At 49.0% G+C, this 70,834-nt stretch overlaps 4 protein-coding genes across 4 annotated transcripts; 2 read left to right on the top strand and 2 right to left on the bottom strand.

Annotated features, from left to right (window-relative positions):
• Window positions 1-17,731: 17,731 nt before the first annotated feature.
• LOC104335357 (olfactory receptor 2AP1) lies at window positions 17,732-18,715 on the bottom strand. Its single transcript, XM_009941089.2, has one exon. It carries the CDS (start codon window positions 18,713-18,715, stop codon window positions 17,732-17,734), a length of 984 nt encoding a protein of 327 aa, XP_009939391.2.
• An 8,912-nt stretch (window positions 18,716-27,627) lies between these two features.
• Window positions 27,628-28,596, top strand: LOC104335367 (olfactory receptor 14A16). Its single transcript, XM_009941099.2, has one exon. It carries the CDS (start codon window positions 27,628-27,630, stop codon window positions 28,594-28,596), a length of 969 nt encoding a protein of 322 aa, XP_009939401.2.
• Window positions 28,597-36,535: 7,939 nt separating this feature from the next.
• Window positions 36,536-38,496, top strand: LOC104335378 (olfactory receptor 14C36-like). The gene is made up of 3 exons (XM_009941110.2): window positions 36,536-37,192; window positions 38,187-38,302; window positions 38,448-38,496. Exons 1-3 carry the CDS (start codon window positions 36,536-36,538, stop codon window positions 38,494-38,496), a joined length of 822 nt encoding a protein of 273 aa, XP_009939412.2.
• Window positions 38,497-47,479: 8,983 nt separating this feature from the next.
• Window positions 47,480-48,446, bottom strand: LOC104335347 (olfactory receptor 14C36). The gene is given in 2 exon segments (XM_009941080.2): window positions 47,480-47,836; window positions 47,838-48,446. Coding segments are annotated over 2 exon segments (966 nt in total).
• Window positions 48,447-70,834: the final 22,388 nt, after the last annotated feature.

Below are 70,834 nucleotides of genomic sequence, written 5' to 3'. Positions count from 1 at the left end.
TTCCCCTGCCGATGCCTCGGACAAGAGTCCCAGCAAGGGGGGAGCTCATTACCACGGTAATGTCACTGGTTCTGTTCGAAGAAAGCCAGGAGGTGTTCTCATCTTCAAAAGCCTGTGGAGCTGTTCTGAGCCTCTGGCAGTGTCCTGCCTGAATGGGGGGAAACACAGAATAGTCCGTAAGACACAGCGTCTTTGCCAACAAGCTTCCTAAAGGGTGAAAAGAGCTTGGAACTGGGAATGGCTGAGGAGGGAGGGTACATCTCAGGGTCAGGGCAGGCGGTGGTGGATGGGTGTTAAACACAGGGAGGCGGGTGATGGGAACAAGACAGGAACATTCCTCAGGAATGGTGGGGAAGGATTAGGAAGAAGGGACAGCTTCTTGCTACATGCACTGGAGGGACCAGCTGCATCTGCTCTTCACTGACAGGGAAGCAGTGGTCTGGGGACACAGCAATCTTTGGCAGCTGCAGTTGCAGGGCCCATGCAACAGCCGGGTTTGAGATGCTGAGAGGGTGAGGAAGGAGAGCAGCAGAGAACTTAAAATGGAAACTTTTTAAAAAGAAAAAAAAATTAAAATACAGGGAAAGAAAATAAAAGAGAAACTTCAAAAGAAAATATAGTAAAACACTATCACCTAAGGAAACACATAAAATAATTGAAGACAACAATTTGAAAAACTTACACTTCAAACGAACATTGAAATTGGGAGGAGGATTAAGGAAGTAATGGGCAAAACTGAAAACTGATGGCAGCAAACTACAACACATATAGAAAAACAATGCAAAAACTAGAGATCTCAAGTAAAACAAACAATATTTACAAATATCAGCAATGATTTAAACAACATAGCCTTGAATAAGATCTAAATAGGGAGGAGGATGAATGAAGTAAAGGGAAGAACTGAAAAAGTATGGAAGCAAAACAAAATAGATGTAGGAAAACAATGTAAAAAGCCAGGGTAAAGACGCAAAACAAGAAAGAATGACCGAAACAGAAAGGAAGACCAAGAAATGAATTTCAAAAAGTGAAAAACCAACAGAGATTAAAGCAAAAAAACAAAAAAAAAATAGAAAAATATAGGGAGAGCAAACTAAAAGACAGATTTTGAAAGAAAATCTAAAATACTCAGGACCTAAGGAATGAAACAAAATTACTGAAGACAATGATTTCAAAACCTTAGACTTCAAACGAACATTGAAATGGGGAGGAAGATGAAGGAATTAAAGGGCAAAACTAAAAACTGAGGGCAGGAAACTAAAACAGATATAGAAAGATGTTGGCGTGGGTTATGGATCCATTGTAACGATGTCACCCCAATATGAGGATTGATCGTTCAACCTTTATTACTCAGCAAAACAAGTTTTATATAGCAAAGCAATTACAGCATCTGATTGGTTAGACCCCTAACCATATATAGGCAAAACTACTGCAACTCGTTGTGATTAGAGCAGAGCTGCATCTTGATGCGGAAGCAGTGCTGTGGCAGGAAACGACAGCGTGGCAGGAAGTGACAGTGCGGCAGGAAACAGCGACGTGACGGTCCCCCTGCTCCAGTGTCCCGAGCTCGTCGCTCTACCTTCCCAACAGGGTTCCGTGTTCGCTGCTCTCAAGGCTCACCTCCGGATCGGAACCTGGGTCGCTCAACGGCACCAAACTGTGTCCCCTCTCGTCCAGCCAGGACTCCACAGAAAGACAATGCAAAAAGCTAGAGATCTAAAGTAAAACAAGCAATACTTACAAATATTGGCAATGATTTGAAAAATGTCGCATTAAATAATATCTAAATAGGGTGGAGCATGAAGGAAGTAAAGCGATAAACGAAAAAGAAGAGTGCAGCAAAGTAAAATAGATGTATAAAGACAATGCACAAACCAGGGCACTCAGGAAAAACAAATATAAATGACTAGAATAGAAAGCACGATGAAGAAATGAATATTGAAATGTGAAAAAATGACTAATATTAGGGAAATAAAAAAAACCATAAAAAAAATACAAACACCAAACAAAAGCGGAAACTCTGAAAAAAAATGTAAAATACTATGGCCATAACGAAAGACATAAAATAATTGAAGATAACAATTTTAAAACCTTAGAATTCAAATGAGCTTTGAAATACAGAAGAACATTCAGGAAGTAAAGGGCAACAATTAAAACTTCCGGGCAGCAAACTAAAACTTCTGTAGAAAGACAACGTAGAAAGCAAGGCCACTCAGGAAACCCTCTGACATAAAAAGAACACATGAATAGGGAGGAAGATTCAGGAAGTAAAGGGCAACAATTAATAACCCATGGCAGCAAACTAAAACAGCCGTAGAAAGACAAAGTGGAAAGTAAGGCCACTCTGGAAACCCTCAGATTTTAAAAGAACACTTAAATACGGAGGAAGATTAAGGAAGTAAAGGGCAAAACTAAAATCTGAAGGCAGGAAACTGAAACAGATATAGAAAGACAATGCAAAAAGCTAGAGATCCAAAGTTAAACAAACAATACCTACAAATATAGGTAATGATTTAAAAAACTTAGTCTTGAATAATATCTAAATAGACAGGAGGATGAAGGAAGTATAGGGAAAAACTTAAGAAATAAGTGGCAGCAAAATAAAACAGATCTACAAAGACAATGTAAAAAGGCAGGGCATTCAGGAAAACCAACCAAAAGTGACTACAATAGCAAGGAAGATGAACAAATGAATGTCGAAAAGTAAAAACCAACAGACATTAACAAAAAAAAGAAAAATTAAAAGAAAAATACAGGGACAGCGTACTAAAACAGAGATTTCAAAAGAAAATCTAAAATACTAAGGACCTAAGGAATGACACAAAATAATTGAAGACATCAAATTGAAAATTTTAGACTTCAAAGAAACCTTGAAATAGGGAGGAAGATTAAGGAAGTAAAGGGCAACAACTAATAACCCATGGCAGCAAATTAAATCCAGTGTAGAAAGCCAATGTAGAAAGCAAGGCCACTCTGGAAACCCTCAGACTTAGAAAGAAAACTTAACTAGGCAGGAAGATTAAGGAAAAAAAAGGCAAAACTAAAGACTGAGGGCAGGAAACTACTACAGATATAGAAAGACAATGCAAAAAGCTAGGGATCTAAAGTAAAACAAACAATACTTACAAATATAGACAATGATTTAAAAAACGTCGCCTTCAATAATATCTAAACAGTGAGAAGCATGAAGGAAGTAAAGGGATAAACTAAACAAAAGAGAGGCAGCAAACTAAAGCAGATGTAGAAAGACAGTGTAAAAAGCCAGAGTTCTTAAGGTGCCAGTATTTAATGTCAATGTCTCTGTATTTCAAGGTCAGGACTGCAACAGTTCTGCTGTCTGTGGACACCAGTGAGAGATGACCTGCTTTTCATTAGTTCAGGCACTGCACCTACACTTAGTCACGGAGCTGTTTGGGTTTTTTTTTTCTGTTTTCCCCTCCAAGGCGTAATAGACAACAGGGCACTCTTTAAGTGACATTAAATAGCACTTCTTCTGATTTAAATACAAAAAGTTTACTCCTCTGGCACGTTCATCCACAAGAACTCTAACACCTCTTGATAGAAAGAATAATAAGAAATATGAAACTTTAACAAACTAGCTTCAATGGTATTTTCTAGTTTTAGTTTTAACAAAGCAGCTGTGTGGAAGTTGCAAGCTGTCCTTATAGGTTAGCAAACTTAGCAAGGACAAGACAGTGACAAGAGCAGGAGCTGCGACCAAGAACCAGCGAAAACCAGCTTTGCAGTTTTGCAACGAGATAGAACGAACCGAGTATGCGCAGTGCCCCGGATGTAAGTCACGGGCAAATGAGGAAGACTACCAAAAGAGATGAAGTAATGACGAAAGACCACCAGAGACCACGCAGGAGCTGTAATACACCTGCATAAAGAGAATTTGAATATATTCATTAGCTCTCAGAAATACAACGAATATGTATACTACTTCTTGTAAAATGATTAATATGCATATTGTAGTTGTATTTAACCTGAAATTAAAGGGGTTTTGGTGCACACGTTTGGAGGAGAGATCCCCCGTGTGCCCGGTGCCGTAATAAAGGACACCTGGTTAACAGTATACATTGTACTGTTAGGTTATTACCGGATCTTTGAATCACTATAACCAGTATTTTCCGTTTTGACTAGAAAATGAAAATCTTCAACAGCAGATAGCCCTGAATTAAATATCAGTCAAATCTGGACCCAATATGAGGTGTGCGTTATGATATGATACAGATCTGGACTTGACTCTTCAAAGCAATCATGCACTAAGGAAAATTTTATGTTGCTACGCAGAGTTTTAACTAGAGTCCTGGCAACTGAATTTGGGACATGAAAGGTATCAGCACTACAGTGCCACGTGCAGTAAAAAAAGCTGCTCTTGCAGTTCAATTCCAACGCCGCATCCTCAAACAAAACAAAGCTGCTGTGTTTGAGGAACATGGGTGGAAATCTCCCTTGCCACGCCGCAGTGACTCAGGGTGATTTCTTCACCTTTTAACCTCTTTCCTCAGGCTTAGTGAATCTTTCCCAGAGTCTGAGGCAAAGGCCCACACCTTTCTCGTGTTTGTAACAGGGGATGTCTTAGTCTTCATATGGTGGTTTGTCGTGGGGTACCACTTACACCCTGGATTTGCCTTCATAAATGCATCCCTGCACTAGAAATGAAAGGAAAAGTACCAGTCAGGCCAATCATGACAATGGACTGTCCAGAGGGCAACAGAGTGCACTGCTTGTAAGAGGATTTCAGACAGTAAAGAATCCTTCAATAGCTTGATTTTTAACAGTTTAATCACATGCTTAGAGTCTGACTGCCAACACAACCGAACAAAAGAAACAGGACGATAAGAAGAGCTGTATTTCAAAAAGCGAGGTTTCTCTTTCCTCACCTGAGGGTCTATGACCCAGAGCAGGCTGAAGTTCTGATCCTGCAAACTGCTCCCCACTGCTTCTGTGCTCACCCTGGGGAACAAATACAGCTGTTCCCATTCTTTTGCAGGTACAATATTTCCAGTTTTACATTGCAGTTTGAATGAAATGAAAACATACATTTAGCAATACATGCAGAATGATGCCCCCAGACCAGGCACAGAAAAAAAACCCACGACCAGGATCACCTCATTTTCAGGAACTTCGGATACATCATCCCCGTGTTCCCACCAAAATGTATGACGCTGCGTGGCTGCATCAGATCCACAGGGAACATGTAGAACTGTCTTTGGCCTGGAGCACACAGCACACAGCCCAGTTTCTGCTATATTCTCAGTCTGAGGCAGCGTCATGAACTAAGCCAGTCTACACAGAGGGCAGGGAGGAAAGGTCTGGATCCTACACAGGTTGGGAGGCAGGGGGAAGGATGGGAAGTTTCTTCTGTGGCTGCACATGTGGCCACCCACCCAGCTGCCCTCAGTCCCAGCTACAGCACAGAGACACACTGATGTGTCATGCACACGCCTGCACAGAAACACACGCAGAGGGAGACCACCCCTTGGGCATCGAACACGGAAACAGCGCTGGAAACCTCGTCCTCTGGCAAAGTCGCGGCAGGGTTTCCCCAGGTCACTGCACAGCTCGCCTTGCGGCAGGATCACCAGCGCCTGTGCGTCGCTCGCTGTCATTTCCATCTACATCTACCAGCCGGCACTTGCTGCCTCCAGACTGCAGCAGGGATAAAAACAATTCCCTCTGCAAGAAGCACAGAAATGCCTATAATTAATTAAAATCTTCTAGTAACGCTGACCCGCAGACACGCTGTATCTTCAGAACAGGGTGGCTGTAGGAAAGCTGCACACTCAGGGCTGCGACCCCTCTCCCCTCGCCCCTTGTCTCTCTCCCTCAGCCCAGGCTGGGAGCTCATCTCACCAGGGAAGGACACCAGGGAAGGACACCAGCCTCACCGAGGGACAGGGAGGGGAGGAGGGAGGAGGGGGAAAGGCAACGCACAGAGGAGCAGCTTTGCCTTCCCTTGCTCAGCCCACAGCCCGCTGGTGCCTGTGGCCCTGTCCCCTTCCCCTCCCCAGCTCTGGGCTCACCCCCGGGGCTGCCCTGGCCGGGCCCGGCCCCAGCGGGGAGCCTCAGCCGGGGCCTGAGCAGAGCCTGCCCCTGCCACACCAGCATGGCTGGCGTCAGCCCCTGCCCCGGGCCTACAGCTCCCAGCATGCCCTGGGAACCAACATGGCCACCCAGCAGCCCCTGCCCCAGGGCAGGCCACAGGACTACAGCTCCCAGCATGCCCTGGGGCACCCCTCCCTTCCCTGCCCTCCACTCCCCAGAAGCATCTTCTTCATTTCACAAGGAATGAAGTTTCACTCAGTAAACCTCAGAGTTGCTCTTGTTTCTTCTCAGCTCAGCAGCCATTGCAAAGCACACACCCAGGCAGGCCAGGAGAGCACGGGGTCCCATCTGCTCCCTGTCCCTCACACAGCAAGGAGGGTGACAGCCACCAGCCCCTGTGAGCTGACAGCTCGCCAACAGCCACCGCGCAAAGGGACACAGCCCCTGCTCAGACACCATGGGCCTCTGGAATGGCTCTCCAGAAAGGTGCACAGGAGAGGGACAAAAGCAGGACCAGGTATCTGCAAGATCAGAGCAGAATGAGGAAGTCAAGAGCATAACTTGGCAACACTCCAAAAGTGAGAAAAGACACCAAACTCTTCTGAAGATGTCACATCATCTTGTCAGACCAGTGCCAGTGCCTGCACTCTGGCAGGACCCAGCAAAGTCTCACTCCTGAGATTTCATCATCTGTGGTGGCAAGCCCCTGGGCAGGCCTCGTTAGCCATATCCTCAACAGCTTTAACTGACACCTCCAGCCCTTGGGACAGACAGACAGACAGACGAGAGGCTGACCGAGGCTGTAAGGAAGAAAGAACCCCATGCTACGTCTACATCACCAAACATCTCCAGGCACATCAGACCTCAGCGCGCTTCACATTTCTTCAGAGCTCTACTTGGCTACTGCCGAAATAACAACTTTGTCTCTCTCCGTCTTTTCTTTCGTAGCACTGCCCTTTGCCAACAGCAGCCTGCTGCAAACTCCTTCCCGTAATTTCGCTCACTGACTGCAGTCGTGTGCACATAGACAGGACCCAGTAAGGAGTGGCACAGCAGGGAACGGGATTTTTGCCAAACTTGACAAAGACACCCTGTGAAAATGACAGCCCTTCTATCTGAGAGAGCAAAAGCAGCTTAGTAGCGGGGCGGGGAAGGGGGGAAGCTGAAAGAGGTTCTGTAGCATTTTTCAGTATTTTCCCTTGGAACAAACTGAATGAAATCAAGGTGCAATCATGCCTTGTGACTTTGGCCAATGAAGTCCATTAAAACTTTGAGGAAATAGTTTACACTTTAAAAAAAAGTGACAACCAAATCAAACACCACAGCCGCATTTCTAGCAATTACTGGAAATCTGCTGACATAAATGTTGCACATTGCAAAGCTAAAGCACAGCCGCACAGAGCTGTTTGGTGGTTGGAATAACCGCCAAATAACAGAAGAAGAGGAGAACATTTTGCAACTTCCAGAACTACAGTTGATTTGGATGGAGTCAAGAACTAAAGCAGCCACAACAGATGAAGGACATCATGTAACATCCATCATGTAACACATGCAAAAACTTTAGTTACTGAGACTCTGGTTAAAAACTGGGTGCAGGCATGACACATCCCTCCACTGCTGCTGAAACCAAAGCTCCATCACTGCTCCAGGGTTTCCACTGTGTCCCTAAACACGCGCTCCTGCACTTCACGTTGGATCTACCCAGCTGATAAACGATCCAGGACCATAAACCCAAACAGAAGGAACAAGGAAAAGTGTGAATTTTAGTGGAAGATTTCTGATTTCTCTTTCAGCTGAACATCAGATGCTTCCGAAAAGGAAACGCTGGGGCATTTCCCCTATAATTAATTAAAATCTTCTAGTAACGCTGAACCACAGACACTGACCCACAGAAACTGACCTCCACAAACAGGAGGTCACAGACGCTGACCCACAGACGCTGACCCACAGAAACTCACCTCCACAAACAGGAACAGTGACGGCTGCTGGCAAGCTTCCGTCGGATGAGTCGCATCAGACTGCGATTACTGGAGGAAACCTGGAACAGGGAGAGGGGAGAAAAACACCTCTGTGTTACCCCAACATCTTCCTCTGAAGGAATTGTGTCCCATGGGACGCACTCGTTAATTGTCACAGCACATGTCACTAGCAGTCACATGTCAGCTCCTCGTTTTATTTCATGTTCCTGATTTCTGCGCTGCGTTCCTGTGCACTGCGCGGTGTGCAGCGTGTGCTGCGCTGTGGGATTCACTGCCCTGTCTGCTCTCTGTCGCATTCCCTGTGCTGTGCTGCTGCATTCTGTGGTACCGACTGCCCTGTACCCACGGTCTGTTTGACACTGTCGGTTCTGTGCTGGCTGCTGCGCTGTGAGGGCCCAGGGGCGGTCCCCCAGTCCTGGGCCCAGGCCGCGGATTGGTCGAGCCAGCACTGGGCGAAGCCACCAACGGGCACCGCCCACAGTGGGCGGAGCCATCAACGGCCACCAGCGGCCACCAACGGGCACTGCCCTGTGGCAGGCGACTGCCGGCCACACCCGTCGGCACGGCGATGCCCAGGGACGCGGCAGCGCAGGCGCCGGCAGCGGGTGGAACGAGGCGTCCTCGGCTTCCCCGGGGCTGCCTGTGCCCGGCAGAGCCCCCGCAGCTGCCCGGCCCCAGCGCCTGTCCCCGCAGGCGACCGCCCGCCCGGGGGTCCGGCGGAGGGGTACGCGGGGCTGTTCCCAGAGGGGTGACAGCCAGCCGGCCGGCCGGGGTGCCACAGGCAGACGCGGGGCTCTGCCGGGGGGCCGAGCTGCAGGAGGGGGTGGGCAGGCGGAGGGGTGTCTGGGAGGGACCCTGAGCCGCGGAGCTGGGCTCTGCCGCCTGCGGCACGCACAGCCCAGCTCGGCGTGGGCACGGCCAGCGCGGCAGGGCCAGGGGCCGTCTGTGTGCCGGGAGCAAGGCTCAGGGGAGGGCTGGGCAGGGGTGGCAGCAGGGCACTGCTCGGGGCTGTCGACGGAACCCTCCTCACCCTCCCAGGGACCTCGGTGGGATCGGGAGGAGGCCCCGGGTGTGTGGGTATGGCCCCGGTCAGCCAGCGGGACGGACGGAGAGGGCTTCAAGCGGGAATGGAGGGGTCGGAGGACACCCACAGGAGAGCTGGAGGTGATCTAAGGGTTGGCACGGCGTTTTTTGGGACGATGTGTGTTGTGTCTTGTCTTTTGTGTTGTGCGCTGTATCTTCTGCTGAGTGTTGGGTGTGTCGCATGGCATGGTGTTTACTGCATGATAAGGTATTTGTGGTGTGGTTTGGCATTTTGGATGGTGTGGATGGCATTTTGAATGGTATAGGATGGTATAGGAGGGTAAGTCTTCTATGGTGCAGTGTGTGCTCTACGGTATGTATTGTGTGGTATGTATTGTGTGTTATTGTATTTTGTATGGTATGGTTTCGTATCTGGTATAGTATGGTTTTTTATTTTGTATGGTAGGGTATCTTGTATTGTAGCTACGGTATGGTCTGTACTGTAAGAATAATATTCAGTTTTGTATTGCCCGTATGGTACAGCGTTGGGCATGGTATGGGGTATGGTGCTGTGCTGTCTTCGTTACATTCTGTGTGGCGTCAGATTTTGCATTGCGTTCAATGTATGCACTGAGTGGTGTGTACAGCGTTTTCTATATTGTGTATTTTGTACAGTATGATGTATTTTGTGTTGTTTGGTATTGGGGGTATGGTCTTGGGGATGTGGTATTGGGGTGTATGGTGTTGTCTGGCATGCAGGGTATTGTTTGGCGTGAACAGTGTGCTATATATTGAAAGGCAAGTTCAGTTATAGTGTCATTGTCTGTGTTGTATGGTGTGGTATCTATTGTACTGTATGGTATGTATTGTATATGTTGTATGGTATGTATTGTGTCATAGAGTATGTATCGTACTCTATGCATTGTATTTTATCGTATTTATTTTATTTTTTGTATTACATTCCATCATGTATTTTCTGCTGTATTGTTTATTGTTTTGTGTAGTGTATTGTGTGTATTGTGTGGTATGGTAGGCATGGTACGGTACTGTGGGTATTGTTTTGTGTTTTGTCTATTGTAGGGCATTGTCTGCATCGTGTTGTATGTTTCTAATTTGTATTTTATTTTTCTATTGCAACTGCATTGTATTTATTGTATAGTATGCAGTTGTAATCTATGCAATGTGTTGTCTACCTGTTTCTATTGTATTTATTTTGTATGGTGTACTTCGTTTTGCATTGTATTTCATATTGTATTATATGTATTGTGTGTAGAATACAGAATGGTATGGAATGTATGGTATGTGATACATTACACTGGGTTTTGTGTTGTACTGGGTTTGGTCTGTTCTCTGTGTTGTGTTGTGTGTATTGTGTGGGTTTTGATTCTCTTTTGTATTGCATTGTATTGTTTGTATTGTAAGTTTGGTGTTCTATTTTATGGTATAGCATTTATTTTATTGTATGCAATGTATTGTAAGGTGTGGTATTTATTTTTTGTAAGTATTGTCTGCATTGTATGGTTTGGTATGGTTTGGTTTTTATTGTATTTTATGTATTTTTTTTTGTATTATATTGAAATGTATGGTATCTAATGTATGGCATGGTAGTGTATGGTATGGTAATTTAAGGTCTGGCATTGTATGGTATGGCATTGTACTGTATTTTGCATTTAATTTTATGTATTTGATGTACTATAGTGTATTTTATGTGTTTTCTTTAATGTATGTTACGGTATTTATTTTATTGTATGTATTCTATGTATTATTTTGGGTGTAGTACATGGTATGGTATTTATTATATTGTATTTTCTAGTCTACTGGGAATTGTATTGTGTCCTGGTTTCGGCCAGGACAGGGTTAATTTTCACCGGACTCCAGGAAGGGGCACAGCCGGGGGGTGGGGGCTGACCCCACCTGGCCAAACAGAGCCCGGAATTCCATACCATGTGACATCATGCTGGGTTCCGGGGGGAGAGTGGGCGCGGTGGGAACGCTCTCGCGGCTCGGGAGCGTGCGGTCTGTTTTTTGTCGTGTTTTCTCCTTATCTGTATCGTTCTTGTTCCTGTTTCCCTCTGTTTGCTGTTCTGTTAAACTGCCCTTATCCCGACCCACCAGTTTCTGCCTCTTTCTTTCCATTCTCCTCCGCACGCCGGCGGGGGGAGGGGCAGCCATGTGGCGCTTTTGTTGCCGGCGGCAGCCGAAACCAAAACAATAACAGACTCCAAGCAGGATGCCTGCCTGGCTGGCTTTCCTTCTCATCTTTACCCATAAGCATCCAACCTTGTCATCACAATCCTTGAGCCCCATACAATCGAAGCAGTCCCTAACATATAGTGCCACCCCACTGCCTCTCTTTCCTCGCCTGTCCCTTATGAAGACCCTATAGCCATCCATTGCAGCACTCCAGTCATGAGAATCATCCCACCACGTTTTTGTGATGGTGACCAAGTCATAACTGTCCTGCTGCACAATGGCTTCCAGTTCCTACTGTTTATTGCCCATGCTACATGCATTGGTGTAGATGCACTTGAGCTGGGCTGTTAATCTCATCCCCAACCCTGGCATGCCATGCCTGGGCTCATCTCTAGTGGGCCTGGTTATTCTCCCTTCGCCTTTCGAACCTAGTTTAAAGCCCTCTCGATGAGTCCCGACAGCTCTTGGGAAAGAATCCTTTTTCCCCTTTGTGACAGCTGGACTCCATCTGTCACCAGCAGGCCTGTCGCCATGTGAGCCTCCCCATGATCAAAGATACGAAAATTCCACCGACAGCACCACCAGTCTCTGAGCGACCTGGTAATCAGGTGAGTTTTCCTGTCACTTTCAGTGCTCTTCCCTGCCACTGATGGGATTGAGGAAAATACCGTCTGTGCCCCTGTTCCTTCAACCAATCGCCCCAGGGCCCTGAAGTCCCTTTTGATGGCCTTGGAACTTCTCTCTGCTATCTTATCACCACCAATCTGCATTACCAACAGTAGGTAATAATCAGAGGGCCGCACCAGACCAGGGAGTTTCCTAGCAACATCCCTAATCCGGTCCCCAGGAAGGCAGCAGACTTCCCTGTGGGATGGGTCCGGTCGGCATATCGGGTCCTCTGTTCCCCTCAGAAGGGAATTGCCTATAACAATGACCCTCCTTTTTTCTTAGCCAGGGCAGTCATAATACATGGGGCTGATCAACTCATCCTAGGCAACCCCATGGATGGACCTTCATCTGCATCCTCATTTGGCTGGCCCTCACATTCCAGAGCCCCATAACTGTTGCTTAAGGGCAACTGGGGAGGTGAGGGAGGCCGGGAAGGGATTCGTTGAGCAGGGACCCATTTCTATTCCCCTCTGTCTCTTAGGTCCCCTCTTTCTGCTGGGTGGCAAGAGGGTAGGGGGTCCTCTTCTTCTTGTGGAGCTGCCGCCTGCTGGCTTGGTCTCAGGGATGGCAGGGTGCAGCTTCACCACTCAATCTCCTTACCGCCAAAGCCTGAGGATGGGAATCGTGAGGTCCCAGGGCAGTCACATGGCATTGGAAGAGGAATGTAAGGTTACATGCATCAAATCAGTGCACAGGCCACAAGGAGAAGATAGGTGGGAATGATATGATGGGGTCAGCTATGCTTCAGGATTTCATGGACGTGCAGGAAGAACATGGCCGTGAGGGGGGCTGTGAGGTCACCTCTGCCTCCGGAGTTGAAAAGCCAGTAGCAAGAACAAGTCTGGGAAAGGGACTGTGAGATCACCTCTTTGTAGAAGCAGGTGATAGGTCAGCCCTTGTATCGTGGCTGGGATAGGTGTTTTTAGGCTCACATCTACCAGTGTCCCTGACAGACCAGGCACCTGGTTTGCAAGTTGGTTGTGGGAATCCCTTTTTTGAAGTGCTTGGCAGGTCCATGCAGGAAGAGGGCTTGCATATGTGTTGTGGCCTTTTCTTTTCCTTCCTCTTCACCTCAAATTCTTCCCCTTCATCATCCTTGTACCCTTCCATGCAAACAGTCCATCTCTGTTTACCCTTTCCTCCATGGCCCTAGTCTTACTTCCTTTGTATCCTGATTTAGTGTTTCTGAGTTTGTCTTCATGGGCATTTCTAATGTGATCAGCAGTTCCATTAAAACGGTACCTCATTTTATTCTTTGTATTGTCCTGCAATGCCTCATGCTGTTATCTTGGTTGAGGCAACATGAGTCAGGTGAGCCATCTCTATGAGCACATTAAAAGCTGGTTTAGTGGAGATTCACTCTTAAAGGACCTTGAGAACCTCTTGGATTAGGCAATAGAAACTTCATGAAGTCTGACAAGGGGAAGTGGCCAGTCCTGCATTTGGGGGTAGAATAGCCCCATACATCAGGGCAGGCTGGGACTTGCACAGCTCAGGAGTGACCCTGAGAAGAAGGGCCTGGACATTACAAGGGATGCCATGTGAGCCAGTGGTGCCTGTTCAGGCCAACTGCATATGGGCCTGCCGAGGAGGAATGTGGTCACTTAGAAAAGGGAGTTATTATCCCCCTTGACTCAACACTGGTGTGGCTGCATCTGAATTATTGGTGTATGGCCTGGGGGCTCCCTGGCCTGGAGGAAAGGGGATGAAAGGGAGAGGCTCCAGAGGATATCTGCCAGGATGGAGTTTGGAACCTGTATAGAGAGGCTAAAGGTGCTGGGCTTCTTCAGCCTGGTGAAGTGGAGGTTCAGAGCACTACAGTAGTAGCCTGCAACTGCTTGAAGGATGGTTTCAGAGATGATGGGGTTTTGTTAGTAGTGGGAAGAAAACGAGATCTCATCAAATTGCAGCTTGGAAGGTTCAGATTGGATAAGAGGAAAATGAAATCTCACACAAAGGGCAGTCTTGTGGGGTAAGAGGTCACCCAGAGGGAGTCTGGATCATCCCATGGCTTTGTGTTTCTAGGAACAGCCAGTGAGGATTAAGAGACGTCAGTGAAGCTACAGAAATGCTAGGGTGAAAGCTAGATGGGAAAGCAAGTTGAGCTTCAACAACCTGAAGGGAAACAGGTGCAGTCATGGGACAGTGTAGGACAGCCAGCAATAGAGATGGCCAAGGATTTTAGCAAGACTAAGGGGTCACACAGGGCTGAGGTTTTTGTCCTCTTGGCTATAACATTTGTCTCTCCAGCCAAGGCTGGTGAGACGAAACTTTATTTTTCGGTTCTCAGGATCTGTCTTCACAGGGCTTGTGGGTCAGGGCTTGGCCTTTCTGCTTCATGAAATGAAGCAAAGGGTTTTCTCAGCATTGCAGGCACCTTCACAGTGCCTTTGCCTGTCTGCAGTCAAAACCTCCAGTTACCTGCTGTGACAAGTCCATTGGAGCCTTTGTCAGCAAAGGCTTTCAGTGAGCTTTAAGGTTCTTTGGGTTTTGCTTCTGACTTCGACTTCTTGAGAAGTTTATTCAGTCTTCTCTCAGTGTCTGAGGTTCACAGAGTCAGCCCCAAATACACCACAGGGCTCCTTAAAATACAGAAAGCTTTAAAGAGTCATGTCTTATCCTGTAACTCTCTTCAAATCTTCAAGACTTCTACAGCTAATTGGAGTCATTTCCTAGTGTAGGTAAGAAGGCAGATTTTAAAGCACACATAATAAGAAAAACCTTTTAATGTCAAGGTTTTAAGTGCAGGATATCTCTAATGAGGTTGCCTTTCTATGAGGGATAATGGTATGAGAAACATATATAGATAGATACAAAAAGGCATCTATACTGGTGTATTTCTCTATATTTAGATCTATAAACATAATGAAAAATTGTCTAAAATAAATAGCTAGACTACTGAAAGACATATAAGCTTCAACTGCCTGAAACTCAAAGCAGCAGCCTAGGCAAGAGGAATCTGAATGAACAAAGAGTAAGGGGAGGAGTCAACTGGAGAATATGGAAAGGGCCTTTGTCAAGACAGTCTTGTGAAAAGATGACTTCAGAAACATTGTATCAGGACAGGGGAAAGTACATGAAAGATCAGAGATATTAAATACTGTGTATAACAGTCAAAATAGTGGTAAAGAAGTTACAGGGGAAGATCCATATTTCTTTGGAATATTCCTTCTGAAAGGTCATGGGATGGGTTGAGGTCTTTTGCGAGTGAGGTCTAGCCAGTGTTGCAGCCATCTCTGAAAGAAGCCAGAAGAGCAACCCAGGGAACCACAGGCTGTGCAAGCTCACATTGGTGAGGACTAAGCCATCCATATCTCTTGGGTGATATTTCTGGGCACCTAAAAGAGAAGAACATGTCCAAAAGCAATTAGGATGGACTATGAAAGGGTAAATCACACCTCAGGAATCTGACTGCCTTCATGATGAAGGAACGGCATTTGTGCATGAGGGGAGAATAGTGGATGCTGCTCACCTCAACTTCAGCAAGATTTTAGACATGGTGAAAGTTGAGCCCTGGAAGAAGAGAGGGGTGGGGGGAAGGTGGTTGAAGATTTAGTTTATTTCTCATTATCCTACTCTGATCTGATTGGTGATAAATTAAACTTTCTTTTGTCCCCAAGTTTGATCTGTTTTGACCGTGACGGTAATAGGTGAGTGATCTCTCCCTGTCCTTATCCCGACCCACGAGGCTTTCATCATATTTTCTTTCCCCTGTCCAGCTGAGGAGGGGGAGTGATAGAGCTGCTTTAGTGGGCACCTGGCATTTATCCAGGCTAAACAGAAAAAACATGGTCTCCCTCAATATTTCTCTACCCAAGTTAGGACATTACAGTCTGGAAGGGCAGACAGACAGAATGGGTAAAACACCAGTTGGATGATCAGCCTGAGAGAGCAACGGTGAAGGGGTCATACCCTACCTGAAGACCACCGGGACAGGCTGGGCCATTGTGGGGCCACACAGAAAACTCTCTGGGGCCCTGTGCAGTTTAACATGAGTATCCATGACCCAAAGGAGGCAACTCTCACCATATTTAACAAGAACAAATGCCAGACTCTGCACCTGGGATGAAATAATGCCAGGCACAAGACTAGACTGGGAGAGGAGTGGCTAGAAAGCAGCCCTGCAGAAAGGGATCTGTGGGTGCTGGTGGACAGCAGGCTCAGTAGGAGTCAGCAGGGTGCCCTGGCAGACAAGAGGGCAAACCGCATGTTGGGGTGCATCAAACACGGTATAACCAGCTGTCAAAAGAAACGATTATCCCACTGTATTCAGCACTGGTGCAGCCTCACCTTGAGGACTGCCTGCAGTTGTGAGCCCCACCATTTTAAGAGGAGGTTAAGATACTTGAAGGTGTCCAGAGGAGGGCAACAAGGCTGGTGACAGGGCTGGGAGGAATGCCCTATGAGGAGCAGCTGAGGACAGTGGGCTTGGCTAGTTTGGAGAAAAGGAGGCTGAAGGGCAACCTAATTGGTCTCTACACATTCCTGAGGAGGGAACATGGGGAGGGAGGTGCTGATCTCTGCTACCTGGTATCCGGTGGCAGGACAGGTGGGAATGACTCAAAGCTGCACCAGGGGAGGTTTAGACTGGACATGAGGAATAATTTCTTTACCAAGAGGGTAGTCAAACACTGGAACAGGCTTCCTAGAGAGGTGGTTGATATCCCATGCATGTCGGTGTTTAAGAGGCCTTTGGACAGTGCCCTTAATAACACGGTTTATCTTATGGTCAGACCTGAGGTGGCCAGCTATTTGGACTAGATGATTGTGACAGCTCCCTTACAACTGAACTATTCTATTCTATTCTATTCTATTCTATTCTATTCTATTCTATTCTATTCTATTCTATTCTATTCTATTCTATTCTATTCTATTCCACTCCGCTCTATATTAACATACCTGTACAAGATGGATCCCTCCGCCACCTGGGCTCAGACACTCAGTCTCCTCGGCAGCTGCCCCCAGATACCAGCCTCCCCAGTTGCAGGCACCCGGACGTATGAACTCCTGAAGCCGCAGCCCCATTACACGTGCTGGTACAGACCACCCCAGTCGCATGCACACACACATACACACACAAACTCTGAAGTCCAGTCACTCCGGTCTCTCAGTTGCTGGCACTAATGACATACTGGCTGTCAGAACCCCTAGTCCTGCTGCAGTTGCTGCACTCACACCCCAGTGCCCACATGTCCATGTAGAAGATAGGTTCCCTCACACAGAAAAGAGTTAGAAATTAAGTTTAATAAGAAGACAAGACAGGCTGCACTGGTCTGGGTTCCTCCCATAAACTTCCCATAGTGCAATCCAAAAATGTTCTTCCCCTTCATCACATCATGTGTCCTACACCCCTAGGCAACAATCCTCTTTGTCCAAGTGGCCATCCAGAGAGCTGCTCTCAGGTATTTATCTTCATGGGTTTCATACCTGGACAAGGGGGCTGATGGCCCTCCCAGGGCAGCCCTGGAAGGAGCTGAGACAAGATGTTCTTTTCTCAGGAGCCCGTAGTTTGGATTCAGACCTGCCACTGTCTCTGTGCTCTTCTGGGTTTGTGGAGATGGGCTGTTGATGAGCTGGTGCCTCTCCTGTGGTGGGTCTGGGAGCAGCTGGGGCAGGGTATTAATTGAGTTACTCCTCCTGCCATTGTTAGTGCCTTCTTTGTGTGCGCAGATGAGCTCATTAACACTTCAGCAAACACAGTCTAACAAGAACATAAACCTCCTGAGGCATCTGTATTTGGAGGTTGCATCCATATGCGTTGGTATTATTTAACATATGTGAGCAGATCATTGGAATTACTGTCCAGAAATGCCTCATGCTTAGGGGAAAATCTGTACTGCTGCACGGGCAATGGCTTTGTGCAGGGCCAGTATCACAGTCTTGTTTCTAAGACTGTAGATAAAGGGATTTAAGAGTGGGTACAGGACAGTGTTCAGCAAACCTACGATTCTGTTAGTCTCCAAGGAAACCTCTTCTGAAGGACACACATAGAGAGCAATGCAGCTCCCATACGCAATGGCCAAGGTGGTGAGATGGGAAGAACATGTAGTAAAAGCTCTTTTCCTCCCAGTGGCTGCTGGAAGGCGTAGAATACAGAAAAAGATGCCCATGTAAAATGCCAGAGTTAAACATAAGGAACCCAGTATGACAAATGATAATAAAACAGAGTCTATTTTCCAAAGCAAGCTGGTGCCTGAGCAGGACAGTTTGAATAAGGGGGAGCTGTCACAAAAAAAGTGGTGGATCTTGTTTGAGCCACAGAAATTCAGCTTGAAGAGGAGGACCAGATGGTAACTCAAGAGTGTGATGCCTATGACCCAAGCAGCAACAATCATGTGGATGCAGAGCTGAGGCTTCATGATGGCAACATAACGCAAAGGCTGGCAGATGGCAACATAGCGGTCAAAGGACATGACAACAAGTAGAACAAACTCTGTACAGCCCAGGGCAAAATAGAAATAGGACTGGGCAAAACAGCTGCTTAGTGAGATTGTTCTCCTACCAGAACCCAGCATCACAAACAATTTGGTGCTTGTACAGGATGTAAACCAGATTTCCAGGAAGGATAGATTGCTGATGAAAAAGTACATGGGGGTTTGCAGGTGCTGATTCACACACACAAGAAAAATGATGGTTGCATTCCCCATCACTGTGGTCAGGTATATGAGAAAAAGGACCAGAGAGAGAAATAGTTGTAGTCTTTGATCAAGCCCTGAGAAACCCTCTAGGATGAACTCAGTAACCGCAGTTTCATTTTCTGGTCCCATGCTGGATTTCAGTACCTCCTGGCGAGACAGGAACATGTCCAAATACTCAAAGGTAACACTTTTACAATCTGGATGAAAAGTTCTAAGCTTCCTTTTCTGCTTCTTTCCTTTCTTGCAGTCTTCCTATGTAACACAGACAGAGACAGTCCATCAAACATTTCTCACACCCTGATTTTTATGTTTCACATTTCAGTTAGAGTCCTCAGAGATTTTGTTGTCTTGTTTCTATCTTTTTCAAACACACACAAAGCTTTCTTTCTAGAAAACAGAAGATTTTAAAGAGGCTGTTAGCTATTTCACCTCTTTCCTGGGAAACTGCAAATTCACTCAGACCTATGGCAAACATCTGTCACCTCTATGTGCCAAATGCCTCTCTTCTATTGTACAAATGCTAAAATTAAAAATCAAATCAAATCACATCAAACCAAGTCATATCTGTATGTTGAAAGATACTGTTTCTACTTTTTCATACTTGCCTTTTTAGACTAGGAATCCCTGAAAATCTGCTGATTTCCAAAGAAGAAATACCAACTATCTCTTCTGTAATGCCCTGCTTTCTTCCACAACTTCTTGCTCCCTGTTCAGGAAATGCAGTTGTTTCCAAACTGTTGCTCATTGCTATTACTATCAAATGTCCTGACCTAAACACAGAGCAAGAGAAGAGTATCTGGCAGAGATTTGTAGACTTTCTGTTGCATGCCAGTGAGAAGTTGGGAGGACACAGCCTCTAGCATTTTCTCTTGTCTCCGTTGACTACAGAGGGAGCCTTGGGAAAATAAGTTCTCACAGGTACCTGCAGCGAAGTAGATGAAACTCACTATCAAGTCTCAAGTCACTGATTTATTAAGGGATTATTTGTTTAAAGCAAAATACACATCTATCAGAAGGAAGCACAAGAAAAGCAAATGAAGTAAAGACTGGAGCCTTTCCCTTCACCTTTACATTTATTTTTAGACATAGAAAGGAGCAGAGCAGATGCCTCCAAAAATAGGATGATTCAAAATGCAAAGGGGAGGAGATGGAGAGGAGGAGATGATGAGTTTGAAGCAGTGCAACAAAACTTCTCGAAAGTTTGTGTTGTCCCCTCAGGCTCTGTCCCAGGGCAGAATGGGTAGCACTTACACAACCAGCAAAATGGGAAGTTCAGTAGAGGGCAGTGCTCCATGTTGGCTTTGATATTTTAGCTTGGGGCTCAGGTTACTATTAGATCCCAAATACCTGGCTTGTTCTTTGTGAATAGTCTGGCATAGGGGAATCTCTGCATTGAGTTAATCTGGAAGAATTACAGAGATTAATGCACTGTCTTGCATTTTGAGAAAAAGCCCAAGCTCGGTCACCTACAGCAGCCTGAGTGTAGTGAGTCAGTGAATCAGAGGGGACAGTCCCAGTTGTCGTTTTCTGAGTCAGTTCAAAAGCTCAAATGCTTCTTAATCTGCTGGTGACACCTAAACTATCTAAATTTGTTCTTCTCCCTAATGCACTTTCTTAAGGTAATCTGATAGTGTCCAGACAGTTTCTAACAAAGCACCTTCTCTTCAGGCCCTGCATTATCAAACATGCAGCTGGTGTATGCGACAGCTAGTAAAGAAATATAGGATATGCAAGTGAAGGATATCCATGTGAAGAAGGCCTTACTGTGGCTTTGCACAGAGGTTATCCTCAGGATGGTTCATATAATACAGGCATAAACCACAGCAGTCAGCAACACAACGGAGGAGAGAGCAACACTCATGTTTCACAGTAGCTGGTGCCCATGGAGGATGCTCTCATCAAAGGGAAGGTGCTGCAAAAGAAGCAGCCTCTACACTGGGTAGAGAGAGGGTCTAATGACATATAAGATGGTGGGGCTGAGCATGGACAGAGATGCCATTCCCCAGGAGATAAAGATGAGCGTGGAGAACAACCAGGAGTTCATAAGGACAGAGTAGTGTGAGGGGTTACAAATGGCCCTACAGCAATCAAAACACATCACGACACATGGATTAAACTCATCTATGCCCGGGAAGACAGAGAAGAACATCTGGGAGTTATAAACACATTGTCCTGGGTTCTGCCAGGACAGGGTTAATTTTCACCGGAATCCAGGAAGAGGCACAGCCAGGTGGGCTGACCCAACCTGGCCAAACAGAGCAGGGTATTCCACACCATGTGCCATCATGCTGGGTTCCGGTGGGGGGGAGCTGGAGGGCGGGAACAAACTCGCGGCTCGGGAGCACGCAGCATCGGTCCGGGAGAGTGGCTCTCTGGGTTGTGTGGTTTGTGTTGTGTTTTCTCCTTATCTGTATCGTTGTTGTTACTGTTCCCTTTGGTCGCTGTTCTGTTAAACTGTCCTTATCCCAACCCACCAGTTTCTGCCTGTTTCTTTCCATTCTTCTCCGCACCCCAGCGTGGGGAGGGGAGGCCGCGTGGCGCTTTTGTAGCCGACCGCAGCCAAACAATAATATTAAATATGGCTCCCAAGCATGGGGTGGGGATAATGCAGGACTGAGCAGCATGTATTAAAACAGCTTTCTTAAATTTTCTTAAAATTTATCATACGCATTTACTGTGTTAGTTAAACGGTTGCCAGTAAAAATGTTTCTGACTTTGATCAAATGGCTCTGGTATTTAAATCCGTACATGCTTTATGTGTTTGTTGTCGTGTTTTTCATCATCGTGGGAAAAAGGATCAGGATTACGGTTTTACTTTACTGTATGATATCGACTTATGACATGATAACATCGTTGTGCATGAAATTAGTCTCGTATTTGCATGTGGCACTGCGGTCATTTCCATACCTTGGATCCTATGTCTTAGAATTTGTTAATAATCAAACCCAATCTGTGGGGAAAACTGGAGGGGATACCTTTCCCCACTCTTTCGCCTCTCCTCTCTCCTTGAGGCTAGTCCTAATGGCTTTTGAGAATTTCAGGTACCCGTGGGATGCTCAGGCCAGCACACTCTTATTGTTCTGCCTCCTCAATGAGTTGCAGGTTCTGTTTAGCGTTAAACAAGTAGTTAAGAACATTGTGCAGAGACGTGCCCTGGGACTGGATAGCTCTGAGTGGCTGGGTGTGTGGGACACCATGGGCAAGTACCCAGGGTAATGGACACCCCCGGTGTGTTTTAAACTCACCCCTGAACAAGTACAGAATCTGGAAAAAATAGTAAAATATCTGCAAAAAGTGTGCTGCTAGCCTGGGAACTCCAGAGAGACACAAATCACCACAATGTGCTGGGGTCTGGCCCACGCCTACCGAGCTGCCCTCTTCAACCTGATTCAGCTCCTTAAAGGCGAAAAGGGGGGAAACGTAGCGGCAGGCACTGTGGCTGGCACTGCCCCCCCAGCAGGCCCTGCAGCCCCTCCAGCCCAGCAGGCAGTCACAGCCCCCCCGACCGGCACCACCGCTGCCGCTGCCACAGCTGCAGGGGCTTCCGTGGTTTCCCCGGTGGGCACGGCAGCTGCTCCAGCTCCAGTTCTAGCAGCTGGCATCGCGACTGAGCCCAATGACCAACCTGTGCCGGTAGCAGTCGCCCCTGTAAAACTAAAGAAAGACGCAAAGAGAGCAGATAGCTCTGGGAGGGATGATGAGGGGGGCCCTACCACCACAGTCAAATACCTTGTTTCCATTCCTGCAATGGTGACTTTGATACGTGGCTTTCGAGTGCAGACTCTTTGCAGGGATGCTGACATTTATGGATTTACCTGCTTGACCTCAGAGCTGGCTCTCCTTGGAACTAATAGAACGAGAGATGTTCTGAGCACAAGACAATTCCAACCCCAGTTGTCCCATGAACCTCTGCTGTAGAGACCCTCACTTCCAGCTGAATCCCTTTTCCTGGAGCACATGGCACGGCACAGGCGCATGGAAGGCTTGTTGGGTAAGGGTCTTCTGGTGTCTCTGGTCCAGCCTCCCACCAAAAGGTGGGAAATCATGAACCTCAAAGTCTGGTCAGCTGTGACTGTGGAGCTGAAAACCAAAAACCTCCAATCATGGAGATCAAAGACCCTCTCTGAGGGTGCTTCTGCAGAGCAGCACCACCCTCCTTGTCTGTTTTTCCTAAGGCCCTGTGCAAAGCTACATGAAGGAAGTTTGTGGCTGTTGCCTGTGCCATAACATTTTTAACAGAAGAAAAGTTTGCCTTCACCTTCATGTCTGCAGGTAGATGCTGTCTGCTTTTAGACTGTCTTCTGCATCTCCCCTTCAGAAGACTGAAGAGTTCCCTCAGCCTCTCCACACAACTTGTGCTTCTGGCCCCTAACCCCGTCATGACAGACTTCACCTGGACGTTCTCCAGTTTCTCCATCCTCCTTTCAAACTGGGAGACTCACTGGCTCATATGGCATCCATCGTCACTCCCATGCCCTTCTCCCCAGAGCACTCTTCAGCCAGGCACATCACAGCCTTCCCAGTGCACCAGGTTTATTCTGCCCCCCGTGAGGACCTTGCCCCCTTTGCCTTTTAAAATTTCAGGATTCTTCAGTTCGCTAAGTCCCCATGTGTGTTAAGGTCTTTATGGACTGAAACTCCAACATGTCAGCATTTAAGGTTTGTTGGCCAGTGCCTCATACAAGATGAGCATATGGAGAATTGCAGGACACTACATGTAATGAAAGAGAATGATGTGCTTAATGGAGATGCTCTCCAAGGTTGAAAATTACCACAGCAACCATCTCAGAAACACCAAAAGAAGGAACAAACCAAGAAATTCACGATCAATGGGGAAAAGATTCAGAGGGCAGGCAGTTCTTTCTGAAGAATATTAGGATATAAAAGAGAAGAACTTGGGGCAAGGAGAGCATGTCATCAGGGTTGTCTGGGGGCACCTGTGGAGTAGCCCAGCACTTGATATGAATCACTTCAGTGTATCGGGGAGAATCTGAGAGCTTTCCTTAATTTGAAAACATGAAGGTGAAGGAGGGACAGCATCAATCAGGCTGGAAGGAACCTCAGGAGGCGTCTTGACCTACCTCCTGCTCAAAGCAGGGTTAGACCAGATTTCTCAGACCTTTATCTAAATAAGTCTTGATTACTTTCTGGGATAGAGCTAGTTCACACTCCCTGGCAAACAACTTCCAGCACTTGACTATCCTCATGTTGGAAAAATCTCTCCCTCTATCTGACCCTTTGTGGTTTCAACCCATTTCCTCTTGCCCTTTCGTCTTGTATCACAAACTTGAGCCTGAATTGGTCTTCCTGAACCTGAACAGTGCCATACTGCTCCTTGTTCCTGCAAGATCTTCCTTTCTCAAGCCTGAACAATCCCAAGATGTCAGCCTCTTCTCACAGCACTTGTGTTCCAGCCATGGCCCTCCACTGAACTGTCTCCAGTTTACCAGTCTGCCTTTTTAGGGGCAAAAAACTAGAGAATTATTCTGGATGTGGTTTAAAAAGTGCTGAACAGAGGGGGATTATCTCTTCCACTAGCTGTGTTTCAGCTCACACAGCCCAAGATGCAGTTGACCACCCTTGCTAATGGCCCATATTTGGCTTATTGAATCCCAAGGACCACCAGTGCCTTTCCCATGGAGCTGCTTCCCATGCAGGCAGTCCCTGGCCTCTATCATTGAAGAAGCTTAGTCCACCTCAAGAACAGGACTTTAGCTAATGTTCCTACTGGCCCAACCCACTGGTCTGTTGAAGGAAACTTTGGGATGGCAGCCCCGACTTCACTGTAGTGTCTGCTCTCCTCAATATGCTGTCATCTACAAAGGTATGAAAAAGCACTCTTTCACACCTCCAGGGCCTCTTAAACAGGACAGGCTACAGTATAGACCCCTGCAGGACACTACTAGCTAGAATCACAGAATCACAGAATCACAGAATGGTAGGGGTGGGAAGGGACCTCTGTGGGTCATCTACTCCAACACCCCTAAGAGTACCTCACATGGACCATGTCCCTCCAGGCCAAAAGTTCAGCTGTTTTTTTACAACCCTACTTATCTACCCCTGCAGACTATAATATCCTAATTTAGACACAAGACAGGGATGATGCTGAATGCCTTTCTGACTACCAGGTAAAAGATACCACTCTCTCCCTCTATCCGGCAATCCAGTCCTTCGATTACAAAAAGCAAGGAGGATAGCCAGGTGCAGCTTGCCCTGGGTAAATCCACCCACCTTTTCTTTTCACTCAGAAACAGGACCTGAGCGGACATGCCCTGGGGCACATCCTTTGCCTCTCCTGCTCATCCTTTGGGAATTTTTGAAAGTTTCATGAAACTTTTGGGTGCCGCCAGTTGTCAAAAAATTCTCTCAGTCTCCACGACCTTTCAAAGATAATGGAGAGTGGCCTCACTGTGACATCAGCTTGCCCTCTCAGCTCCCTCAGCTGCCACCCTTCCGGTCCCACTGGCTGGTAAGTATTCTATTTGCTCAAGGACCCCTGATTTGATCCTCATCCATTTCTTGTTTTTCCCTTTCTGCTTCATGCCTGAAGTCAGAGGGCTGGGAGAACTTGCTGGGGAAGACTGAGGCAAAGAGGACATGGAGTATCTCCCATCTAGCTACACCTGTTGCTACTAAACTAAGCAGAGGTCACACAGTATCTTTGATTCTCCTTTAACTGTTCCCAAAGTAGTAAACACTTGTTATGGTACCTTTGAATTTCCTTTTAAGTTTAGACTATGTTTTGCTCTGGATTGTTGCTGTGCTTGTAGAATGCTGTCCTTGAAGACCAGCTGCATTGAGCTGTGCCACCACGTCTTGGCAGTTTATTCCATCAGTGTCACAGCCCTGTCTCCAGCATTAACAGCTCCAGCTCATCCTGTCTGTTGCTCTGTCTGAAGGTATTGCTGCACGTTTGGGCTAAAGCACCTCAGCTGTGGCATCAGAGAAGACGTGACTTGCCATAAGGAATCCTGGTACCAAGTGTCCAAGACCCCATGTGTGCTATTGATGGCACAAGAAGAGGTGATTCTCACGACCAACGCTTTTTCTGATAGGAGAAATAATGCAGCTGCAAAGAAGTGCCCCTCCCCAGTTGAGACAGGGAACTTGAGGGATTCCTTCTGCCTGTTTCACAGCAGGTTCTCTTGGAGCTCTGGGGACACCTGGAGGAAGCCCAGAGGGGGCAGAGAAAGATATGCCTTGGGCTCACCCTCTGCTGCTGAGCTGAGCTGGGCTCCTGGGATGGAGTGAGCTCACGGTAAGCGGGCAGCACTGCAGAGAGACAGATCTGCCCATAAGCAGCAGCTCTGTAAAGCACCATGAAGCTGAGATCACTGCCTGCAGCAGGCACCGACGGGAAAGCTGAGTGTTCAACAGGGAAAGCATCTTCACAGCCCTTAACATGGTAAGTCTCTGGCCGCAGGGTAAAGCTGCAGTTCCCAGAAAGTTCTAAAGCTGGCTCGTTCCTTGGCTGGTGCAGAGGGGAAGGATGTGCTCCAGAGCAAGGCTTAATTATCGCACTATCAGAGGGACAGCTCATGACAGCTTCCTTCTCCTGGGGAAGTCTGTAGGATGTGAAGGCAGATGTGAAGCCAGTGGGGCCCAGGGCTGTCCTTCAGAGCAGGATCCCTGCCTGCCAGTGTACCGTATGCCGGGACAGGGACTCTGCTGCCTGCCAGGATCAGCACTCAGCCTGCCCGGGAATGTCCTCACAGAGCTGTGGGCAGAAGCTCTGGGTGGAAGCAGTGACCCCCAGTAAGCCAGGTTCATTCCGCGGTTGAGAGGGCACTATGTGGGTTAGGGCTGCTTACAGCTCCAGATCACCAACAGAACATTTTCAGAGGGTTCTTTTCAAGAAAGACCTCAAGGTACCATTCACCTTAAAGGGAAGGAATCTGTGCTTTGAGTTTTGTTCTCTTGGATTGCTGGGTGAGCAGTGGGAGGAATTTATTTCTGCTTTGTGGAGAAGGCATGGAGACCCCACTCCTTGTTACCATTTGTATGGGCTTCTCCCGAGCCCCTGCACACACAGAGATGTCCCTGGGCAGTCCTCAGCAGCAGGAGGTGTCTGCAGGGCAGGACGGAGCACACAGAGCAGGTGGGATGAGGTCTGTGAGCACTAACAGGGACAAGACCTGGGGACAGCAAAAGAGATCCCAACAGGGACAGTTCCAGACAGCAGAGGCATGGGCAGGTAAGGACAGGGAGCTGCTCCAGGTGCCCTGCGGTTCACTGCCTGTGAGCTGGAGAACACAGCTGGGTAAGGAGCAGGCTTCAGTGCATGCTGGAGTACCTCTCCTATGAGGACAGGCTAAGAGAGTTGGGAATGTTCAACTTGGAGAAGAGAAGGGTGTGGGGTGACCTTAGAGCAGCCTTCCAGTACCTGAAGGTGCCTACAGGAAGGATGGAAAGGGACTTTTCACAAGGGTGTATAGTGATAGGACAAGGGGGAATGGCTGTAAACTAAAAAAGGGTAGATTTAGATTAGATATTAGGAAGAAATTCTTCACCATGAGGGTGGTGAGGCACTGGCCCAGGTTGCCCAGAGAACCTGTGGCTGCCCCCTCCCTGGAAGTGTTCAAGGCCAGGTTAGATGGAGCTCTGAGCAACGTGGTCTAGTGGAAGATGTCCCTGCTCATGGCAGGGGGGTTGGAACCAGATGAACTTTAAGGTCCCTTCCAGCCCTTACCATTCTATGATACTACGATTCTTTGCCCATCTGCGACATTCTCCTTGTTTCATTTTTTGGGAGCATAGTCGTATTTCTCTTTTTCTCCCTACCTTTCTGTCATAGTCTTGATCTCTGGAGTTTGAGCCGGAGTGCAGGTCAGCTTCTATTCTGACTCTGACTCTGGTACTCCTGCCCCAGAGCTATCCTCATGGAAACTAAGTGTCTAAAATGTGTTATAAATGGTCACTCAGCTGGTGGTGTTGGGGAATGAGCTGGCTCGTTCCTCATTCAGCTCAGGGAGGGGAATTCCTATGAGAAATGGCACAGTAGTTTCCTCAGAGAAGTGTCTCCCAATGTGTCACTATCCTTTCCTCCTTAGATAGATCACCAGGCCCAGAAAAGGAGAATGACCAACCGCAGCTCCATCACCCACTTCCTCCTCCTGGAGTCTGCAGACACGAGGGAGCTGCAGCTCTTGCACTTCTGGCTCTTCCTGGGCATCTACCTGGCTGCCCTCCTCAGCAACGGCCTCATCATCACTGCCATAACCTGTGACTACCGTCTCCACACCCCCATGTACTTCTTCCTCCTCAACCTCTCCCTCGTCGACCTGTGCTCCATCTCCACCACTCTTCCCAAAGCCTTGGCCAATTCCCTGTTGGACACCAGGGCCATTTCCTATGCAGGATGTGCTGCACAGGTCTTTCTGTTTCTCTTTCTCACTTCAGTGGAGTTTTGTCTTCTCACTGTTATGGCCTATGACCGCTATGTTGCCATCTGCAAACCCCTGCACTACAGGACCCTCCTGGGCAGCAAAGCTTGTGCCAAAATGGCAGCAGCTGCCTGGGGCTGTGTTTTTCCCTATGCTGTGGTGCACACTGTCAATACATTTTCACTAACTCTCTGCCAAGGCAATGCTGTGGACCAGTTCTTCTGTGAAATCCCTCACATCCTCAAGCTCTCCTGCTCAGATGTCTACCTCAGGGAGGCTGGGATTCTTGTGGTTAATGTCTGTTTTGCATTTGTTTGTTTTATTTTCATTGTGTTGTCCTATGTGCAGATCTTCAGGGCCGTGCTGAGGATCCCTTCTGAGCAGGGACGGCACAAAGCCTTTTCCATGTCTCTCCCTCATCTGGCCGTGGTCTCCCTGTATGTCAGCACTGGCACGTTTGCCTACCTGAAGCCTCCCTCCCTCGCCTCCCCTTCACTTAACCTGGTGATGTCTTTTCTCTACGCGGTGCTGCCTCCAGCAGTGAACCCACTTATCTACAGCTTGAGGAACAAGGAGCTCAAGGATGCCCTATGGAAACTGATGACAGGTTGCTTTTCAGAAGAATCAATGAACTGCCAATCTTCTTCTGCATATCACTCATAATGTAACTCACTACAGCCTTTCTTTGGTAGAGTGTTGGGTTTGGTTTCTTTGATTTTTAGCTTTTCGTGGTTGTATTAATGATGCAAAGTCATTCTTCATCCTCCTTCTGCCTGTCTTGTGTGACCCAGAGTCTTTGTTTAAAGAAGCAGCTTTTCCCACTGTGCGTTTAAATAAAATACATGACCTTGCACCAGCTTGTATTTCTGAGATTCTCTCTCCAAGGTCTTCTCTGGAGCTGCAGGGACAGCATCTGTGTACTGAGGTGGAGAGGCCATTAGCCATTCTGAGCTGGGTTTGCCTCCCAGCCTGACCAGCATGGCCCTGGGCAGCCCAGCCCACTTGCTCTGCTAAGCAGCCCCACCAGCTGAGGTGCTTTGGGGTACCTGGTCAGGGGGTGCAGGAAAGGTGAGCCAGCCAAGCACAGATGAGCTTTCCAGGGAAAGGGCTATGGAGCAGGAGATGGGATGTCCCAGACAAGAACAGGGTATTCTGTGTGTGTGCAGAGGAGACATGGAAAGAGAAAGCCTTTGCTTTGCGTGACAGCTCGGGACAGGCTGTCCTGTCTGTGGGGCAAAAGGACCTTCCTGAGTATCCCGTGGGCAAGTTGTCTCATGTGGTCATGGAGAGCATGTTTGACAGCTGGGGCTGCAGGCTGCCTTGGGTTGAGATCTCCTCAGCATGCCGGCTGAATGAACATTCTCACTGGCCTCCATTTCCTGCTGTGGGACCAGTCCCAATAGGGCTTCTGTGCTGGCCTCGGCTGGGTAGAGGGCAGGGAGGTGGTAAGATTCACGGAGGGGCTGAGATGGCTGGGCTGGTAAATGTTCTGGAGAGGAAATCACCAGGGAACAGCTAAAACAAGTGAGTGCAGTGTTGGGGTAAGCTGCAGCGTCCTTGCATAGCCAGGCTCATGCGAGAGGTGTGAAGGACCAGCAGAGCAGGGTCTGGTCAGTGCCTGTGTTCACTGGACACCACAGGGAAGCTGCCCCAGGGCAATCATCACAGAGCAGCCAATAACAACCATCATTTCCAGCACTGGCCTCTTACCCCAGCTCAAAGCGGTTATTTGTCCCTGCCTGGAGGGAGACCAAAGGACTAGGTCAGAAGTCCATGTCTGTGTTGTACAGATGAGCATGCACATCATGTGAGTGTGAGGGAGATGAACCCGAGTGAGGACAAATGCCATCAGCTGTTCCTGGGGGTTCCATGAAGGGACAGAAAGTCTCTCGAGGTCACTTTATCTTGAAAGCAGCATCCCCATGGAAAATAACTGAATGCAGCACTGGGATGAATGATGACGTTCCCTGAGCTGCACTACCAGTAAGTCTCTGGGTGCAGTGCAGTGCAGCTGCATTTTGTGGAAGGATGTCCTAAAGCTGGCTAATCCCATAGCCTACGGGATCTTTCAGGAGGACTCTTGCACTCTTTCTAGTGTAGAGGAGAAGGATGTGCTCAAGAGTAGGGATTCCCCACTGCATTGTCAGAGGGACAGGGTGTGACGGCTGCAATGGGATATGCTTCCTTGAACTGAGGTCCCTGCATCAAATCCGTGGAGCATCTCAGACAAGTGCAGAGCAGGGTGATATATTGCAGAGTTGAGGTAATGATAGTAATAGTCATAATAATGAGGTTGCAAGATAAACTATATACAATACAATTTTCTCACCACTGTATGACTGCTTTGCAGTGAGACCCTGAGCAGCAATCACAGAACCTGTGACAAGGGCTGTGAAGATTTCTCCAGCAGCGAGCTCTCAGCATCCTCCCACTCCCAAATGACTTTAAGCTCTCTCTGACTCACTCTCAACTCCATGCCTGCACGCAGAGCCCTCAGCCTTGTTGAGATCTGCAGAGTTGCTGTTCCTGGGCAGAGCTGTATTTCTGCAGCACCTTCTGCTTGCCATGAGCTCACTCAATCCCAGGAGCCTCGTTCAGCTCAGCAGCAGAGGACCAGGCAAGGTGTCACTTTCTCTGCCCCTTCTGGGCTCTCTTCAGTTGTCCCTGGGGCTCCAGGGGAACTTGCTGTGAAACAGGCTGAAGCAATCCCTGATGTTCTTTCCCTCAGCTGGGGAGAGACACTTCTTTGCAGCTGTGCCATTTCTCTTACCAGAGTCAGGCTTAGGGCTTATGATCACTTTTTCTTGTCCAGTTATTAGGCAGGACACCTAGAAAGTGACAGTCGGGGATCTCCTTTATCCCTGCTGAGGGAAGGGATGCAGCATAGTCAATTGAGGCATGTGATCCTGGGGCTTGAAAAGGACTCGGCTCCCTCCCATTCACACCACAAACCCACAAGATGTGGGTTCCTCTTCCCTCAGTTTTGGTGCACACAAAACAGGCACCTGCATGTGACCTCCTTGTCTCAGCTCAAGTAACAATGAAGGTGGAGATCAGGAGGGAGCTGTTCAGACACAAACACCAGCTCATATTTGAGGTTATGGATGTGCTTCTAGGTAACTGCAGGTAACCGCAAGCTCTGATGAAGCAGTGCTGAGAGGCACAGCAGCATCTGGGGGCAACTTCTTGGAGGAGAAATTTCTGGTGGGAAATGAAGTTGGTCAGGTGAAATGACAGCACATGCACCCATTTAGGACAACTGGACCTGCAGATATTCCTTACGTACAAGGCAGCCTATAGAGGTACTCAGCTGACAAAATGAAGGCATGTACCACAGAGAGAGTTTAGCTTCTCTCTGTCTTTTCGCTCCAATGATTTTACTAAAACTCCATGATGGTGATCTTATGAACATCCTCACATTGCCTTATTGAATTTAGGGAACTTGCTTGATTTAATGCCAAACACAAGTGTGCAGTGTTACATGAGTTTCCAAGGTTCCCACACGCAGCTGCATGTGGTTGGCAGGGTCAACACCGGTCCTATACAGGAAAGCCATCGCCATTCAGAGCGACTGTGTGACAGACATCCCAGAGCACTGCAGACAGGTTCGGTGAGTTTGTGCAAGCCACTGGTTGCCACCACTTCAAAGTGGGAAGGTCTGTCCCTTGTCTACCCAGAAGATGTATGGCAGTCCAGGAACCCAAGCTACATCACATTGGAGTCTCCAGTCATGGCCTACACTCTCAGAATGCTTTTTTTCTGTCTCCCAGACTTACTCACCCTATGGATGATGCAGCCATAGAGCAGAGCAACAAGTTTCACAATGTGCCTATGTCATGATTTAACCCAGATGCCAGCAACTAATCACTAGACAGACGCTCACTCACCTCTCCCCTTTCCCCACAGTGGGAAGGGGAGGAAAAATGGACAAAAGGTAAAACTTGTGGGTTGAGATAAAGACAGTTTTACAGGACAACAAAAATGTACTAATAGTAATAACAGTAATAATACTGTTAGTGATAATAAAAATGATGAACACACAAAAAAACCTATACACAATAGAATTTTCTCAGTACCGCTCGACAAACAGTTGCATAGCCAGATCCCGAGCAGTGATCATGGAACCCGTGGGTTTCCTGGAGCTCACAAATTTTGTGGATTTTGCCAAACTTACGAATTTTGCATAACTTGCCAAACTCATGGAAAAAGACTGAACTCCTGGAAAAGTTCCATCTCCCGCAAAAGAGAAGGTTCAAACTCATGGGAAAGACAACAAAAAAAAAGGATTGCTGCCCCCCCCAGAAAACATCCATTTGTAAAGTGAGGAAGACATCCATGGTGTGGAATATTTCCATATGCCACTTGGGCTTGCTCTCTGGCTATGGTCCCTCTCAGCTCCTGCAGACCCGATCATTAACTGAATCTGAGAAACTGGAAAATTCCTTGATTTCTTAGCAACAACTGAAAACATCAGTGTATATCAACATTCTTCTCATTCTAAATCCAAACCACAGCAGCTACTGAAAGGAAAATTAGCTCTATCCCAGCCAACACCAGGATGTGATCCACTCCTTAATCTTTACCATATACATCATGCTCATGTCCCACACTTTCCAATAAATCACCACCACTTTTGCTGTCGTTTGATATATAGACACAGATACCATTCTGTTAGTCTACAAACTATCCCTCTAAAATGTCTGCTGAGTTCATTTAGTCCATAACCAAATAAAGATGGGCTCCATTTGTCATAACAGTCTTTCAGGGCAGGAGATATGGTACGAAGTCCACGCAGCCGGCAGATCAGAGCTGGGCTTCGGTGCAATGCAGCGGGCAGGTGACACTGGGCGCAGCAGGAGGATGGTGTGTAGTGTTGGAGTGTCGCACACTGCATCTGGAGTTATTGATATGCCTTTGATATGGCATATGGCAATGGGTAGAAATAAAGACATACAGTGTTATACAGCAATTAACATCACAAAGTTGAAATTATTGGCTTTTCTCACCAAATATCAAATCCACATAAGGTACGCAACAGAATTGCCCATTCTTCCGCATTGTCCCCCCCCGACCCCCCCAAGTGCACCCGGGTCCATGAGCAAAAATAATCCCATGGGTGGATATGCCTTTCCCAGTGGCAGGACTAACCCAGACTGTTTTGCTTAACATCTTCTTCATGTGCACTATGGGGAATTTTTGGGGTTGCCACCTCACCACAGGACCTGCTTTTGAAGATACTGTTTGGGGTGGAGGCATAGGACAAGACATATGTTTCCAGCCATCTGGTGGTTGCTTCCATCATTGTGAGCACATGGTGCTTGCCTTGGCGGGTTTGTGGGAGTGTGATATAACGGATCTGTCAGGCCCCCCCTTTTAGTATTTCAGCCATCATCCTCCATACCACAGAGGCTTTACTCACTTGGACTGCTTGATTGCAGCACATGTTTTGCCTTCATGGACTACCTGAGCGACAGTGTCCATAGTCAGTTTCACCCCTCTGTCACAAGTCCATCTATATATTGTGTCTCTTCCTTGGTGGCCTGAGGTGTCAGGGGCCCACCAGGCTATGAAGAATTCACCCCTATGTTGCCAGTCCAAATCCACCTGACCCACTTCAGTCTTGGCAGCCTGATTCATCTGCTGGGGGTTTTGATGTCTCTCAGTGGTTTGACTCTTGCATACATACAGATTTATACGTGCAGTTCCTTTTCACTGGTCACATTTTAGTTTTCTTAAGTAGCCCCTGATTTCATCCCTATCCACTATTAGCTGTTTTCCTCTGGAGTCCTGCCTTGAAGCACAAGAGCTTAGGAAAACTTGGTAAAATACAAGACAAATAGGACATGAAGTATCTCAGATTTATCTATGCCTACTCTTACTAAATGCAGTTCTGACCACACATTCCTTTCAGTTCTTCCTGAACTGTTGCCGAAATAGCAATAACTTATTATGATGCCCTTCACTTCCTTTTCAAGTTTCAACTGGGTTTTGACACAGAAGATTGCTGTGCTTGGAGAATGCTCTCCTTGAAGACCAGCTGTATTGACCTCTGCTGCCCTTCAGTGCTGCTGACCATGACATGTGTCACACACCCACCTAGATTTGGGATGGTTTTGCTCTGCTGGACCTGTCCGCCACATGGAGCTGTATGTGACAGCCTTGGCATCTCACATAATGCTGAAGGCCTCCATTTGCATAAAATAGAGTAACTGTCCAGAATTTGATTAGGCAATGTGGGGATGGAAACTGTGATTACAGTCAGTGGATATATAATCAACCCAGCTGAGGGAAAAAAAGAGAGAAACATAGCTCTCCCAATGACACAGGACACCATTTGCTCAGATGGGTGCAGCATAGGCTGCCAAGAAAACAGTAAATAGGGACAGATGCAATTCTCTTGCACATGGCTTGGACAACCTCTGGCACCTCAATTTCATCTGAACAGCCAGCTCCTACCTATATCTTCATTACTCGCCATGGAGGCTGAGACTAGGTACTCACATGCAGGTGCCTGTTTAATGCACACCTGAAGGAAGGCAAAAGGACTCCCACCTCCTCTGGGTTTGTGACAGGCATGGGAGGGAGCTGATTCCCCTTCCAGTGCTAACAATAGACATGCAGGAGGAGATGCCCCTGTTGATTCAGCTGAATCCTATCCCTCATCAGAAGTCAAGAAGATCCCTGTCCTTCATTATCTGCATGTCCTGCCTAATCATATGACAAAAAGGTGATTTTAAGAACTTACTCTGTCTCAGAAAAGAGAATAACACTGCTGCAAAGGAGTGTCTCTCCCTGGCTGGGTGTGGGAACATCAGGGATTATTTCAGTGTGTTTCACAGCAGTTTCCCCTGGAGCCCCAGGGATACCCGGAGGGAGACAAGAGGGAGCAGAAAAAATGCTGCCTCAGGCTAGCTCTCTGCTGCTGATCTGGGCTGTGCTCATGGGATGGAGGGAGCTCATGGAAAGTGGGCAGAGCTGCACAGAGATAACTCTGCCCTGGAGTAACTTCTCTGCAAAGCACAGCAGGGCTGAGGGTACTGCTTGCAAGAACTGAGGGGAAAAGAGAGAGATAGACACGGGTTAAAGGCAGTCAGGAATGGGAAGGTGGCTGAGACCTCACTGAAGGAGAGATCTTCAAAGCACTCTGCATGGTGAGTCTCTGGATGCAGCGCAATTCACCTTATGTTCCTGAGAGGGATCTCCTAGAGCTGGCACATCCCAGAGCCTATGGGATCTTTCAGGAGGACTCTGACAGTTTTTGTAGTGAAGCGGAAGAGGATGTGCCCCAGAGCAGGGTTTCCCTGCACAACTATCAGAGGGAAAGCACGTGATAGCTGCCTTCTCCCAGGGACTTGTGCAGGGCGTAAATCTGGGTGTGCAGCCAGGGGTGCCCAGGGCTGCCCTTCACTCTGCCCAGGGAACTCCTCTCGGTGTTGTGGGGAGAAGATGACGATGGAAGGAGTGATCCCTGGCAGGTTTCTTCTGCTGTTGAGAGCGAGCTGAGTGAGACAGCGCAGCTCTCAGATCCAGCTCATGCCCAGGTCATTTCTGAGGGGACTTTTCATGAGTACGGTCAGAGCAGGGTTTCCTGCTTGAGTCTGTGGTCTCCTGAATCTATGCTTCTGCTTTTCTTTGGCTCGGCTTGGTGGGAATGGAAACTCAGATGTGCAGGTTAGAGAATTGGCTGAGACCCCTAAACCATCACCCTGGGTTTTACTGGGAACCTCAGCAAGTGCCTTCACCCCCACCAGCCAACAGATAAAAACGGCGTCTCCTTTCCAGTTTCATCAGGGTTTGTGTGACCTGCTCGTTAGCCCCTGTACACACACAGAGGCTGCATGGTAGAGCTGGGCACACAGGGTCTGGGCTGGGGTCTGTGAGCGCTGGCAGGGAAGAGACATGGGGCTGGAGAAACAACTTCTGGCAGGGACAGCTGCAGGCAGTAGAAACATCGGCAGGGAGGGAGGGAAATGCTAAGCAAAACCCTGCTGCAGGGGAGATACTGAGGATTTCTGACACCCAAACACCCTCCCCAGGGGAGATGGAAGGGATCTATAAAAACAACCCCTCAACAAACATGACAACATCAAACACTAGCACCGTCCTCTGCCCCCACCTTTCCCATGAACTCACTGTTGCAGAGCAGGACTGACACCTCGTCCAACAGCAGGCAGAACCCCTACTCCTCACCATACACTGACCCAACCAGAACTCCAGCTACAGAGCTGCAGGAAGGTCTAGAAAGGCAAAAAGAGTTGGTGTGCGTGGCAGCATAGGATTTTATGGGAAATGGCTTAGCTATTTCTTACAGAATTCTTCCCTATCATCTCACTGCCTTTTCCTCCTTGGACAGGTACCCATGAGCACAGGAAGCAAATGTTCAACAGCAGCTCCATCACCGAGTTCCTCCTGACATTCGCAGACACATGGGAGCTGCAGCTCTTGCACTTCTGGCTCTTCCTGAGCATCTACCTGGCTGCCCTCCTTGGAAACGGCCTCATCATCACTACCGTAGCCTGTGACCACCGCCTCCACACCCCCATGTACTTCTTCCTGGTCCCTCGCTGACCTGGGCTCCATCTCCACCACTGTTCCCAACGCCATGGCCAATTCCCTGTGGGACACCAGGACCATCTCCTACTCGGGATGTGCTGCACAGCTCTTTCTGTTTATCTTTTTGATGTCAGCAGAGTTTTCTCTTCTCACCATCATGACCTATGACTGCTATGTTGCCGTCTGCAAACCCCTGTACTACAGGACCCTCCTGGGCAGCAGAGCTTGTGTCCACATGGCAGCAGTTGCCTGGGCCAGTGGGTTCCTCAATGCTCTGCTGCACACTGCCAATACATTTTCCATACCACTCTGCCAAGGCAATGCTGTGGACCAGTTCTTCTGTGAACTTCCACAGACCCTCAAGCTCTCCTGCTCACACTCTTATGGCAGGGAGGTTGGGCTTACTGTGGTTAGTCTCTTAGTAGGATTTGGGTGTTTTGTTTTCATCGTGCTGTCCTATGTGCAGATCTTCAGGGCTGTGCTAAGGATCCCCTCTGAGCAGGGACGGCACAAAGCCTTTTCCACATGCCTGCCTCACCTGGCTGTGGTCTCCCTGTCTATCACCACTGGCATGTTTGCCTACCTCAAGCCCCCTTCTATCTCCTTCCCATTCCGGGATCTCTTGGTGGCATTTCTGTACTCAGTGGTGCCTCCAGCCGTGAACCCCCTCATCTACAGCATGAGCAACAAGGAACTCAAGGATACAGTGTGAAAAGAAAAGACTTCAGAAAAGACTGAATATTTTTCTGAAGCAATAAACTCTCCATTATCTTATGCATATCACTCATATCTTATTACAGGCTCACACTTTGTCCTGTTTCACGAGTTTTTTTAGCATTGTTTCTTCTGTTTCACGAGTTTTTTTAGCATTGTTTGCTTGTGATAATATTTTACACAAAGAAATTTCATTATTCATACCATTTCCAATTCTGTACCTACCTTTCTAGTGTTAACCAGAGACTATTGAAAGCCTGTTGAAACAAGAGCCATGTTCTCGGTTAATTTCTAAGAAATAAAGGAGCCTGCAGTGGCTTCTTTTTCTGAGATCCTTTCTCTGAGACATTTTCTGGTGCTGCAGGGGCAGTGCCTCTGTGCAGAGCTGGAAAGGAAAAGTCTGGGCACAGCAGCACTGCCAGGGACCACCAGCGCTTGGTCTTTCCAGAGCTGCTTTTTTTTAAATTCCACTCTCCCTTTCTAAGACCCTGTGATGGTGTAAGCAAGGATTGCTCTTCCAGCATGGTCACAGTCCGTTTATGTGGCAGACCTGTGACTGCAGACAGTGACAGGCAATGGCCACTTCTTTGGCAGAGCGGACCTCCATCCCAGAGTCTCCATCATACAAGGGGATCGCAGTGCCTGAAACCTAAGGTTTTCTTCCAAAGTTTCTCTCAAGATAAAGCCCAGAAAAGGACCCTCAAGAGGGATACATGATTAAACAGTTAATTTGGTGGAGTATTTGGGGTGGGAGCATGTGGCAGTGTTTTTGCACAGCCAGACCTCCTAGGGGAGATAGGAAGGACCCCCAGATCGGGGGTTCACTGTAGACCCCACTGTTCACTGTACACGTCAGGAAAGATGTCCCAAGGCGACCATCACAGACCACCCAATAACAGTCACAATTTCCAGAGCTGAACTGTCATCACTGCTCGTACAGGTCGTTTATCCCTCCACAGTGAGACATCAAATGCCTCGGTCAAAAGTCCATATTTGTGTTCTACAGTTGTAAGATCATGAAGCAAATCCTCCTGGAAGAAAACTCAACATGTATGGAAGAGAGGGAGCATGATCTGAGACAGCCAGCATGGCTTCACAAAGGGCAAATTGTGCCTGAATAATCTACAGGCCTTTTACCATGGAGTAATTGCATCAGTGCACAAGGCAAGAGCTATGAATGCTGTCTACCCAGACTTCTGTGAGTTCTTTGATATGTCCCCCACAACATCCTTGCTGCTAAATTGAAGAGGTATGGGTCTGATGGATGGACTGTTAGATGGATATGGAAATGGCTAGATAACCACATACAAATAGGTATAGTCAATGGCTCAATGTCTAAGTGGAAACCAATAAAGAGGACTGTCCCTCAAGGGTCCATGCTGGCACGAGTATTATTTAATATCTTTCACAGCGCCATAGTCAGTGGGATTGAGTGCACCCTCAGCAAGTTTGCAGAGGACACTAAGCTGAGCAGGACAGTTGATTCACTTGAGGAAAGGGATGACATCCAGAAGGACCTGGGTGTGCTTGAGTAGTAGGTCTGTGCAAACCTCATGAAGTACAACGAGGCCAAATGCGAGGTCCTGCACCTGGGTTGGGGAAATTCCCACCGTCAGTAAAGACTGGGAGATGGATGGATTGAGAGGAGACCTGCAGAGAAAGACTTAAGGATATCGATCAGTGAAAACTTGGACGTGGGCCAGTAATGTGCTCTTGGAGCCCAGAATGTTGACTGTATCCTGGGCAGCCTAAGGAAAACCATGAGCGATGTGATTCTCCCTCTCTACTCCACTCCTGTGAGAACCCGCCTGGAGCACTGTGTCCAGCTCTGGGTTCCCCAGTACAAGAACGACATGGACCTGTTGGAGCAGGTCCAGAGGAGAGCCACAAAAATGATTGGAGGGCGGGAACACCTCTTCTATGAAGCGAGACTAAGAGGATTGGGGTTGTTCAGCCTCAAGAAATGAAGGCTCCAGGGAGACATCCTTGCAGTCTTTCAATCGATGAAAGGGGCTTTTAGGAAAGATGAAGCATGACTTTTTTATTGTTATGGTTTGGCTGTGGCCAGCAACAAAAGCGCCACAAGGCCATCCCTCCCCCCGCCATGCTGCGGAGGAGAATGGAAAGAAAACAGGCAGAAACTGGTGGGTCAGGATAATGGCAGTTTAACAGAACAGCAAACAAAGGTAACAGCAACTACAACGATACAGATAAGGAGAAAACACAACATAAATCGCACAACACTGAGAGCCGCTCTCCCAGACCGAACCGGATCCGTGCGCTCCCGAGGTGCGAGTGAGTTCCCCCCACCCCTCTCCCCCCCAAAGGAATGCAACATGATGGCACATGGTATGGAATGCCCTGCTCTGTTTGTCCAGGTGGGGTCAGACCGCCGGGCTGTGCCCCTTCCTGAATTCTGGTGAAAATTAACCCTGTCCTGGCCAAACCCAGGACATTATCCACCCCTTATTCCATACCATCTACATCATGCCCAGGTCCCCCACTGTCCACTTGATCACCACCACTTCTCCTGTCTCCACATATCATTCCCTTAGTCTATGGATCATCACTCTAAAGGGTCCGTTGAGTTCATTTAATCCACGACTTCGGGCTCCATCTGTCGTCATGGTCTTCTGTGGCAGGAGAGGTGATGTGTGGTGATGGGCAGTCACTTGCTGCATCCGGAACTCACTGCTGATATATCTGGTGCGGCCCGTGCCCACAGTCTGCAGGTTGGAGATGTTGATCTCGATGAAGTTGCTGGGTGCCAGTTGTTGAAAACCAGGTCCAGTCCCATCATCGCTGTGCTCTGCTAGTTTTCATCAAAAAGTCCATCCTTCTTTAATCTGGACGATTCTTACTATGCTACTACTGGTACAAAATACAACAATTATAACAGTGATAACAGACAGTGACAGGGTTATTTAACAATTAATTTTACACAATTTATTTATTTATGGACAATTCTCACCCAAAATGAAATCCCCATGAGGTACACATTGGACTTCCCCATCCTTCCGCATTACCCACCATGTACAACCTGGTCCTTGAGCAAAAGCAATCCCGCGGACGGGCTTGCCTTTGCCTAAGGCAGAACTGACCCAAACCGTCTTCCCTAACATGTTCCACATGTGCCTTTATCCCCTTCTATGGGGCGCTGAGGTTTTGATTGGGCAGGACCAGCCCGGTTGGTGGATTCTCTGGTGTTAACCAAACAGGTGGCCTTTCCTGAATGAGTATCCAGATTTTCAAAGTCCCACACCCCATTGCTCTCAAGGTGGTTTTTAGCAGCCCATTGTACCGTTCCATTTCTCCAGAGGCTGGTGCATGGTAGGGGGTGTGATACACTCACTCCCTACCATGTTCTTTGGCCCAGGTGTCTATGAGGCTGTTACGAAACTGAGTCCTGTTGTCCGACTCAGTTCTTTTGGGGGTGCCATGTTGCCGCAGGACTTGTTTTTCCAGGCCCAGGATGGTACTCTGGGTGGTGGCATGGGGCACAGGGTAGGTTTCCAGCCATCCGGTGGTGGCCTCCACCATTGTGAGCACATAGCGCTTGCCTTGGCGGGTTTCTGGCAGTGTGATGTAGCCAATCTGCCAAGCCTCCCCGTATTTATATTTTAGCCATCGTCCTCCATACCACTGAGGCTTTACCCACTTGGCTTGCTTGATTGCAGCGCATGTTTCACATTCATGGATAACCTGCGCAATGGTGTCCATGGTCAAGTCCACCCTTCGGTCACGAGCCCATATGTATGTTGGGTCTCTTCCTTGGTGGCCCGAGGTGTCATGGGCCCACCGAGCTATAAAGAGTTCACCCTTATGTTGCCAGTCCAGATCCACCTGAGCCACTTCAATCTTAGCAGCCTGATCTACCTGGTGGCTGTTTTGATGTTCCTCAGTGGCCCTACTCTTAGGGACGTGGGTGTCCACATGACACACTTTTACAACCAATTGCTCCAGACAGCGAGCAATATTTTGCAACAATGGGGCAGCCCAGATGGGTTTACCTCTGCGATGCCAGTTGTTCTTCTTCCATTGCTGCAGCCACCCCCACAAGGCATTGGCCACCATCCAGGAGTAGGTGTCAAGATAGAGCCCTGGCCACTTCTCTCAACTGGCAATATCTAAAGCCAGCTGGATGGCTTTCACCTCTGCACACTGGCTGGACTCACCTTCTCCCTCGGCAGTTTACGTGACTTGTCGTGTAGGGCTCCATACAGCAGCCTTCCACCTCCGCTGCTTCCCCACAATGCGACAGGACCCATCCGTGAACAGGGCATACTGTTTCTTATCTTCTGGCAGCTGGTTATACAGTGGGGCCTCTTCAGCACGTGTCACCTCCTCCTCTGGAGATTCTCCAAAATCTTTGCCTTCTGGCCAGTCCATGATTACCTCCAAAATTCCCGGGATACTGGGGTTTCCCATTCAGGCCCGCTGGGTGATCAGCGCGACCCACTTACTCCACGTAGCATCGGTGGCATGATGCCTATAGAGGACCCACTCTTAGAACATCCAGCCCAGGACCGGCAATCGTGGTGCTTGGAGGAGCTGTGCTTCAGTGCCCACCACTTCTGAAGCAGCTCGAACGCCTTCATATGCTGCCAGAATCTCTTTTTCAGTGGGAGTATAGTGGGCCTCAGATCCTTTGTATCCCTGGCTCCAAAACCCCAGGGGTCGACCTCGAGTCTCCCCTGGTGCTTTCTGCCAGAGACTCCAGGTTGGGCCATTCTCCCCGCCTGCGGACGTTTTTAACATCTTAGCCTGACCGGACCGGACCAAAGGCTGCAGCATGAACTATCTCCCGTTTAGTTTGTTCAAATGCCTGTCGTTGCTCAGGGACCCATTCAAAATCATTCTTCTTCTGGGTCACATGGTACAGAGGATTTACAATTTGTCTGTAATTTGGGACGTGCATTCTCCAAAAACCCACAACACCCAGGAAGGCCTGTGCTTTCTTTTTGCTGGTTGGTGGAGTCATAGCTGCTGTTTTGTTGATGACATCCATTGGGATTTGACGGCGCCCATCCTGCCATTTTATTCCCAAAAGCTGGATCTCTTGCGCAGGTCCCTTGACTTTACTTCGCTTGATGGCAAAACTGGTTTTCAGAAGGATCTGAACTATTTTCTCCCCTTTCTCAAAAACTTCCTCCGCTTTGTCACCCCATACAAGGATGTCATCTATGTACTGCAGATGTTCTGGAGCTTCACCCTTTTCCAGTGCAGTCTGGATCAGCCCATGGCAAATGGTGGGACTGTGTTTCCACCTGACCCTGGGGCAGTCAATTCCAGGTGTACTGAATGCCCCTCCAGGTGAAAGTAAATTGTGGCCTGCACTCTGCTGCCAAAGGGATGGAGAAGAATGCATGAGCGATGTCAGTTGTCGCATACCACTTGGCTGCCTTTGACTCCAGCTGATATTGAAGTTCTATCATGTCTGGCACGGCAACACTCAGCAGTGGTGTGACTTCATTCAGGCCATGGTAGTCTGTTGTCAGTCTCCACTCTCCAGAAGATTTTCTCACTGGCCATATGGGACTATGAAAGGGAGAGCGAGTTTTGCTGATCACTCCTTGACTCTCCAGCTGGCGGATCAGCTGATGAATGGGGATAAGGGTGTCTCGGTTAGTGCGATATTGTCTCTGGTGCTCTTTTGTGGTTGCGATTGGCACCTGTTGTTCTTCAACCCTCAGCAACCCCACAACGGAAGGATGCTCCGAGAGACCAGGCAAAATGGACAGCTGTTTAATTTCTTCCGTCTCCAAAGCAGCTATGCCCAACGCCCACCGATACCCCTTTGGGTCCTTGAAATACCCTCTCCTAAGATAGTCTATCCCAAGGATGCACGGAGCCTCGGAGCCAGTTACAATGTGGTGCTTCTGCCACTCCTGCCCAGTGAGGCTTTCTTCAGCCTTCAATACAGTCAGGTCTTGGGACCCCTCTGTCACTCCCGAAATGCAAATGGACTCTGACCCTTTCAAATGTGATGGCATTAAAGTACACTGTGCACCAGTGTCCACTAAAGCTTGATACTCTTGTGGATCTGACGTGCCAGGCCACCAAATCCACTCTGTCCAATAAACCTGTTTGTCCCTTTCCTCCACCTGGCTGGAGGCAGGGCCCCTGTTATGGTTTGGCAGTGGACGGCAACAAAAGCGCCACACGGCCACCCCTCCCCCTGCCGGGGTGCGGAGGAGAATGGAAAGAAACAGGCAGAAACTGGTGGGTCGGGATAAGGGCAGTTTAAAAGAACAGCAAACAAAGGGAACAGTCACAACAGTGATACAGATGAGGAGAAAAACACAAACCGCACGACCCAGAGAGCCGTCCTCCCGGACTGCTGCTGAGCCCTCCCGAGCTGCCCCAGCCTCCCCCACCGGAACCCAGCATGACGGCACAAGGTATGGAAATCCCTGCTGTGTTTGGTCAGGTGGGGTCAGCCCGCCTGGCTGTGCCCCTTCCTGGATTCCAGTGAAAATTAACCCTGTCCTGGCCAAACTCAGGACAGCCCCTCTAATGCTGGTGAGAGAATTTGCTGCTCACATGCTGTAAGAATGACTTGGAGGTCCTCTCCAGAGGATCGGAATCAAGATCAAACTACCTACCTGGTCTGGAGACCTGGGTGCAGGAAACTGGAGCGGAATTTTTTTTATCAGAATCCCCTTTTGTGATTGTTTTACCTCGCAACTCACGCACTCGTGCCTCTAGACTTGAGGTGGATTTTCCATCCCACTTCCTCATGTCCTCTCCGTGGTCACGCAGATAAAACCACAGGGTGCCCCGTGGTGTGTAGCCTCTGTATTCCCTCTCCTGATCAGAGGAACGCTTGCTCCTAACAGCTGAGATGATGGCCCGTACAGGTGGGGAGTAGGACATGCTCTCTTCGAGTCACTGGACCTTCTGGGACAATTTCTCCACAGCCGAAACGAGGGAGGAAGAGAGGCTTTCTTCATATTGCCGGAGTCGGGTAGCCACCTCATCCACTGTTGGTGCCTCCTTACCTTTCCAGTTTACAGGTGCCAATGAGTTGGCATATGAGGATGGTGCGCTCTGCACAAATTTCCTCCACATAGATGGTGTGCACTGGACTTCATCTGGGTCTGTGTGTAACTGCTCATCGTCTGGTTAATAGTAAACCAGCTCCCGCACGGCTAATTCCCTCAAGTACTGAATACCCCATTCCTTATTGGTCCACTTGCCAGGATAACATACAAAATCATCACTGAAGGGGTACCTCTCCCTCACCCCTGAGAGAAGTCTCCTCCAGAGGCTGAGGAGTTGTTCCTTTTTCCTAATGGCCTTGTCAATGTCTCCTTCCCTGGCCAGGGATCCCAGATGCTTGGCTTCCTTGCCCTCTAATTCCAAGCTGCTGGCCCAGTTATCCCAGCACCGCAGCAGCCAGGTGACAATGTGCTCACCTGGGTGGTGGCTGAAATCTTTCCGCATGTCTCACAGCTCGCTCAGGGACAGGGACCAGGTGATGATCTCTGTCTCTGTCTCCTGTGATGACCCTGGCTCATTGTCATCCTTCTCGGAGCGATCTGCTTTCTTTGTGTCTTTCTTTAGTTTTACAGGGGTGACTGCTACTGGCACAGGTTGGTCATTGGGCTCAGCCGCGATGCCTGCTGCTGGAAGTGGAGCTGGAGCCGCTGCCGTGCCCACCAGGGAAACCGGGGCTGCCCCTATGATTGTGGCAGCGGCAGCCGTGGTGCTGGTCAGGGGGGCTGTGACTGCTTGCTGGGCTGGAGGGGCTGCAGGGATGGCTGGGGGGACAGTACCAGTCGCAGTGCCTGCCGCTTCATTTTTCCCCCTTGCCCCTTTAGGGCAATGAATCAGGTTGAACATGGCTCGGTAGGCGTGGGCCAGACCCCAGCATGTAGCGGTCATTTTCGTCTCTCTGGAGTTCCCAGGGTGGCAGCACACTTTTTGCAGATACTTTGTTTGTCCGGATTCTGCTCTTGCTCAGGGGTGAGTTTAAAAAACATCAGGGGTGTCCACTGCCCTAGGTACTTGCCCATTCTGTCCCACACACCCAGCCACTCACAGCTATCCAGCCCCTGCGCAGGTCTCTGCACGATGTTCGTAACTACTTGCTTAACCCTAAACAAAACCTGAAATGCATTCAGAAGGCATAACAATAGGAGCGTGCTGGCCTGAGCATCCCACGGGTACTACAAATTCTCAAAAGCCGTTAAGACCAGCCTGAAGGAGGGAGGGGGGGCGAAAGACTGGGGGAAGGTATCCGTTCCAGTTTTCCCCACAGATTGGGTTTGATTATTAACAAATTCTAAGACATAGGATCCGAGGTACGGAAATGACCCCAGTGCCGCATGCAACAGTGATCTCTACCCAGATCTCGTCCCTGAAGGTAGCACAAGGAGGGGGCCATGAAAGGCTGTCCAGATCAGAGAAGAGATGGGGAGAGATCAGAAGGGATGTCACCTGGGCTGGGAATTGTCTCGTAGAGAAATGCTGGCTTTTGGCTAGTCAAAGTCTATGTTCAGACCATGGGTACCTCAAGCATGGACATGATGCAGAGCCAGACGTCTTTGTTGTCCTGGTGCTCCAGCAAGGCCTGGGAAATGGAATAAAAAGGACTGGAGCCCCCCACACCCCATCTCTTTGTGCAATTGTTCCTCCTGAAGGGTGTCATCAAGAGGGAGGCTCGGACCCTGTGTCACAGATTGCACTGAAAGAAGCAATATGCGACAGCCAGGTAAGTTTGCTGCTGTCCCTCAGTTCCTGTGTGAAACATGTGACCTTGGGACAGTCTCTGATACCCCATGGGCTGGTGTGTACCCCAAAAGTCTCTCTCACTCTCATTGCTTTGTACCTTTCAGTTACAGCCCTGGCCGTTTAAAAATGATCCATGTAAGGGCTGATTTTTCAGAAAAAATCCCACAGGGGTTCAGCAATCTCTTTCTTGTTTGTCAAATGTGTGGAGAAGGCTGCAAGAATCTTTGCCCCGTCACCTTCCCAGGGACAGAAGTAAAGCTGACCAGCCTGTAATAGTCCCAATCTTCCTTCTTTCTTTTCTTGAAGATGGGTTTGATATTTGCCTTTTCTGAGGACCTTGGAACCACCTTAATCTTTCTGGGATTTCTGAGATGTTTGAGAGAGGTCTCACCATGGTTTAAAAAAGGACTATGCCAAGCTTCCTCAGGAGGGCTGTTCTGGCCATCATACACCCAAGGATGAAGGTATCATAGAAAACAGTGGCACTAGTGAAGTGAGCGGAGCAGGTGGAGAAGGCCTTCTGCCTGCGCATGCTGAATGGGAGGTCTGTGCCAGGATGAAAGCTCTCATGCACACAAGATGACCATGCAACCAAGAAGGGGAGGATGGTCTCTAAAAAGCAGGTTATGGAAGAGCAGGAGTGTCTTGGTGTCACTGTGTGAGAGCTCCAGCAGTGGGGTGAATTCGCAGAAGAAGTGGTCCACTCCACTGGGGCCATGGAACTGTACCTGGGACATGACTGAAATGATGACTGTAGATGATAGAAATACTCCTAGCAAAGGTGCAGGTGTCCTCTGGAGACACATGTCCAAGTTCATGTGTCTTGTAGAGAACAGGGGATGGCACACAGCCCAATACTGATCATAAAATGTAATCCCCAGAAGCAAATCCTCCGTATTGCAAAAGGTGCAGGACACAGTACTAGCAATGTGATAAGCAGAGATGGCACTGTGCCCAGCCACGAACCTGGCCATCATCTGGGGCAGGGTAGTGGATGAGTAGAAGATCTCCAGGGAAGACAAACGCACCAAGAGAAGCTTATCAGAATGTACAGATGCTTTGCCACCACCAGCATGATGACGAGGGTTTTCGCAAGCACAGACACCATGCAAGTCATCAGAGAGAGAAGGAAGAGGTTTGTCTAAGGACTGTGAACATTCCCCATACAAGATACGGGGGACTCCATGATTGCCCCATTGCCCTTTCTCCAAGGAAGCTTCTAGGTCCTTCTTTTCCCCTCTATACTTGGTTCAGAATTAATGAGGTAAAACAATTTGTTTGCTTTTAGTTTCTTGGGTCTCAGATAGACAAGTCAATGTAAGTACATTTATGATGTTTAACTAGAGAAGGAGTATAGCTCCTTATTTACATGGTCTCTGCGTCACACTAGTGAGGTAGATAATGAAGTAGCAGTGCAGTGTCCATATTTCTTGGTGGACAATATTAGCACAATTCAAACGAGCATGAAAGAGGGAAACCCACCAGGCGAAGAAAGACAACTACAAAAACTGAGAAGGAAAGTCTGGGCAAGTAATGAGTTCATTTATGAGTCACACATTGAAGAAAGTGGACATAGTATAGCTTCTGGACAACATTAGGTCATCAGTTTCCACACTGCTTCCTTGAACTCCTGGTTCCTCAGGCTGTAGATGAGGGGGTTCACTGCTGGAGGCACCGATGAGTATGGACCAGCAGCCACTAGATTCAGGGATGGGGAGGAGATTGCGGGGGGCTTTAAGCAGGCAAAAATGACAGTGGTGATAAACAGGGAGACCACAGCCAGGTGGGGGAGGCATGTGGAAAAGGCTTTGTGCCGTCCCTGCTCAGAGGAGATCTTCTGCACAACCCTGAAGATCTGCACATAAGACAGCACAATGAATAAGAAGCACCCAAAAAAAGACAAAAGCACTAAACCCAAGAAGTCGAAATTCCCTGAGGTAGGTCTCTGTGCAGGCAAGCTTGAGGATCTGGGGGATTTCACAGAAGAACTGGTCCACCGCATTGCCCTTGCAGAGTGGTAGTGAAAATGTATTGGCAGTGTGCAGCAGAGCATAAAGGAGACCACCACCCAAGGCAGCTGTAGCCATGTGGACACAAGCTCTGCTACTCATCAGGGTCCCATAGTGCAGGGGTTTGCAGATGGCAACATAGCGGTCGTAGGCCATGACAGTGAGAAGAAAATACTCTGCTGAAATGAAAAAGACAAAAAGAAAAACCTGTGCAGCACATCCTGAGTAGGAAATAGCCCTGGTGTCCCACAGGGAATTGGCCATGGCTTTTGGAACAGTGGTGGAAATGGAGCCAAGGTCAAGAAGGGAGACGCTAAAGAGGAAGAAGTACATGGGGGTGTGGAGGCGGTGGTCAAAGGCTACGGCAATGATGATGAGGCCGTTGCTGAGGAGGGCAGCCAGGTAGATGCCCAGGAAGAGCCAGAAGGTCAAGAGCTGCAGCTCCCGTGTGTCTGTCAATGTTACAAGGAGGAATTCAGTGATGGTACTGGTATTGGACATTTGCTGCTTCTGGGCTTGGGCACCTGTCCAAGGAGCAAAAAGGCAATCAGAATTTAAGACAGAGTTCCCTGAGCAAAACCTGTTCCTCTACTCATGGAAACCCTCCAGCCTTCCTTGTCCCTTTCAGGTAGTTTTCTCTTGTGCCTTTCATGTGGTCTGCACAGTCATGGAGGAGGGTGCTACTGGGAGCAGGGAGCTCTTCTGTGAAGGGTCAGTCCTACCCTACAGACATAAGTAAACAGGACGAAAGAACAGTCTCAGTTTAAATCCAGTTCTGATACCAATGAGCATTTCAGCATTGTTGCTCCCATTTCACCCAACAGCAGAGGAGAGCTGTGGGGATTTTGGGTTGCGTATTTTGTTCCAGTTACCTCACCACATCTGAGGAGTGTTTTTAAAGCAGACAGCCATGGCATTTCTGTTGCACTCCAAGTGAAACCTTGTCGGTGGTGACGGGCAAATGGACTGTCCTTTACTACAGGGTATGGAGAGCTAGTCTGTCCATCAGTCCTTGTCTCAGCTGTCCTGTCCTTGCAGTTCTTTGAGCTGGAGTATGGCAGCATGCCAATGTTCCCCTGAGAAGAAACTACACACTGCTGAGAAGTCCAATTTCCATGTACAGATCTCCAAACCCCTCCCTGCTATCTAACTGCACCTGAGGAGGATCTCAGCTACCCCCTCCCAGCCAGGGACACACGGGTCTCATTGCAGGTGCAAACACAGAGATGACAACCTGCCTTGCAATGGCTTTAGCACTGAGCTGTCTTCTCCATGAGGCACAGAGAGTCCACAGGAGAGCTGTTCCCTTCTGGAGGACAGCCTACGTGCCAGCAGGACCCCCAGGGAAAGAGTCAAAAGTCCTAAAGATGGATTGTCCTGATGTGAGGGTCAGCACATTGCCAGCCCCACACACTGCCATGCCCAGATCCCTCAGGTAAGCTTGGGATAAAGGCGGCAAGGACAGGAAGGGAAACAGAGAAATGCCCCGATGCTTCTGCCAAGGGAGGAAGGACAGGCACTCAGGGGTTTTTTCTTACTGGGGTCAAGCTAGCAAGAAGAAAACTCTGCCTGAAAGCCCATGACCCTGGGTGAAGAGGCTGTGCAGAGCAGGAAAGGAGACCAAGCAGTTCCTCCGGGAAAGTGTTTGTACTGCAGCGGATGGCAAAGAAGTACCATCCTCACACCACATTTTGGCAGCCGCTCCCTCTCCGTCCCTGCCCGTGGCTCTGTTGCCTAGACATGTCTCTTCTGGGAGCTTTTTCTCTGTCCCCACATGTCCTCCTTCTCTGTGCTCACAGACCCCATCCCAGCTGCTGTGTTCTCCGCTGTGCCCTGCAGACAGCTCCTTGCAGCAAGGCACTGCCCAGGGACATCCCTGTATGTGCAGGGGCTCAGGAGAAACTCAGAGAAGCCCTAAATAGAACTGGGGTCTGAGTGTCTTGTCTAGAGTGGAGAAATAAATTCCCAACTCCCACTGCCCACCCAGGCAACCAAGAGGAGAAATCTCAAAGATTGACTCCTTCCATTTAATGTAAACCCTAAATTGAACTTCCCCTTCAAAAATCTCCTTGGAAATAACTTGGCGGTAATCTGGAACTCTGAGCATCCCTAGTCCATGCAGCACTCTCCCAACAGTAGGACCCTTCCCTGTCCTGTCAGGACCTGCTCCTTCCACACAGAGCTTCCCCCTCCAGCACCGTGGGGTTCTCCCCAGGCAGGCTGAGTGCTGACCCTGGTAGGAAGCAGAGTCCCTGCCCTGGCACACAGCCCCCTGAAGTACAAGGACTCTGTTCTGAAGTACAGCCCATGGCACAGCTAGCTGCACACCCACCTTCATAGTGCTGCAGCTGTCCCCAGACAGGACAGCAATTGTCCTGTCATTCTGACAGGGAAGCCATGCTCTGGAGTACATCCTGACCGGTCCTGTCCGTCATGGGATGTGCCAGCTCTTAAAGACCTGTCCAGGATAGTCACCTGCATTGCCCTGCTGCCAGAGACTTACTGTGTCCAATGCTGTGAAGATTTCTCTTTGAACAGGCTCAGCTCTGGCTTCCCACTCCAGACTGCCTTTAACTTCTCTTTACTGTGCTCGTCTGTCCTTGGTTCCTGCAGACAGTGCCCTCAGCCCTGCTGTGCTTTGCAGAGGAGCTGCTCCTGGGCAGAACTGTCTCTCTGTGCAGCTCTGCCCACTTGTCATGAGCTCTCTCTGTCCCAGGAGTCTGGCCCACATTAGCAACAGACAAGCAGCCCAGATGAGCAGCACATTCTCTGCCCCCTCTACGCTGTCTCCAGGGGAACCTGGGGCTCCAGGGGCACCTGCTGTGAAACAGGCTGAAGGAATCATTGATTTTCCTTCTCAGCTGGTAACAGATGCTTATTACCAGCAAGGTCATTTCTCTTCTCCAAGACAGAGTCAGTTTTAAAAAATCTCTCTTTTTTTCCTTATGATTAGGGAGGAAAAGCAATCAATGAAGGGCAGGGATCTTCTTCACTCCTGATGAGGGAAGGGATTCAGCTGAGTAAATGGAGGCATCTCAACCTTCATTTCTATTGCTAACACTGGAAGGGAACTCAGCTCCCTTCCATGCATACCACAAACCCACAGGAGGTGGGATGCCTCTTGCCTCCCTTCAGATATGCATTAAATAGGCACCTGCATGTGGGTTCCTGTATCATAGGGAGAGCTATGTTTCTCCCTCTCTCTCTTCCATCAGCTGGGTTCATTAGATAGCCATTGGCTATAACAACCATTTTCATTCCCACATTGCCAAATCAAATTCTGGGCAGTTACTCTATGTAATGTCCAAATAGAGGCCTGTAGTGTTATGTGAGATGCCAAGGCTCTCACACATAGCTCCACGTGGCTGGCAGGTCCAGCACGGGAAAGCCATCCCCTTTCAGGGTGAGTGTGTGACAGACACCCGAGACAGCACTGCTGGCATATTCGGTGTCTTTCTGCAAACCACTGGTTGCCATCACTGCAGTGTGGTAAGGTCTGTCCATTCTGTATCCAGCAGAGGTAGAACAGTCCAGGAATCCAAGGCAAACCACACTGGGGTCTCCACTCGTGTACCTGCATTCTCAGACTGATGGTTTTTCTCTCCACTCAACCTTTACCTTGAAGATACAGTCAAAGAACAGACAAACACTTTCCAGAGTGGGCCTGTCAGCAGCACCTTGTCATTCCTGAACATCACCTTCATGTCTGACAAAGGCCCTCAGGGACAGCAGAGGCACCACTGACACGAAACCAATCTCTGGCCAGGGCTGCACTTCCCAGCCCTCTTTCCGTCTGGCCTTGGGGACAGCAGGGTTTGTTCACTCTCTTGGCATTCAGTTTCAGCTTTATCTTTCCATCTGCCAATCACCCTGGCATGGCTCTGCTCTCAAGCAAAACCTTTGCACATACGGGGTCTTGGGCACTTGATACCATTTTTCTGGTAGACTAGTCAGAGCTTGGCCTGGTGACGCACCTGAGGTGCTACAGCCCAAGTGCACACTGATGCTCCCAGCCAGTGGCAGAGCCAGGACAAGCGGGAGCCTGTGGTTTTTGACATTAAAGGAGCAACAGCCAAGGCACAGTAGAATGCCACAGACTTTGGGGTGCTGTGATGGATGGGTCCAGGCTATTCAGGACAGACAAGCTGGAAGGATCAGGAATGGGACTCCCTCAAAGTGAGGAAGCTTCATGGATGTATGGAGCTCCCCTATGGGCATATGAAAACTTTGGTGAGCCCTTGTGAGTGAGGATCAGAGGAGGGGCAGTAAAGGTGATATTGTATTTGTAGATGAGGAACCCCCAGTCAGGCTGGGGAAGTGGGCATCGTGTTTTCTAAGCACCCCAAGGAAGACTCTCGATACAGAAGCCTGCGTCTCACTGCGAGTACAATGCCGCTGGCATTGTATGGAAGAGGAAAAGGTCAGCATACAAAAAGTCCAGGTTGTTTCTGGGGCGTCTTGGGAGAACTTGTTAGCACAGCTGCTAGGTGGGCTAACGAGGGTCACAGAAACCTGTATCTGACACTCGTCAGCAAGGAAGAGCTGGTCAGGGATATGAAGACTGGCTCTTGTGACCCTGAACTCATGGGGTCCCATCTCCTAATGGGAGTGAGGGAGGAGAATAGAAGACTGCAGATGCCAGACATCAGTGCAGCAGACTTTGGCCTGTTCTGGGGAGTTTTATTGGGGATCTCATTGTCAGCAGCATGGAAGGGCAGTAGAGCTCTGTGCAGCTGGTCTTCAAGGACATCATCCTCCAAGCACAGCAATGGTCTCTATCAAAACTCCTTTGAAACTGGAAAGCGAGCTCAAGGCCAGCATGATAAGCTGTTAGTACTTCAGGAAAAGGTAAAGAAAAAACAAACATGATGTATGGTCACTGCTGAATTTGGTAAAAGTAGATGGAGGTAGAGCTGAGATATTTTGTGTTCTCTTTGACTCAGATATCACCAGCAAGGTCTTCCAGGGCTTTGTGCCTCAAGGCAAGGCGCCAGAGAAAAACAGTCAAGAGTGGATAGGAATCGAATCCGGGGCTACTTGAGAAAACTAAAATGTTACCAGTCAAAGGGACAGTGTGTAGAAATTTGTGTTTACACAGAAGGAGAGAAACGGTCATCAGCTCGCTGGTCGATGTCCATGGCTTATGAAAAAATCATGACAATTTACAGACCAGCATCAAAGTTGTGAAAAAGAAGATTTCTTATATACCTATTACACTGAGGTCTTTCCTGCAAATGTTTCAACTTCTGCCTAACATCTTCATTCCGGGGTAGATGCAGTGGCCTACAGAGAGGTGGCCACTGCCTCCAAGATGCCCAGGGATAGCAGAAGCCCCCACATGGGACTGGGAAATGTGACCCGGGGCTGATGGGAGCATTTCTGAAGCAGGAGCTGGTGGACAGGCAAGGTGGGGCAAAGCATCTCGGTAGAGACAACTCATTTCTCTCCCTTCATTACAAATGAAGCCTGGGCAGTTACAGCCAAGCTGTCCAGTGCTGAAAGAGAATGGGAAATGAAAGGGTCTAGATGCTGCAGATTCTACTTAAAGACACTCCTGTAACCCAGATACATTGGAATTAATGCAGATTTGGCTGTTCAAAAAAGCGAATTTCATTCCCTTTGTCTCTTTGCTTCCCTCCTTGAATCGGGGGAGCCTGTGATATCAGTGTGTGACTCACTGTGAGGGAATATGGACAGAGTCTGGTGCAGTGAGTGTGTTGGGGTCTTGGGATCTGTGACTGACAAAAAAAAAAAAAAGCGTTCTCTTTTATTTTAAAGCCATCCATTGTGGAAAGTGGTTTTCAGAGGGGATAAGCTAGACTTCATATACAGCTGTTGACTGAATTTTGTTTTATAATGAACTGTGCCTTGCTTTGGTTTGGGTTTTTTTTTGGAATTAAATGTCCTGCTGTGTCTGCATGCAGCTTGCTTTCCACCTAAACGAGGTGGGAGTTGGTGCCAATGGGCTGACACATGTAGCTAAGGACTATAGAGGAGAAAGCTCATCTTTGAATACAGGTGCTGTAAGTCCCAGGTGGCTGATGAGAGAAATGTGGGGTTGGAGGTAAAGACAAAGACTGCCCAGAGAGTGTCTGACATACTAGGTCTTGACTTCCCTGCATAGTCAGACTCCATCAGAAGATGCTCACGATCAATATCAATTCGAGTTTGCTGATATCACCGAATCTGTAAGCAAAACAATACAGAAGAGTGGAAAACAAATAAATTGTTTCTTACTAAAATTTAATACTGAGAACTTTTTACTTTGCCTACACTCCTGAAACCTCTCAAATTAAACACACGAGAAAGAGACTTGGCTTGTTAGGGCATTTTGCATATTAATGAGCCCTCTTGTGCCAAGTTCCTGAACTGCAGACACTGAATGAAGATCAAAAAAACTGCTAGAGAAGCAAAAGTCAGAAGAAAATCTCCAGGTTTCTGAGGATGTTAGTGAGCCCCACTGAGGGTCATCACTGAAGAGCCCATGGAGGGAATGAAGAGACAGTGTTCCTGTCCCTGGGGGCTGGGGAAGCAGGAAGTCAGAGGCACTGATCACAAGTTGAAAATCCAATGTTCCATCAATTGTGAAAGCCCTTGAAGTGTTTCATGAAGCCAGACGGTCAAGCCCTGACCCCCATACCCTGGGAAAAGGGGGATCCTTTTCCTCAATGGGTATTCAGGGCTCTTCCAGGGGCAATAAGATTTGGGGGTGTGGGATGCCGAGTGCCGGACAGTGGTAGGACTCCTCCCAGGCTGTCTGGAGGGTGGGTGAGGAGCAACAAAGCACTGGGGCTATAAGGAACTGGTGCCCTCTCAGGGGCCTCAGTGGAAGAGACAGCAGCCATAGTCAAAAGGACAAGGATTTCAGTTATGTTGGGGGGTCTCAGTCACAGTAAAGAGGCCATCCCCACCACATGCTGTCCTGCACTCTCCTATGCCTGTGCCTGTTTCTCGTCAGATTTTTACCACCACTGCTGCTTTCCCACCACTCTCTGATTTCCTCTGTCTGGGCTTTACTGATGACTGTCTGTCTTCACAGACTGTTTCTTCAAACAGAAAACTGTGCTTTTCTGAGTCTTTTTTCCAATGCCTGTGAGTTCCCCATATTCAATGCGGCTTCTTCCCAAGCCCTGCTAATGCTCCTCAACCACCAAAGATGTCCCAGCCTACACACTCACTGGAATGCTCTGTTTAGCTCCATGTCCCAGCACTGAAGTGCACATGCTCCTTCTTCTGCTGCCTCAGAATCAAAACTCCACCAATTTCACTTCAGTATCACACACTCCCAGCTACTTCACAGCTTATTCCTGTCATTTAAACACACACCCCACTCTTTCTCTGCACTCCCCTATGTCTCACAAACCCTTCCGCTTCCCCTGCATTAAAGAGCAGCCAGGAGGTTTGTGCATCCTCCAGGTTCCTGGATGTTTCCTGAGGTCCATCCAAGTGTGGGGAGTGAAGGAAGTAAAGAGAGGTGTCTCGGCCTCCCCACCAGCCCTAGGGCTGAGGGCCAGCCATGGCAGAAGGAGACAGAGGCCAGTGTCTCCCTGCATTTCACCCACCTCTCTCCCTCTCAGATGTTGCATAGGCAAGGAAGTTAATTGCTTGTGCACGGCAATGACCCAGCCTTGCAGAGGGCTTTGTCAGACCACCATGACACCCCCCGCCCACCGACTCTTTTTGAGATCTTTTGGGAAGCTATGAGAAGAACAACTGTGCATGCACATCACTTCTCCTCTCCCAATAAGGGATGACAGGTACCTGAATGGTGTAAAAGAGGAGTGGGCAAGCCCCTTGGTGGGTGCCCCCCAAGCCCTGGACCCCCTGCCTCCGCTGGCCGGATCAATGCTCGACCCAGGACTGGTAATATCTTTTCTCTTATTTTTTCTTTTGTTTCCCTCTCTTTCTCTTTCTCTGACGTTTTAGGCACAGAAGGGTAATGTTGCAAGTCTGTCAATATGCTATATTTTGTAGTTTGTTGTAAGTTTTTCCAAATCAGTATCCATTCTAATGCCATGGCCTTAAAAGTAATGTTGTTACAAAGCCACAAAGTTAACTTCTTTTGTAATCTCACTGAATGACAAGTAATGTTTTGTTTTTAATCAAGCGTCTTGGGTCATTGTCATGACTCCTGGGTACCACACAGAGAAAAAGCTCACCTCCCCTTACCCATTTAGTGGGATGGGACAGTGCCACAGGATGTGGGTGCTTGGGTAATCAAAGGTCATTGCCTTTTATTTCTGTAGTGTCTTGCCATGCCCCATACTGTTACCTTGTTTGAAGTATTGGCCCACAAACCTTAAGTGCTGACTTGTTGGAGTTTAAGTGCAGAGGGACGTTGACACACTTCTAGAAACGAAGTCCCAACTCAAAGAGACAAGCGCAGCAAAGAAGACAGAAAAGCTCATGAGTCAAGACAAAGAAAGGGAGTTCACTTACCCGTTACTATCAAAAGCAAAGAAGAATTGACTTGGGGAAGATATTTTCATCTATTGCCAACTAAAAAAGATTTGGATAGTTAGAAACTATGACAAAACTGTTAAGGTTCATTGCCCCACCTGATCCCTTTTTCCCAGGCTCAAATTATTCCGTTATTCCTAATTCTGCTGCCCACCGCAGCCCAAAGAGAAGCAGTAGGGATGGCGAAAGTGGGGTCAGTACGCAACTTCTCCACCTCTCCATCCCTCTGACCATTGTCCTCTGCTCCAGCAGGGCTCTTCTCCTTGGGATCCCACAGTACTTGCATTCAGGGCTGTGTCTTGTTCATTTCTCTCAGTCTTACTCTTCTCCTCTATACTCAAAGAATCACAGAATCATTCAGAATGGAAGGGACATGTGGATGTCATCTAGTACATCCCCATCTGAGGAAGGGTCAGTGATGGCAGACTGCTCAGGACTGCATGAGTATCTGCATGGGTGGAAACTCCACAATTCTCCAGGAAACCTGTTCCACTGTTTAATGACTCTCGTAGTCAAAAAGTGTTTTCTTGAGTTCAGATGGAATTTCATGTATTTTGAGTTGTGTCCATCACCCCTTGTCTTGTGCCTGGGAACTACTGAGAAGACTTTGGCTGCCTCAGCTTCATGTCCTCCTAGGTATTCACACACATTAGTAACACTCACACACACACTTCTTTAGCTTTATCTTCTCCAGAGTGAACAGTCCTATATGTCTCAACCTTTCCTCCTACAAAAGATGCTGCAGACTTGCTTTAGTAGGCCAGATAAGTTTCTTGCACTGGGGAGCCCAGCACTAGACAGAGCACTCCAGATGTGGCCTCACCAGTGCAGAGTAGAGGGGAAGGATCAACTCCCTTGTATGTCGGCAATGCTTTTGCTAATGCAGCCCAGGAGGCTGTTGGCCTTTGTCATGAGGGGACACTGCTGGGTCTTGCTCAGCTTGCTGTCCACCAGGAGCCAAAGGTCCTTCTCTGTAGAGCTGCTATCTAGCCAGTCATCCCAAACATGATGTCCAGACTGTGGTTAGATCACAGGCTGTCCTGCCTCAGGAAGGCATTTTTTGCCCTCTCTATGGGAGCATCATTCATCAGTATGTTGCCACCTGCCATCCATTTCAGCTTGCCTCTGCTGGGAAGCAAAGAACCTTTCCACACAAGGGATCCAATCTCTTAATACAAGGTTTCCATGTGACAAAGCTGCTCTTGTCCCTGGTACCCCATCTGAGGTGCTGCAGCCCAAATGGCCACCAAAGCCCACAGCCTGGGGCACAGAGAGCAAGTGCCCTTTGTGCCATGACAGAGCTGTGACATCAGTGGAATAAGGGCTGAGGTAGAGAAGGACAGTTCCCGTGGCCTTTGTGCTGTGTGGAGATATATCATCTTTAGGAGAGACTGACAGGAAAGGCAAGGAGGGCAGGATGCCCTCGGTGATGAGAGGGCTACACAGCTATACAGAGCTCCTCCATGGGATAGGCAACAGGTTAGGTGGGAACTTCTGTGTGTGGGTCAAAGGAGAGGCCAGAAAGGATGGCATTGTGGTAGGTGTTCAGTTTGGTTTGATCCCCCCAGCAGCTAAGCACACACAGAGTCTTTTGCTCACTCCCCTGCTCACCTGGACCTGGGACTCACAGAATCACAGAATCACAGAATAGTAGGGGTTGGAAGAGGCCTCTGTGGGTCATCTAGTCCAACCCCCCTGCCGAAGCAGGGTCACCTACAGCAGGCCGCACAGGACCCCGTCCAGGCGGGTCTTGAATATCTCCAGAGAAGGAGACTCCACAACCTCCCTGGGCAGCCTGTTCCAGTGCTCTGTCACCCTCAGAGGGAAGAAGTTCCTCCTCATGTTCAGACGGAACTTCCTGTGCCTCAGTTTGTGCCCACTGCCCCTTGTCCTGTCACTGGGCACCACTGAAAAGAGCTTGTCCCCATCCTCCTGACACCCACCCTTCAGATATTTGTAAGCATTTATAAGGTCCCCTCGCAGCCTTCTCTTCTTCAGGCTGAACAAGCCCAGTTCCCTCAACCTCTCCTCGTAGTGGAGATGCTCCAGTCCCCTCACCATCCTTGTAGCCCTCCGCTGGACTCTCCAGTAGCTCTTCATCTTTCTTGAACTGGGGAGCCCAGAACTGGACACAGTACTCCAGATGAGGCCTCACCAGGGCAGTGTAGAGGGGAAGGAGAACCTCCCTCCTCCTGCTAGCCACACTCTTCTTGATGCACCCCAGGATCCCATTGGCTTTCTTGGCAGCCAGGGCACACTGCTGGCTCATGGTTAACCTGTCGTCCACCAGGACACCCAGGTCCCTCTCCGCAGAGCTGCTCTCCAGCAGGTCCACCCCAAGCCTGTACTGGTGCATGAGGTTGTTCCTCCCCAGGTGCAGGACCCTGCACTTGCCCTTGTTGAACCTCATCAGGTTCCTCTCTGCCCAGCTTTCCAGCCTATCCAGGTCATGCTGAATGGCAGCACAGTCTTCTGGTGTATCTACCACACCTCCCAGTTTGGTGTCGTCAGCAAACTTGCTGAGGGTACATTCTAACTCTTCATCCAGGTCGTTGATGAAGAAGTTAAACAAGACTGGGCCCAGTACTGACCGCTGAAAAAAAAAGGTCGTCCTCTTCGACCGAGCGCGCAGCTTCGGGAGGGACGCACATGGAGCGGTGAGGGAGGAAGGGGACACCCGCCTAGCCAGCCAGATCAGCCGAATCAACCCTGGTGATCAATGGGGTGACAGATGTCGCAGCCAGATCGCCCTCACATCCCAAAAGAGGAAGAGCTGGTCAGGGATGTGAATACCAGTGTCTGCCTTGGCTGTAGTGACCATGAAGTTTTGGTCTCCCAGATCCCCAGGAACGTGGGGAAGGAGAGTAAGAGAACATGGATCCTGGAGTTCAGGGCATGAGAACTCAGCCTACTGAGGGCTCTGGCAGAGAGGACCCCATGGGGGCAGTGTCAGGGCCCTGAGAGCATCCATAGCCCTTTCTGACCCTGACCAGCCTAAGCTGGAGCCCTGGACCCACAACTCTGTCCATGGGGCCAGGAGACCACTGAAGCCCAGGCTGGAGTTTCAGCCCCAGCTTGATCTGTGCTCTGAGTGTACTGGTCTCATGACACAGCCATACACACAGCCTTGCCTGTCAATGGGCATATTTGATTTGGGCTTGCAGACTCACTTAAGAACTTGATTACTGTTATGGTTTGGCAGCGGCCGGCAACAAAAGTGCCACTCGGCCGCCCCTCCCCCCACTGGGGTGTGGAGGAGAATGTAAAGAAACAGGCAGAAACAGGTGGGTCTGGATAAAGGCAGTTTAACAGAACAACAAACAAAGAGAACAGGAACAACAACGATACAGATAAGGGGAATATACAACAAAACAGACCGCACAACAGAGCCGCTCTCCACGACCACTGCCACAGCACACTCCTGAGCCGCAAGTGAGTTCCCGCCGCCCCGCTCCCCCTCATCGGAACCCAGCACGGCGGCACATGGTATGGAATACCCTGCTCTGTTTGGCCAGGTTGGGTCAGCCCGCCCGGCTGTGCCCCTTCCTGGATTCCGGTGAAAATTAACCATGTCCTGGCCGAACCCAGGACAATTCCTTATGGGCAGTACAATGGAACGATGTTGTGGCCCTCCAAGTGAAGGACCCAGCTGACTGAAAGAGGCCTAGGGCCCTTCTGCTTCCTTTCTTCCCATCACTTGTGAGGTTTAGGGAGGTGAGGAAGACAAAGCAGGTGAGGTTTCTGGGTGCCAATAACTGAATGACGGGAGCAGAATCATCCCATGTGAAATGATCTAAAGGTTATGTTAGTTCAAAACTCTTACATTCATGTCCTTTCCTGGAGGTCTTATATCCTCCACAGGAACCCAGAAACTCTGCGATCCCTCTACCTCTCTCTCTAGTAGCAATGAAGATGATAGGACACAGGTCAGAGGTTTCTTTCAATTCTGTTTACAGCCTAAAGTACCCCATGGTCCGGAGATGTGCCAGAAAACTGGCAGATGAACCACAGTCCTCTGGACATAAAGCTGGGTGTTCCCAGGAATCTCAGTAGGCATGACATACCAATAGCTGTGTTCAGGGAGCTGGTCAAATGCCTCATCTCCATTTCTGTAATGGTGGCTTAGATGTCCAGTTCAGGTGTAAACTCTCTCTGTGAATGCTGACATTTATTGAGCAACCTGGTCTGACCTCAGATGTGGCCCTCTTGGAGCTGTCTGCTGGACTCAAGACCTCCTGGGCTGCCTTCAGCCCTTGAATGGTCCTATAGCTCAGAGGACCTCACCTCCAGCTTAGTCTCATCTTGTAGGGCATGTTGCAAGGCACAGGGTCATGAAAGGGTTTGTGAGAAACAGGCCGCTGGAGGTCTCTAGTCCACCTGGCAGACTGGCTGTGACTTTGTGCAGTTGAAGCATGAAGAATTCCAAAGATGGAGATTACAGCAATGCTCCTCCTTGTCCATTTTGTTTTTCTAAGGCTCAGCCTGAAGCTCCCAAGAGGCAGTTTGTGGCTGTTGCCTCTGCAGAAGAGAGCTTGGCTCTGTCATCTCTCCAGGAAGCCGTAGGCTCTTACTACGTCACCCCATGATTCCACTTCAGCAGTCTAGAAAGACCTAGTTGCCTCATACTGCTCCAGACCCTCTCCAGTATCTGCACTTTCCTTCTTAAAAGTAAGACCCACTGGCTGGTATGGCATCCAGACATTTCTTCTTAGGACACTCCTTAGCTGGGCAGGTCCTTGCCCATGCGGCTGCATGGAGTTGTTCTGCAGCTCTTCCTGCTTAACCTTCACGTTTCTTCTGACCAAATCCCTGGGAGTGTCCATGTCCCTCTGGATGAAACCTCCAACAGACCAGCTTCTGAAGTATGTGTGCCAGTTGTTCTCCCGAGTCGTGGTGCCTCTAACTTGATTGTAACTTACATTGGCAGATGTAAGAGACTACAGGACTAAATGGTGACAAGTTGCTAAACAGGGTAGAACGCACCCCAGTAACCATCTCAGAAACATCAAAGGAGGGTAGAAAATAAGCAAATGAATGGCTAATGGGCAAATGTTGAAAAGGAGTTGACTTTTTTGCATGAGAGGGGACAAGGATCATTAAAGAGCACTGTGTGGCAGGTGAGAAGAGTGAAAAAGGAATGAAACGTGAAACAAGGGAAATTCTTGGATCTGTTTGACAATACCTGTCAAGAAGCCCTGCATCTGAGGAACACTGCCTGCAGCAGGACAAGAAAGCTGCAGCTGCTCTGACTATGCTAACATCTGACTTCGTTCCATGGTGTTGAGGAACCTGAGAGCTTTCCCTACTGTCATCAAAGGCAGACCCAGAGGTGAAGGAACCACAGCATTGCTTAAGTTTCCTTTGTCTTGACTTGGAGTCCAGTTCAACCTCCTGATCACAGCACCATCAGCTATGGAGTCAGATCATTTTGCTTAAGGCTTTATCCAGTGAGGGCTCAAAGCATCCAAGGACAGAGATAGCACAACATCTCTGGGAAAACTCCTGCAATGCTTGTGTGTCCTTATTTCAATGGTTGACTGTTGTCTCTCATCGTCCTTACAAAATCCACACTGACAAGACTGTTTCCATCTTCCTGAAAACGTCCCCACAGTGACTGGCAGGCTGTTCTGAGGTTCTCAAGGCCTTCCTTTCTCCGGGCTGAACAGGGTCTTTTTCCTTCAGAACCCCCTCCCAGCAAGTGCTCCAGCCCTTGAGCATCTTGGCGGCTCTTCTCTGAGCTCTTTCCAAGTTATCAACATGTTCCTTGCTGTGGTGGGTTATCTGTGGCCAATAGCACAGCAGCCACACGGCCACTCACTGCCTCCTACCCTTACCCAGCTGAGGCCCAAAAACTGACGCGGTAGTGTACTGGTGCTCTAATGAGTGATGAGCAGGGGGAGAAAAAAATTTCCCTCACTCTTTTCACAAGGCTCCACTTTATACACTCCAGGAAACTGCTGGAGTTACCACGCACACAGTGGAATCATGTTTTGCTTTCTGGCCCTCAGCACCACCAGGGGTTTTCCGTAGAGCTACTCCCTAGCCAGGTATTGCTCAGCCCCTACTACTGCAGGGTGCTTAGTCTATCCCAGGTGCAGGACGTGACATTTGGTGCTCTTCTTGCCCACGAACTTTCTGACAGGACGGTCCTCCCAGCTGTGAAGTTGCCCCTGAATGGCATCCTAGGGCACAGCAGTGGTCATCTGAACATAGCGACATCTACAAACAAGTTGAGAGTTGCCTCCTCCAGTTCACAGATATATGGATTAAACTGCCCAGGTCTCAGCAGTGTCCCCTGTGCTGGCCCACAATGTTCCAGTATGTCCCACTGGCCTCCAGCTGGGGTATAAACCCTTCCCCACTGCTGTCTCAGCCTCATCGTCCAACTGGTGTTTTACCCATCTGTTTGTCTGCCTGTCCAGACTGTAGTGGCCTAACTTCTATACAACAATACTGAGGGAGACCGTGCCACAAATCTTGCTTAAACTGAGAAAACCGACATCCACTGTTCTCCCCTCATGCACCAATGCAGTTACTTCATCATGAAGGCAACGAAGTAGATGAGGCATGATTTGACCTTGGTAAGGCCATGCTGACTGCATTTGGACCCATTCTTCTCTTTAAAGGTTCCAGAAATGTCACCCGAGAGAATTCCTTCGAAGACACACTCCTCACCAAAGTGAGCTTGTACAGCCTGAGGTTCCCTGGGTTGCAATTTTGGACTTTTACAAAGATGAGTGCAACATTTTCTTGTCCTCACTCACAAGAGACCTTCACCAATCCAGTGACATTTCAGAAAGGCATATTCCCCTGTAATTTCATTCCTGCTATTCTGCATGTTATACGCTGTATTTAATTTCTCTGATCTTTCATGTATTTTCCCCTGTCCTTATACAAAGGCCATTTCTGAAGTCGTCTTTTCACATGCAGACTGTCTAAACAAAGGCCCTTTCCATTATTCTCCAGTTTTCTTCTGGCCTCCTACTTTATTCATTCAGATACCTGTCACCTATGCTGCTGCTTTGAGCTTCAGGGACTAAAAGCTTGCCTGTCTCTCAGTAGTCTAATTCTCTCTTTTAGCCAAGTCTTTAATTACGTTTGTATCTACCTTTCTGTATCTGTGTATGTAAAACATTTCTCATAAGATTATCCCTTGTAGAAAGGCAAACTCCTTAGAGGCAGCTTGTACTAACGGTTGAGGAGTGTTTATAAAACTTTATCATGCTTCCCTTTTTCTTTGCTTGCAAGTAGAAAAAACTCGTCTGTGCCTTTGTGGAAAACCTGTAGGAAAAACCCTGCTGTGCCTGTGTGCAGCCAGTTCTCTAAGGAAAGCAGGTGGGGGACGGTGCAATGGAGCTGTAACATTCAGCGCCCAGAGTTTAGTGAAGGCTGATGCAAGGCAAAGTGAAACGAGTCCCAGGTGACCAAGGACAGAAATGGCTGTGTTGGGGAGGTGAGGAGCAAGGCTGCCCATACTGTGTCAGACCTCAAGGGACTGCTCCTCCTCGCTGTCCAGACCTCCTGAGGAGACACTCTGCATCAGTATCAATTGGAGAATGATGCTATCACCTCCTCATTAAAATGAAATCAAATATATATAATGTTTAAAAAAACATCTTTTATTAGGCGCACTTTGAAATGTTCCTCCTCCTCCTCAACGACCCTTTGAAATTATTCCATTTAGCTGTACAAGACTTGAAAGCTTGAAGAATGTTACAGGAAGACAAATAGCTTGTTAGGGCTTTCTGTATTTTAATGAGCCCCTTGGTGTATTTGGTCCTTCTCCGTGAATCTCAGCTACTGAGAGGAAATTGCTCAAAGAGTCAAAGCCAGCAGCAAAACTCCAAGTACCTTGAAGCATTAATGGGCCCCACTGAGGACCTTTACTGACAAAAGCTCCCCAGGGACTTGTTAGAGCAGGTAACTGCAGGCTGTGATTGCAGGTAGGCAAAGGCACTGTGCAGGTGGCTGTAATGTGGAACAAACCCTTGGTTTGCTTTATGAAGCAGAAAGGCCAAGCCCTGACCCCCAGGCCCAGAGAAGGCAGATCCTGTCCCTCACAGGCAGCTCAGGCCTTTTCCTGGGAGTAGTCAGGTGTGAGGGTGAGCAATGCCAAGTGTAGGAAAACTGTACAACACCTCCTGGCTTCCCCAAGCAGGAGTGAGGAGAAAACAAAGACCAGAGCCTCAAAAGAAAATTTACCCTTGTGGTCCTCAGAGACAGATTGTTTTGGTTTCGGCTGCCGCCGGCAACAAAAGCGCCACGCGGCCGCCCCTCCCCCCGCCAGTGTGCGGAGAAGAATGGAAGGAAAGAGGCAGAAACTGGTGGGTCGGGATAAGGGCAGTTTAACAGAACAGCAAACAGAGGGAAAACAGGAACAAGAACGATACAAATAAGGAGAAAACACAACCACGAACCGTACAACAGCCGCTCTCCCGAAACCGGACCGGCGCTGCGCCCGCCCCAAGCCGCGAGAGCCTTCCCGCCGCACCGCCCCCCCCACCGGAACCCAGCGTGACGTCACATGGTATGGAATACCGGGCTCTGTTTGGCCAGGTGGGGTCAGCCCCCACCCCCCGGCTGTGCCCCTTCCTGGAGTCCGGTGAAAACTAACCCTGTTCTGGCCAAACCCAGGACATTATCCACCCCTTATTCCATACCATCTACGTCATGCCCAGGTCCCCCATTGTCCGGTTGATCACCACCACTTCTCCTGTCTCCAGATATCATTCCTTTAGTCTATGGATCATCACTCTAAAGTGTCCATTGAGTTCATTTAATCCATGACTTCAGGCTCCATCTGTCGTTATGGTCTTCCGTGGCAGGGGAGGTGATGTGTGGTGATGGGCGGTCACTTGCTGCATCCGGAGCTCACGGCTGATGTATCTGGTGCGGCCCGTGCCCACAGTCTGCAGGAGATGTTGATCTTGATGAAGTTGCTGGATGCCAGTTGTTGAAAACCAGGTCCAGTTCCATCATCGCTGTGCTCTGCTAGGTTTTCATCGAAAAAGTCCATCCTTCTTTAATCTGGACGATTCTTACTATGCTACTACTGGTAGAAAATATAACAATTATAACAGTGATAACAGACAGTGACAGGGTTATTTAACAACTAACTTTATACAATTTATTTATGGACTATTCTCGCCCAAAATTAAATCCCCATGAGGTACACATCGGACTTCCCCATCCTTCCGCATTACCCACCAGGTACACCCAGGTCCTTGAGCAAAGGCAATCCCGCGGACGGGCTTGCCTTTGCCCGAGGCAGGACTAACCCAAACCGTCTTCCCTAACATGTTCCGCATGTGCACTACAGGGACTTTATCCCCTTCTACGGGGCGCTGAGGTTTTGACTGGGCAGGACCAGCCCAGTTGGTGGACCCTCTGGTGTTAACCAACCAGGTGGCCTTTGCTAAATGGGTATCCCAATTTTTGAAAGTCCCACCCCCCATTGCCCTCAAAGTGGTTTTTAGCAGCCCATTGTAACGTTCGATCTTTCCAGAGGCTGGTGCATGGTAGGGGATGTGATACACCCACTCAATACCGTGTTCTTTGGCCCAGGTGTCTATGAGGCTGTTGCGAAAGTGAGTCCCGTTGTCCGACTCGATTCTTTCGGGAGTGCCATGTCGCCACAGGACTTGTTTTTCCAGGCCCAGGATGGTATTCCGGGCAGTGGCATGGGGCACAGGGTAGGTTTCCAGCCATCCGGTGGTGGCCTCCACCATTGTGAGCACATAGCGCTTGCCTTGGCGGGTTTGTGGCAGTGTGATGTAGTCAATCTGCCAAGCCTCCCCGTATTTATATTTTAGCCATCGTCCTCCATACCACTGAGGCTTTACCCGCTTGGCTTGCTTGATTGCAGCGCATGTTTCACATTCATGGATAACCTATGCGATAGTGTCCATGGTCAAGTCCACCCCTCGGTCACGATCCCATCTGTATGTCGCGTCTCTTCCTTGGTGGCCCGAGGTGTCATGGGCCCACCGAGCTATAAAGAGTTCACCCTTATGTTGCCAGTCCAGATCCACCTGAGCCACTTCAATCTTAGCAGCCTGATCTACCTGGTGGTTGTTTTGATGTTCTTCAGTGGCCCGACTCTTAGGGACGTGGGCGTCCACGTGACGGACTTTTACAGCCAACTGCTCTAGCCGGGCAGCAATATCTTGCCACAATGGGGCAGCCCAGATGGGTTTGCCTCTGCGCTGCCAGTTGTTCTTCTTCCATTGCTGCAGCCACCCCCACAAGGCATTGGCCACCATCCAAGAGTCGGTGTAAAGATAGAGCACTGGCCACTTCTCTCAACTGGCAATGTCTAAAGCCAGCTGGATGGCTTTCACCTCTGCAAACTGGCTGGACTCACCTTCTCCCTCGGCAGTTTACGTGACTTGTCGTGTAGGGCTCCATACAGCAGCCTTCCACCTCCGCTGCTTCCCCACAATGCGACAGGACCCATCCGTGAACAGGGCATACTGTTTCTTATCTTCTGGCAGCTGGTTATACAGTGGGGCCTCTTCAGCACGTGTCACCTCCTCCTCTGGCGATGCTCCAAAATCTTTGCCTTCTGGCCAGTCCATTATTACCTCCAGAATTCCTGGGCGACTGGGGTTTCCCATTCGGGCGCGCTGGGTGATCAGCGCGACCCACTTACTCCACGTAGCATCGGTGGCATGATGCGTAGAGGGGACCCTCTCTTTGAACATCCAGCCCAGGACCGGCAATCGTGGAGCTAGGAGGAGCTGTGCTTCAGTGCCCACCACTTCTGAAGCAGCTCGAACGCCTTCATATGCTGCCAGAATCTCTTTTTCAGTGGGAGTATAGCGGGCCTCAGATCCTTTGTATCCCCGGCTCCAGAACCCCAGGGGTCGACCTCGAGTCTCCCCTGGTGCTTTCTGCCAGAGACTCCAGGTTGGGCCATTCTCCCCGGCTGCGGTGTAGAGCACGTTTTAACATCTTGCCCTGACCGGACTGGACCAAGGGCTACGGCATGAACTATCTCCCGTTTAATCTGTTCAAATGCCTGTCGTTGCTCAGGGCCCCATTCAAAATCATTCTTCTTCCGGGTCACGTGGTACAGAGGACTCACAATTTGGCTGTAATTTGGGATGTGCATCCTTCAAAAACCCACAACACCCAGGAAGGCCTGTGCTTCCTTTTTGCTGGTTGGTGGAGACATAGCTGCTATTTTGTTGATGACATCCATTGGGATTTGACAGCACCCATCCTGCCATTTTATTCCCAAAAACTGGATCTCTTGCGCAGGTCCCTTTACTTTACTTCGCTTAATGGCGAAACCGGCTTTCAGAAGGATCTGAACTATTTTCTCCCCTTTCTCAAAAACCTCCTCCGCTGTGTCGCCCCATATAATGATGTCGTCGATGTACTGCAGATGTTCTGGGGCTTCACCCTTTTCCAGTGCAGTCTGGATTAGTCCATGGCAAATGGTGGGACTGTGTTTCCACCCCTAGGGCAGTCGATTCCAGGTGTACTGGATGCCCCTCCAGGTGAAAGCAAACTGTGGCCTGCACTCTGCTGCCAAAGGGATGGAGAAGAATGCATTAGCGATGTCAATTGTAGCATACCACTTGACTGCCTTTGACTCCAGCTGATACTGAAGTTCTAGCATGTCTGGCACGGCAGCACTCAGCGGTGGTGTGACTTCATTCAGGCCACGGTAGTCTATTGTCAGTCTCCACTCTCCAGTAGATTTTCTTACTGGCCATATGGGACTATTAAAGGGTGAGCGAGTTTTGGTGATCACTCCTTGACTCTCCAGCTGGCGGATCAGCTGATGAATGGGGAGAAGGGAGTCTCGGTTGGTACGATACTGTCGCCGGTGCACCGTTGTGGTCGCGATTGGCACCTGTTGTTCTTCAACCCTCAGCAACCCCACAACGGAAGGATCCTCCGAGAGACCAGGCAAAATGGACAGCTGTTTAATTTCTTCCGTCTCCACAGCAGCTATGCCAAAAGCCCACCGATACCCCTTTGGGTCCTTGAAATAGCCTCTCCTAAGATAGTCTATCCCAAGGATGCACGGAGCCTCGGGGCCAGTTACAATGGGGTGCTTCTGCCAGTCCTGCCCAGTGAGGCTCACTTCAGCCTCCAGTAGACTCAGCTCTTGGGACCCCCCTGTCACTCCCGAAATGCAAATGGGCTCTGACCCTTTGAACTCTGATGGCATTAGAGTACACTGTGCACTAGTGTCCACTAGAGCTTTATACTCTTGTGGATCTGACGTGCCAGGCCACCGAATCCACACCGTCCAATAGACACGGTTGTCCCTTTCCTCCACCTGGCTGGAGGCAGGGCCCCTCTAATCCTCGTCAGAGAAATTGCTGCTCACCTGCTGTAAAAATGACTTGGAGGTCCCCTCCAGAGGATCGGAATCAAGGTCAAACTGTCTACCTGGTCTGGAGAGCTGGCTTTTGGAAACTGGAGCGGCATTTTTCCTAACAGAGTCCCCTTTTGTGATTGTTTTACCTCGCAACTCACGTACTCGGGCCTCTAGACTTGAGGTGGGTTTTCCATCCCACTTCCTCATGTTCTCTCCGTGGTCACGCAGGTAAAACCACAGGGTGCCCCGGGGTGTATAGCCTCTGTATTCCCTCTCCTGAGCAGAGAAACGCCTGCCCCTAATAGCTGAGATGCGGGCCCGCACAGGTGGGGAGTAGGACATATCCTCTTTGAATTGCTGGAACTGTCGGGACAGTTTATTCACAACTGAGACAAGGGAGGAAGAGAGACTTTCCTCATATTGGCGGAGTCTGACAGCCACCTCATCCACTGTTGGTGCGTCTTTACCTTTCCAGTTTACAACTGCCAGTGAGTTGGCATGCGAGGAGGGTGCGCTCCGCACAAACTTCCTCCACATGGATTGTGAGCACTGGAGTTCATCTGGGTCTGTGGGTACCTGCTCATCGTCTGTGTCACAGTAAACCAGCTCCCGCACAGCTAATTCCCTCAAGTACTGAATACCCCTTTCCATATTGGTCCACTTGCCAGGGTAGCATACAAAATCGTCACTGAAGGGGTACCTCTCCCTCACCCCTGAGAGAAGTCTCCTCCAGAGGCTGAGGACTTGTTCCTTTTTCCCAATGGCCTTGTCAATGCCCCCATCCCTGGCCAGGGATCCCAGCTGCTTGGCTTCCTTGCCCTCTAACTCCAAGCTGCTGGCCCCATTATCCCAGCACCGCAGCAGCCAGGTGGCAATGTGCTCGCCTGGGTGGCGGCTGAAATCTTTCCGCATGTCTCGCAGCTCGCCCAGGGACAGGGACCGGGTGATGATCTCTGTCTCTATCTCCCGTGATGACCCTGGCTCATCATCATCCCTCCCGGAGCGATCTGCTCTCTTTGCATCTTTCTTTAGTTTTGCGGGGGCAACTGCTACCTGCACAGGTTGGTCATTGGGCTCAGTCACTGTGCCTGTGGCTGGAGCTGGGGCTGGAGCAGCTGCTGTGCCCGCTGGGGAAACCGAGGCAGACCCTGCAGCTGTGGCTGCAGCAGCGGTGGTGCCGGTCAGGGGGGCTGGGACTGCCTGCTGGGCTGGAGGGGCTGCAGGGCCGGCTGGGGGGGCAGCGCCAGTTGCAGCGCCTGCCGCTTCGCTTCCCCCCCTTTCCCCTTTAAGGCACTGAACAGTGTTGAACAGGGCTCGGTAGGCATGGGCCAGACCCCAGCACATTGTGGTGATCTGTGTCTCTCTGGAATTCCCAGGGTGGCAGCACACTTTTTTCAGATATTTTACCAGATTGTCCGGATTCTGTATTTGTTCAGGGGTGAGTTTAAAACACACCGCAGGTGCCCACTGCTCTAGACATCTGCCCATGCTGTCCCACACACCCAGCCACTCACAGCTATCCAGCCCCGGGGCAGGTCTCTGCACGATGTTCTTAACGACTTGCTTAACCCTAAACAAAACCTGCAACCCATTCAGGAGGCATAACAAAAGGAGAGTGCTGCCCTGAGCATCCCACGGGTACTCGAAATTCTCAAAAGCAGTTAGGACCAGCCTGAGGGAGAGAGGGGGGGGGGGGCGAAAGAGTGGGGGAAGGTATCCCCTTCGGTTTTCCCCACAGACTGGGTTTGATTATTAACAAAATCTAAGACATAGGATCCGAGGTACGGAATTGACCGCAGTGCCGCATGCAAATACAAGACTAATTTCATGCACAGTGATGTTATCATATCATAAGTCGATATCGTACAGTACAGCAAAATCATCATCCTGATCTTCTTTCCCGAGGTAACAAACAGCACGGCGGCAAACACATACAGCAAGTAAGGATTTACGTAGCAGAGATATTTGATCAAAGTCAGAAACATTTTTACCGGCGACTATTTTAACACAGAAAAATGCGTATAACAAAATTTAACAAAATGTAAGAAAGCAGTTTTAACACCCGCTGCTCAGCCCTGCCGTTATCCCCGCC

Source organism: Opisthocomus hoazin, chromosome 38, assembly GCF_030867145.1.
Source record: "Opisthocomus hoazin isolate bOpiHoa1 chromosome 38, bOpiHoa1.hap1, whole genome shotgun sequence".
Lineage (NCBI taxonomy): Eukaryota > Metazoa > Chordata > Aves > Opisthocomiformes > Opisthocomidae > Opisthocomus > Opisthocomus hoazin.
Note: the sequence above shows the minus strand (reverse complement) of the source record. Positions and strands in the feature narration are given on the sequence as shown.

Excerpts from the sequence above, each read along its gene's own strand:
- LOC104335357 (XM_009941089.2), bottom strand. The coding sequence starts at position 18,715 with ATGTTCCTGTCTCGCCAGGAGGTACTGAAATCCAGCATGGGACCAGAA.
- LOC104335367 (XM_009941099.2), top strand. The coding sequence starts at position 27,628 with ATGACCAACCGCAGCTCCATCACCCACTTCCTCCTCCTGGAGTCTGCA.
- LOC104335378 (XM_009941110.2), top strand. The coding sequence starts at position 36,536 with ATGGCCAATTCCCTGTGGGACACCAGGACCATCTCCTACTCGGGATGT. Across the intron at positions 37,193-38,186 it reads ACAAGGAACTCAAGGATACA|TCCATATTTGTGTTCTACAG; the intron begins GTGTGAAAAGAA and ends CTCGGTCAAAAG. Across the intron at positions 38,303-38,447 it reads CCAGCATGGCTTCACAAAGG|AGGTATGGGTCTGATGGATG; the intron begins GCAAATTGTGCC and ends GCTAAATTGAAG.